The following is a 72,089-nucleotide window of genomic DNA, read 5'->3' as shown; positions in this document are numbered from 1 at the left end:
GACTCTTCAGCTCCTTTTATCAGTCCCGTGGGTCCGTAGACAATGCACGGGACTCACAAATATCACTTTTCAGCAACTTTTTTATTAAAACTAGGTCCCATGATACTATTCACACATTTAAAAATTATTTTGCTACAGTGTTTTCAATTTTCAGTTTTCAGTTTCAGTAAAATAAGTTCTATCCAAACGGACCCTAAACAAACACTAATATATAAAAGACTGTTTAGAAAACAGGTTTCCAACTACATAAATCTGAGTAAGAAAGCTTCAAACTTAATAAAATTAGTTGCAAACGACTCAGTTGTTTTGATTAAAGATCTTCTATATTCTTTTATCCAACACTATAAGTGTATAGCAATAAAGTTGGTTGTTTTTAAAAAAATGAAAACAGAAACAGAAGCAAAAGTGCTCAGTTATCTTTCCAAGCAAATAATTTTAATCCTAAGAAATATTAATTTAAACTGTTCCTTTTCCTTACAGCTGTGCATGAGTTTGGGTTGAGACTTGAGAAAACCCAACCCAACCTATATATATATCCCATAGTATCTCAAAAACCTAATCCAACCTAATTTGAACCCGTACGAATTGAGTTGGGTTAGGTTTCGTCATGTTGGGGTCATTTTGTCTTGCACAAAAATGTGAGGTTTTTTTTTTTATTCAGCAAAAAAAAAAAAAAAAATGTGAGGTTTTTTATTACTCAGTTATTTAAGTTCATTATTCAATAAATGATTGCAATTTTGCACAAATGAGTATAATATTAAAATTTGATCAAAACTAAATCTCAAAATATCAAAATAACTCAAATAATAATTTTTAAAATACATATAATTTTTAAACTATTAATAATATGGCTTAGATGAAGTTAATTAGATTAAGATTATGTTATCTTGAACTTGATCCAACCCATATATGTAATTTACCATTTATAATAAATAAATAACTAAACCGCCCAACCCATATCTCACAAAAAATTAATTCAAAATGTTGGATTGGGTTGAGGTGGTTAACAATAATTAGCGCCCTTACTTTCAAACAATTGCTTATGTAGTGGCTCAAAAAATAAAGGCCCAAGCCCACTTAGATTAGTGGTACCTTGTCTCTCAAATCAAGCCCAAACAATAGAATTTTTAAGAAAGTGGGTGACTAACTCAAGTGCAATATAAGGTTAAGTCCAAGTCTAGGACCAAAGAATCCTAAGTACTAGAAAAGTGCAAATGGAAAATCAATTAAGGATAATATTCCCCTCGGGCAAATCCGAGGATCAACTTCTTGTGTATAAATTTAGTTCTGGTTCTTTACAAGGTAATCCTGAATTCTCCTCGCTGTTCTCTTGTTACTTAGAAATTGTCCATCTCCCTTTTCTGGGGGGTTCCCTTCCTTTTATAGCACTTTACCACGCATCCCAGCCCTCCACTTGTATGTCTCAAGGCATTTCTCAGGATACTTGTCCCATCAATACCTTGCTGAAGGTGGTAGAAGGAGCTACTAGCTATGAAGTTACTGTTTAGGGGTCATTTCCACATTAATGCAACCGATAAGGTTGGTTCAGGGCATTGAATGCAGAGTTGGGAGGTATATCCTTCAGGAAACTCCTCCCACCATCCTTGCCCCCGTTGCTATCTCTTCTCCTTTCCTTGGGCCTTTAAAGGATATCAATTGTCCTAATTCTCTTACTCTCCTTCAGTCAGCGGAGTCCTCGAAGTTCGCTTTCCTTTCTTGGTCTAGATTGGACAAATTAATCCTCGACTAAGACTCCTTAGTCCTCTAACCCCACACAGTTTTCATGTGTGATGTTTTTTTTTTTTTTTTTCTTTAAAAAAAAAAATTATATCAGTGTTAGTGTTGCAATTATAAACATTGATTAAAAAAACAGGTCCAATTTATATTATCTCCCCAAAGTTAATCTATGAAATTGATTACTTAACTAAAAACAGTTCAAATTATGAAATTAGTAGTTTATTATAACTAAAAAAAAAAAAAGCACTAAAAAAATAATATTATATTATAAGCAAATTCTGCCACTCTTTCTAGACTTGGCGGCTAATGTTATGGTCATTTGATTCATTTTCCTACAACAAGTTCTACTTTAATTATAATATAACACCACCCTCGAGCTCCTAATTATACAATGGAGTCAACAATTTTCTGGAAAAGAAAAAGGCTTACAATCATTTGAATCTGACAATTATTCGATTTAGTCATCAAAAAGCAGAAATAATTGGTCAATCAAACAAAAAATTCAATAAAAAAAAAAAATACAATAACAAATATAGTATTTCATGATAATTGCCGTTCTTTTTTAAAAATCCATTCAAATAATTATTTTTGATCTTGTACTGAGGTTCAATGACTCATTCTTCATTTATTGTTGTGACTACAAAAATAACCCGCAATTTTTTTCGATTTAAAGAAACGATTATAACATAGTTGCACAAGTGTTAAATTAGTAATGTAGGGATAAGGGTCTAAAATCGTATATTGGATCTTGGGCTTTGTCCGAGAACATTGACAAGTCCGAGGAGGGATAAATAGTTATGAGGAATTCAAGTTCAGAGTCTCATAAATAAGAAATGAGTGGAAGGCGGTCCGAGGAGAAATTCCTCCTCGATATGATAGATATCGCTTAGATGTGTACTCCAACGATGAAAGTAACCTACATAGAAGCCCCAGTGGTAGGGATGTGCCTCATGAACATATGAGAAGGAAGGAAACCCAAAAATATCTAAGGAAAAGATGCTACCACCGCATTAAATGCACTGCAACTACTTTTCTGGCTGCATTTATGTGGAGAAGACTCTTGAACAGTGTTGTCTTGGCTACCACAACTCACAGAAAGCCAAAGAAGGTGTTTGATGAGACGGACACTCAAATAAGAGCTCAAATGATTAACAAGTGTAGAATCAGGATGGTCTAAGAGGAACTATATAATGTAAGAGACCCTTCAAGATGAGGGGATTGGAAAAAGAGAAAGAGAGTACTGTAGCAATCAAAATTGTACTTGTACCCCATTGTTACTGATTTAGATAAAAAATATCTTCTCGGACAGTGAACAGATTCAACTTTATTTTCTTTGTTCTTACTTGATCATCTTGTAAATCCATACTAACAGTTGTCAAATTCATTAGGGCCTAGTTCTCCAACCCACTCTCTATAAATCTATTATTCAGGGCTCATTGGGCCAAGATCTCATACATCTTGGGCTTAGACTGCAAAACGTGTCCCTACAAGTAATTATGTTAAAAGTGATTTCTAAGAAACAAACTGGTCTTAATTTTTAAAAATAAAAATAGAAGCACTTATTTCTTGGCCCTAGCATAAATGGACTTTCTCATTCCAAAATCTCTTTTCATACGTCCAAAAGATGTAAAAAGTTTTGAACTTTCATTTTTCAAAAAAAAAAGAAAAAAAAAGGCAAAGGTTAAATTTGGATTACACTGAATAATGAAACCCCCTGCGTTTAGCCTTTTTTCTGTGGGTCCTGTGCACTATTCATGGAACTTGTAAGTACAGATTTGAGTAAATGTTAAGTTAAAACTGGGTTTCACGGCACTATTCACATATTTAAAAATTATTTCACTACAGTGTTCTTAGTTTTCAACAATAAGCGGTATCCATTAGTCAAATATCGACATCTAGATGTAGCTTTTTCCACGTCTAGATAAAAGCCTTTGATCGTATCAAATGGTATTTTCTTCAAAATACTCTCCACGTCTACAATTTCTACTCCCATATTGTCAACCTTTGAAAGTTCTGTTTACTCTTACGCATGGCTTACTACCAAATTCAATCCATTAAAATTAGATACTAGCAGTTAATAAGCTGGTTACGGACAAGGCAGTAATTGTTTACGAAGTGAAAAACTAATAGAGAAAAACACTTTGGGGCCGAGCCCAATTCATCAAATCGACTATGAATAAATTGCTATACAATGAAACTTACAAGACCTCCTGTACTCAAAAGCAAAGGAGATTTGGAATAATGATAGGCATAAATGCACTTTTCGTCCCTACATTTTGGGATCATTTTTATTTTGGTCTCTATATTTCTATTTTACCACTTTTAGTCCCTAATCCAATTAATGCATGTTATTTTAGTCATTTTCGTCAGCTAATAGACGGAAATAGCTGACGTGGCTAACGGTATGATTAAAATATTATTAAAAAAATGACATCAAATAAAATAATATAAAAAATTTCTAACCTTCTTATTTTTTAAAAAGAAAAGAAAAAAAGAATTAAATTAATTTTGTTTCTCTTTTTTTTCTTTTTTTTTTTTGGGGAACAACATGAAGAATCTAGAACATGTATTCTTCCCCATCAATCATGTTCTTCATTTTCTTCCCAGCAAACCTTACCCAGAAATTTAAAAAATCAATATTTTTTTTTCTCTTATCTTATATTTCCTTAGCAACAAAACCCATAAAATCAGTCAGATTTACAAACACAAAGACATGCCCACAGATTTACAAAACACAAAAACATTCAACAATTACTCTGTCATTCTTTCACATTCCCATTACAAACACAAAGACCTTCAAGGATTCAAAATACCTTCAACAAACCCAAAGTCCTTACACGCCTTAATCCAAATTTACAAACCCAAGCAAACCCAAATAGCAAAAACCCCAAACTCAAGATTGCTTTCCTCTTCCTCACCAACTCCGACCTCCACTTCGCCCCTCTTTGGCAGTAGTTTTTCCAAAATGCCCCTTCCAAAAACCTCTACAACGTGTATGTCCATGCCAATCCTTCCGTCAATGTCACCCACCCTAAGGGCACCGTCTTCGAATTCCGCTTCATTCTGGTGAAAAAAACCTACCGCGGCTCGCCGACGCTCATCTTCGCCACACGCCGTTTGCTCGCCACCACTATCATCGATGATCTGGCCAACACGTTTTTCTTCTTCTTTTTTCTGTATCGGATCTCCTTGGAGTTCGAATACGGGTTGATGGAGCCAAATCTGTCTCTTGGAGCCATTTGGGTTTGTAAAAGTTTTGGAGATTTGGATTTGTTTGGAACAAGTGAAAGAGTCAGAAACGGTGTTTGAGGAAAGGAAGGAAGTGAGGGTGTGGGTTTTTATAGAGGCAAGTTAGAAAGACAGAGAGTGTGTGTGTTTAAGAGGGTGTGGATTTTGTGTTGTTGTGATATGGGTCTGTGTTTGTGTTTGATCTTTGTTTTGTTTTGTTTTGTTTTTTTTTTCTTTTTTTGTTTGTGTTGTTGTAATCTGGGTTTGAGTTCTTTGTTGTTGGGTTGTATTGGGAAGAACAAGAAGAACACGTTGGAGTGTTCTTATGAAAATTAATAATGATAAGTAATATTTTTTTTTAATTAAATTAGATTTAAGGTTTTTTTTTTAAAAAAAAATTTAATAATATTTTAATCGTTACATCAGTGCCACATTAGTGCCACGTCAGTCAATAGGATGTTTCGTTAGCCACTTTAGCTATATCCATCTATTGGCTGATGGAAAGGACTAAAATAACACGCATTAATTGGATTAGGGACTAAAAATGGTAAAATAGAAATGTAGGGACCAAAATAGAAATGACCTCAAAATGTAGGGACGAAAAGTGCATTTACGCCAAAATGATGTTACATTAACAATAATACAATACATTGAGCATATATACTACTCAGATGCTAAGCAGGGCCTACCATAGGCTTAGGCCAATAAGGCCATTACCTAGGGCCCCCTTACTGGAGAAGGCCCCAAATTTGGGGACAAATTTTTTTATTTGTTTTTTATATATAAATATTTTTGGAAGATATTAAAACATTTTAGTTTACATTTTTTTTCACTATTAGGAAGGCTCAAAGAATTAAGTAATGCTAGAGATAGAGATAAGACAAATTTAAATAAATAGGTCTTACAGCACGGCTCGCCGACGCTCATCTCCGCCACGTGCCGTTTGCTCGCCACCACTGTCATCAATGATCTGGCCAACACATTTTTCTTCTTCTTTTTTCTGTATCGGATCTCCTTGGAGTTCGGATATGGGTTGATGGAGCCATATTTGTCTCTGGGAGCCATTTGGGTTTGTAAAAGTTTTGGAGATTTGGATTTGTTTGGAACAAGTGAAAGAGTCAGAAATGGTGTTTGAGGAAAGGAAGGAAGTGAGGGTGTGGGTTTTTATAGAGGCAAGTTAGAAAGAGAGAGAGAGTGTGTGTTTAAGAGGGTGTGGGTTTTGTGTTGTTGTGATCTGGGTCTATGTTTGTGTTTGATCTTTGTTTTGTTTTGTTTTCTTTTTTCTTTTTTCTTTTTTCGTTTGTGTTGTTGTAATCTGGGTTTGAGTTATTGGTTGCTGGGTTTGTGTTGTTGTAATCTGGGTTTGAGTTCTTTGTTGTTGGGTTGGATTGGGAAGAACAAGAAGAACACGTTGGAGTGTTCTTATGAAAATTAATAATGATAAGTAATATTTTTTTTAATTAAATTAGATTGAAGGTTTTTTTTTTTTTTAATTTTAATAATATTTTAATCGTTACATCAGTGCCACGTCAGTCAATAGGATGTTTCGTTAGCCACATTAGCTATATCCGTCTGTTGGCTGACGGAAAGGACTAAAATAACACGCATTAATTGGATTAGGGACTAAAAATGGTAAAATAGAAATGTAGGGACCAAAACAGAAATGACCTCAAAATGTAGGGACGAAAAGTGCATTTACGCCAAAATGATATTGCATTAACAATAATACAATACATTGAGCATATATACTACTCAGATGCTAAGCAGGACCGGCCATAGGCTTAGGCCAATAAGGCCATTGCCTAGGGCCCCCTTACTGGAGAAGGCCCCAAATTTGGGGACAAATTTTTTTATCTGTTTTTTATATATAAATATTTTTGGAAGATATTAAAACATTTTAGTTTACATTTTTTTTTCACTATTAGGAAGACTCAAAGAATTAAGTAATGCTAAAGATAGAGATAAGATAAATTTAAATAAATAGGTCTTACAAATAGACGTGTTACTAATCACAAGTAATTTAAATAGAAAAATGTTAAAAATACTATAAATTTTACTACATAAATTTTATTTATTTAATTATTTTTATATAAGATAAAAATTATCCTCTAGCCTAATCTAAGTGTATATGTGTGCGAAACTCTCTTCTAAAGACTTAAATCTAGGCCATTGTCCCCCACACCCCACAAGAACTTATATTTATAGAGTTATCACTGCACCAAGGGTGCATGGTGATCTTCATAACTTTTATAATTTGATGTGACAATAAATATAATAGGTAGATTTCAACAAACTATTGAATGCATTTTTGAATGAATATTTGTGATTGGTGATATATCTTTGTAATTCTCATGTTGTAAATTTTATAATATTTCTAGTATTTTTGTAAGCCTCGGGTCATTGATTACATTCATTACAACACCAGTTTGTAGTAAAATTTGTTATAACTTTAGCATTTTCTCAACCAAAAAAAAAAAAAATCATATTAAAGAGTAAAAAGAATGGATTTTAAAAAAATTATTATATAAAATGCTAGTTAAATATTATTTAAGTGATAACATAAAGGCCTCATTTGAAAATTTCGCCTTAGGCCTTCAAAACGCTTGGGTCGGCCCTGATGCTAAGCTAGGCTTAAAAAAAAATAACTAACTAATCTAACATATAAAACTAACTACTAAAGACTCACGTGCCTAACATGTGTGATTTAAAATTTAACTTGTAACAAACAAACAAAAAAGCTACAGGTAGTTTTTGTACATAACACTAAGCTACAATCGTTTGTCTTCTTCTTCTTCTTCTTCTTTTCATTTTACAACTGATTTTGTCTTCTTCATTTCTTTCTTCTATCTACAATTGTGACCTTTGTTGCTTCTGATTCTGATACTCCCCCTCAAGATGAACAAATGGTGAGTGAATGTTCACTATGCCCATCTTGGAAAGGAGACTACAAAACTGATTTAAACCCAAGGCTTTAGTTAACAAATCTGCCAGTCGACACCGTGTTTTAACATGGATCAGTTTGATCACTTTTGCCAACATTTTGTCTCTAACAATGTGGTAATCAATCTCTATTTGTTCAGTTCTCTCACGGAACACAGGATTTGAACCAATGTGAATAGCTGATTAACTATCACAAAACAATAAAGCTTCCCTATTATGTTCAATTTGAATATCTCTTAGAAAGTACAAAATGCAAACTATCTTATAGGTTGCAACAGCCATGGACCTATACTTAGCTTCTGCTGATGATCTAGAGACTGTGGGTTGCTTCTTTGACTTCCAAGATATCAGTGAATCACCAAGGAAAATACAATAACCTGTCACTGATCTTTGAGTGTTTGGACATGAGGCCCAATCTGAGTTTGCAAAACCCTTTACATGAAATTTTGCACTTGAGGAAAAGAAAATCCCTGTACCTGGTACATTCTTCAAGTATTGTAGAATTCTATGTGTGGTAGCTAAGTGTGGCCTCCTTGGTTTTGACATATATTGACTCAACTTGTGCACAACAAAGGTTATATCTGGTTGAGTGATAGTCAAATACAATAACCTCCCAATCAACCTGCTATATGAACTGGGATCATGGAGAACATCACCACCATATTTGCTTAATTTTACATTCTGCTGCATTGGTTTTTTCACAGGCTTACAACCTAACAAACCTGCAACTTTTAATACCTCCAAAGCATACTTCCTTTGACACAGAACAATACCTTTCTCTGATCTAGCCACTTCCAAGTCAAGAAAGAACATCAAGTCACCTAGATCCTTAAGCTTAAACTTCTGATCTAGCAGCACTTTAAACTGATTCACTTCTTCTTGATCATTACTTGCAATTAAAACATCTCACATAGACTAACAAAACAATTAAAAGACTAATTTTGTTGCCTAGTGATGATAGAATAGTCAGATTTAGACTGAGTGAAGCCCAGTTGAATCAAAGTAGAAGAAAACTTAGAGAATTATTGCCTGGATGCTTGTTTAAGGCCATAAAGGGACTTGTTTAACTTGCAAACTAGCTCCCCCTTGCCGTGGAAGCCTAGTGGAAGAGCCATATAGACTTCCTCAATCAAATCCCCATGAAGAAACGCATTGTTCACATCAAGTTGGCTTAAAAACCAGCCTTTCACAGTAGTCACAGCTAAGAAACATTTGACAGATACCATCTTTGCCATAGGGGAAAATGTATTTGTGCAGTTAATGCTCTCCTTTGTGTGAATCTCGTGGCTACTAATCTAGTCTTATACCTCTCTATGGAACCATCAAATTTATATTTGATTCTATAGACCCATTTGCAACCAATGAGATTCTTAAGAGCAGTGAGAGGAGTGACAGTCCATGTGTTGTTAGCTTCTAAAGCAACTATCTCAGTAGCCATGGCTTTTTGCCATTTAGGGTCATGAACAACTTGGTGGTAATACATAGGTTTAGTGCTTAAAGAGATAAAATTGCAATAGGATTTATAAGAAGGGGATAACTTCTCATAGGAGAGAAAAAGAAGAAAGAGGGTAAGCAGTACCTAGCTAATGAATTGAAGTGGAGTTGCTTGATGTTACTTGGTTGTAATGGTAAGACTTCAGGTAAGAAGTAGCCTTATAAGTTCTAGTTGATCTCCTAAGGTGAATATCAGGAATATCCTGGACATCAAGAACATTCTATACATCAAGGACATCTTCAAGGAACTCATCATTAGGCTCATGATGAACCTAAATGATAATATCATCAAGATGTTCTGAACCAGAATTAGAAAGACCAGAAGGAGAAGGTTGGGATGTTGGAGAACCAGAATTGAGATGTGATGGAGTAGGAAGGGAAGCATCTAGTAAGAAAATGGAAGGAATAAGAGGAATAGTAGGTATAGGAGAAGAAGAGACATGTGGAGGAGGGGATTGAATAGGAAAGGGAAAGACATGTTCATGAAAGATAACATCTCTAGATATAAAAATAGAATAAGTAGTAAGATCAAGCAATTTATAACCTTTGATGATAAAGGGATAGCCAAGAAAAATGCATTTTCTAGCTCTAGGGGAGAACATAGACCTGTGTTGAGCAATAGTGGAAGCAAATTATAAGCAACCAAAGACTCTAAGATGAGAATATGAAGGTGGTTTGTGAAAAAGTAATTCAAAAGGAGTTTTGTAGGCTAGAATGAGTGATGGAACTCTACTAATAAGGTATATTGTTGTGAGAACATAGTCACCCTAGAACTTTAAAGGAAGATTAGATTGAATTTGCAAGGCTTTAGCAATAGATTGAATATGTTGATGTTTCCTTTCAACAACAAAGTTTTGTTGAGGGGTATAGACACAAATTGTTTTATGGATAATACCAGTAGAATTATAAAATTATGATAGATTGAACTCAAGAGCATTGTTTGATCTTATACATTTGATTTTGACTCCAAACTGTGTGAGAACCATATTATAGAAAGAAAGAATAAAAGGTCTAACTTTAGATTTAGATCTCATCAGAAAAACTCATGTTGCTCTAGTAGCGTCATCCACTATAGTTAAGAACTTTGTGAAACCTTCTAAAGTAGGCACAGAAAAAGGACCCCACACATCCATATGAATCAAATCAAATGAAAATTCAGATATTTTATTATCAAAAGGAAACAGTAATCTCTTTTGTTTTGCCAAAGAACAAACAACACAATCCTTATTACAACAATTCAGCAAAGAAGGTAAAACATGACCTAGAGATTGAAATTTGACATCAGATGGATGCCCCAATCTTGAATGCCATAAGAAAGAAATTTTTTGGAAAGAACTGGAACTTGAAATAGATCAGAAAGCAGTGAAGTGTTGAGCAGATAAGAAGTCGTCAAGTGAAAGAGATGCTTGAGACAAACTAGAATTTCACAAGAAGTATAATCCATCAAGAATGTGGCCCACTCCAATTGTTTTCTAGCATATAAGGTCCTGTATAAAGCAATAAGAAGAAAGAAAAACAAGGCATCAAGGTTGACTTTGTAATGGTACTAACTAACAAAAGATTGAAAGAGAAAGAATGTGCACATTGAACATTAGTGAGGGTTAATTGAGATGACAAGGTAATAGTTCCTATGTGTGTTACTTTAGTTGTTTCCCCATTAGGCAATTCAACCACAGAACAATAGCAGCAATAGAAGTTAAAAAGTTCATGGAACACACAATATGGTCAGTAGCTCCAGTTTCTAAAACCCAAACATTAGGCCTTATAAAGAGTGGGAAAGAATTGAGAGAGTAGCTGGATTCGAGGTCAGCTGGGCCTCCTAAGAATAAGAAGAATAGGGAGAACAGAGAGAGAAATCATTGAACATTACATCTATTTTCTTGAATTGCTAGTATACAAGTTGTTTCTCTCTTATACTACTCCCTTACCATATGCCTTTAGTAACTGACGAACTAACACACAGCTGTCAACTAACTAACTCACTATACCAACGGTCAATGTAACTAACTCTAACAGACTCATATTGCAGCAGCTATCAATGTCTATCATATTGAAATAAGTGTATCAATGAGTATTAATAAGTAAAGTATTAATGAGTAATCCTAACAATACTCCTCCCTTTATAAGACCTTGCCCACAAGGTGAGGGAACCTCTACTGCATGATACACAAACTCTCCCAAGTAGTATCTTCAAGACCTTCTCCTTGCCATTGGATCAAAAATTGAGTGATGGTTCTTCTACGAAGTTGATGAGTCCTTTCTTGTAGTACAACTACTAGTTCTAAAGTGACAACTCCATCCAAGTCAGTAGGTGGTAAGGTTGGAATATAGACCACATGTTGCCCAAGCTTAGACTTCAAGCAAGAAACATGAAAGGTAGGATGTAGCTTAGAACTAGGTGTAGATCCAACCTATATGACACCTTACCAATCCTTTACAGAATCTAGAATGGGCCATAATAGTTGGGAGATAAATTTTGCACTCCTTAAGGGACTTTTTTTTATAAGCCTGAAGTCTAAGAAACACCCAATCTCCCACTGCAAAACTCCTTTCTGTTCTGTGCTTGTCAAAATATATCTTCATCCTTTCTTGAGCTACCACCAGATTATGCCTTAACAATGAAGTCAATTGCTATCTAGATTTCAAATGAGCATCCACACTTTCAACCTTTGTTGTGCTAGGAATATAGTCCATAAGCCCAGGAGGGGGATATCCATACAAGGCCTTAAATGGAGTAAGCTTGAGAGAGGTATGGAAATTAGTGTTAAACCAAAATTCAGCAAGGGGCAACCATTCAACCCAAGAAGTTGGTTTATTAGTTGCAAATGCTCTTAAGTAAAGCTTAAGACTTTTATTCATAACCTTAGTTTGGTCATCTGTTTGAGGGTGATAGGCTAAAGACATGGCCAACTAAATGCCTTGAAGCTTCATCAACTCTTGCCAAAAATGAAAAGCGAAGATAGGATCCCTGTCACTGACTATTGAAGTAAGCATACCATGTAACTTGAACACATGCTGCATGTAGAAAGCTGCTACCTTAAAAGTAGTATATGGATGAGACAAAGCTACAAAATGGACAAACTTAGTAAACCTGTCCACCGCCACTAAAATCACATCTTTCATTTGGGATTTTGGAAGACCCTTAACAAAATCCATGCTTATAGCTCCCCAAGGCTTCTCTGGTATAGGTAAGGGTTGTAAAAAACCAGCTGGATTGCAAGTTTTATGCTTGAGCTTTTGACAAGTATCACACTTCTTGACATACTTGCTCTTAACTTAGGCCAATAGAAATCCCTTTGAACCCTGTATAAACTTTTAAGATAGCTTGAATGATCACCCAAAAGGACCATCATGAACTTGCTGAAAGATGGTTGTCTTCAAGGAATCACAAGTACCTAAATAAATTATGCCCTTATATAAAAGGTCCATTTTGCATAGTGAAACCCTTAGGACCATCCCTCACTGATTGAAAAGCCTCCAAAATACTCTAAATCAATGGATCAGTAGCATAGTTAGCTTTAAGCTGAACTAACTAGTCAGGAGTGGGAAATGAAATCATGCACAAAACATCCTCTTGTGAAGAAGTTTCACCAACCTCCACCTGCCTGGACAGAGCATCAGTCATCACATTCTCCTTTCCTCTCTTGTATTCAACAATAAAAGCATACCCTAACAACTTGGTAATCCATTTTTGTTGAGCTGGAATATCAATCTTCTACTCCAAAAGGTGTTTAAGACTTTGGTGATCTGTCTTCACTAGAAAAGGCCTTCCTATCAAATATGGCCTCCATTTGTGTACAGCAATAACTAAGGCTAGCAATTCCCTCTCATAAGTTGATAAAGCCAAATTCCTACCTTTGAGAGCTTGGCTGTGAAAAGATATAGGCATTCCTTCCTGCATTAGTACAACTCCCAGCCCTCTTCTTGAAGCATTACACTCAACAACAAATGTTTTATTAAAATTTGGTAGAGTTGAAACAAGTGGATTGGATATAGCTGACTTAAGATTTTGAAAAGCTAGATCAATTTCTTCATTCCAAGATAAAGAATCATTTTTTAAAAGAGCAGTCAATGGGGCTGCAATCTACCCATAGCCCTTTACAAATTTCTTGTAATAGCCAGTAAGGCCTGAAAATCCCCTTAAAGCCTTAACATCCATAGGAGTAGGTCATTGCTGCATTGCCATAGTCTTTTTAAGATCTGTTTACACACCTTCACCAAAGATTAGGTGCCCCAAAATATTCAACCTCACCATATGCAAAAACACATTTAGACTTCTTAGCAAATAGCTGATTCTTAGCCAATACTTCCAAACCAACTCTAAGATGAGAAACATGGTTAGCCAAGGATTTACTATAGACTAGAATATCATCAAAGAACACCAAGACAAACCTTCTAAGAAAAGGTTTATGCACATGGTTTATTAGAGATTGAAATGTTGAGCATGCATTAGTGAGGCCAAATGGGATAACCAAGAACTCATAATATCCCTCATGGGTTCTAAATGTTGTCTTATGAATGTCCTGATCTCTTATCCTAATTTGGTGGTATCCAGACCTTAAGTCAAGCCCAGAAAAAATACAAGCACCATTCAACTCATCAAGAATTTCATCAATAACAGGGATAGGAAATTTGTCCTTAATTGTATTCAAGTTAAGTGCCCTATAATCAATACACATCTGCCAAGATCCATTTGCTTTCCTGACCAACAAGACTAGTGCTGCAAAGGGGCTATAGCTGTTCCTTATAGATCCAACAACTAATAATTCTTTCACTATCTTTTCTATTTCATTTTTTTGATAAAAATGACATCTGTATGGCCTCTGGCAGACTGGTTAAACCCCTTCATTGAGAGTAATTTGGTGTTCATGTCCCCTAGAAGGAGGTAAACCCACAGAAGTGTCAAAGAGTTGAGCAAATTATTGAAGTAAATTTACCACTTCTGTGGGTAAAAGAGTTTGCACTTCAATTGAAGAAGGTGCTGAGATATGTACAAATAGCCCCTCCTTGATTGGAGCCTTAAAGAATTGATCACCATCCAAGAGATGAGAACCCGACTACTTCATCCCTTGCAAAAGAACTTGGTGATCCTTATAACAGAACCCCATAGTCAAAAGTTGGAAATTCCATTGAATGTCACCAAGAGAAGTAAGCCACCAAGTTCCCAATACAACATCACAGACCCTAAGTGGAAGTACATGGAACTGAATGAAAAATTCTTCCCCTTGAATACACACTGGTTACAAAACCCTTGAGTCTTAACTATAGCACCATTAACTACCTTAAATTCCAAGATCTATGAATAATTAACAAATAAATGCAAGCTAGATACTATTGCTGCATCAATGAAGTTGTGAGTGCTGCCTATATCTAACAAGATTACCAAACTAACACCATTGATTCTACCCTTAAACCTTATAGTACCAGGCATTAGAGTATTAATTAAGACATATAAAGTTATCTCAACCTCGTCTGAATTAGTATTAGAATTCTACATTTCACCAATTGGACTACCAACTTCTTCCTCTAACTTAGTAATCTTGACCCCAGATTGTGAATCTATCACAAATTCTATACCCTCAAGAAGAAATAATTTGGAACTTTTACATTTATGGTCAAGACCCCATTTTCATCACAGTTATAACATAAGCCCTTTTTCTTTCTTTCATCCATCTAAGCAGGGGGAATTCTTTTAATTGGAATTTTTGACTTAGCTTCTACAAAGGTACTAACTTTAGGGAAACCCAAGATAGATGGCTTACCTGTTTCTTGTTGAGACTTAGACCTCCTCTTGTAGCTTACCATGTATTCCTCTTGAATCTTAGCCAAACCCAAAGCTGCATTTAGAGATTGTGGAGTAAGCATCCTCACTGGCAATCGTATTTCATTCTTTAGCCCACTCAAGAAATAGCTTAGCTTTTACATTAGAGATAAGCCCTTAATTTTGTTAGACAATGCTTCGAACTCTGCCTTATACACAGCCACAGTTGAAGTTTACCTTAACTTAGTTAGAGCCTCCATAGGATCATCATAAGGAGTTGAGCCAAATCTCACATGTAAAGCTTGTACCATACTATCCTAATCAGAAAACACTTCGGTCTCTTTTACATCCTGGAACTAGACTTGAGCTTCTTGCTCCATATAGAAGGAGGCTATCATGAGTTTCTCAACAATAGGGGTTTGGTAATACCTAAAATACTGGTTAGATTTATACACCCAACTAGCAGGATCTTCACTTGAAAAGTGTAGAAAATCAAGCTAATTAGGCTTCGCAAAGGGCATTGGTGAAGAATTTCGAATTGGAGATGATGGTTCTTGAAATGATTGTGGGTTGGCTTCATTAGAACCTAACTTCTGCAAAATAGCAATGAGGTGTTGATTCATCTCATTCATAGTTCTGGTATGGATTTCTTGTATCTTGTGGATTTCTTGGATATCTTTGTTATGATGGTCTGTAGTAGCTTGAAGGGAAGCAATAGCTTTAGTAGTCATGGCCATGGCGGCAGTGGATCATATCTCTGCCATTGATGTTGCAAAATCACTGCTTTGATACCACTTGTAAAGAGTGGGAAAGAATTGAGAGAGTAGCTCGATTCAAGGTGAGTTGGCCTCCTAAGAACAAGAAGAATAGAGAGAATAGAGAGAGAAATCATTGAACATTACATCTGTTTGCTTGAATTTCTAGCATACAAGTTGTTGCTCTCTTATACTACTCCCTTAGCACATGCCTTCTGTAATTGAACAACTAACACACAGCTGTTAACTAACTAACTCACTATACCGGCTGTCAATATAACTAACTCTAACAGACTCATATTACAGCAGCTATCGGTGTCTATCATATTGAATTAAGTGTATCAATGAGTATTAATGAGTAAAGTATTAGTGAGTAATCCTCAATGAGTATTAATGAGTAATCCTAACAGGCTTAAAAGCATTTTTGTTATTAACTTTGGCTGAATACATAGAATGCCTTAGAGTTGGATGGTAGTAAGAGATAACTGTAATTGCATTGGATGACAATGTGGATGAACTTGCAACTGTATTGGATTGCAATGTGGGTGAAATCACATTATTAGCAAAGTGAGTTTCATGTCCTTGAAAATTTGGACTGGCTAGAGAGTTCTTTGTATTAATCAATGCTAGCAGCTGATGAAATTGATCAAAAGTGAAAGAAAAAGGATTCTAAACAGCAACATTGCTTGTTTCTTGAACTTGATATTGAGAAGAAATTTGATGAGCCATTGCACCCTTTCCCTTGAACTTGAATCCTGGTGGGAACCCATGTAGCTTATAGCATTTATCAACTGTATGCCCCAATTTCCCATAATGTGTACACTTTGGTCTCTCTATTCCTTTAGGGATGAAATTTTGCCTAGAATTAGGAGTAAAAGATTTCCATTTTGCAGTGAAGGCAATTAATTCAATCCTACAACCAAATTCTTGACCAACAGTCCTTTGCATTTCTTCTTGAATCAATAAGGAATACACCTTATTAATGGATAGGATTTGATCCATTAACAGAATTTGAGTCTTGACTTGGGCAAAAGACTCATTTAGATCCATAAGAAACTTCATTACAAACTCTTTAACTTGCTAATCAGTGAGTTTCTGATTTATACCATAAACACATTTGCCACAAGTGCACAAGGGAAAATGACTATGATTTTGTAATTGATCTCATAAGAGCTTCAATTGTGTAAAGAAATCGATGATAGAGAACCTTATGTAATCTTTGCTATTTCTTTCTGTAAATTGAAGATTCTTGTTCCATTGCCTTGAGAAAATCTCTCCTTCAGATCATTCCAAATAAGTTGTATCTCTATATATGATACTAGCTTGAAGTTTAGGCAAAATTGAGTTGATGATCCATGTGCTAATGATATTGTTACAATGAATCCAAGCTTGGAAATTTGAAGGAGTCTTTATCAAGGGAGAAGATAGAGTAAGAGAGCCATCGAAGAGACCCAGTTTGTTCTTTGTGATTAGGGCTTTTCTTATGGAACAAGCCCTAGTTGGATAATTTTCTCCAGTCAAGGGTTGAGAAACAAGAACAACCCTTTGATTTTCTCCATGATGTAAGAATAGAGGGTCATCCATATAGGAGTCTTGTGTAGACGAAGAAGATTCAGAACTTGAAGCATTGGCTATGACAGCAGCCATTGAAGGGAGCTTCGAGCTTCTGAGAATGAGAAATTAAAAAGAAAGAAGAATCTAGATATTTCGCTCTGATATTGATACCATATCAAGATGACAGGAGATTTGGAAAAATGATCTTGCATTAATAATAATACAATACAATGAGTATATATACAACTTAGATGCTAAGCTAGGCTTAACAGAAAATAACTAACTAATCTAACAAATAAAACTAACTACTAAAGAATCTCCTTCTCAAAAAAAAAAAAAAAAAAAAAAAAAAAAAAAAAAAAGCTACTAAAGACTCACGTGCCTAACATATGTGATTTAAAACTAACTTATAACAAACCAAAGAAAGCTACAGGTCGTTTGTGTCTTCTTCTTCATTTTACAACTGATTCTATCTTATTCAATTCTTTTTTCTATTTGCAATTGTGACCTTTCTTGCTTGTGATTCTGATAGTAATTTTCTTTGTATCTAAGCACCTTGTTCATATTGCAACTATTGATCCCAACCATATCTTCAAAGTTCCTCAATGTTGCAATTCAATCATCGATTGTAAAATCGAGATCTCTGTTACTCTAAGGCTACTTGAAGATTTAATGATACCATCATGCACCCTCGGCGTAATGGTCACTCCATTAATTCTTGATCTCTTGGGATAGGGAACAAGGGTTGGAATTCAAGTCTCTAGGAGAGAGTTTCATACATACATTTAAATTAGGCTTAAAGTAGAATTTCTATCTCAAAAAAAAAAAAAAAAAAAAAAGCCTTGGTTTTTAGTAACACTACAATAACACAATAAGGTGATCTTGTGTTGTGGGCGTGAATCTCTTCTCTAAGATTGAGTGACTAGAGAGTGTGAGGGAATAAATAGATAACACTTGCTAAGGTTTTCTCATGATAAAACTTTGTGGACATCTCCCCTTTCTATCATTGATAAAAGCATCAGTATTCGGCATGCTAAAGCGCCAAACATGCTAAAATTTAGCATCAAATCCCACAAATCTTGCATTACTTGCACTTCCAATTCTAAAACATTTTAGCTTTGAGCTAAAATACCATCCTACTTTTATAATGGTATTGTAGCAATATGGCATTTAAAAAAAAAAAAAAAAATTTTATTGGGTTTTGGGTTTTTATTTGAGTATTGGGTTTTATATGAGTATTGGGTTATATTATTTTATTGTGTAGATATATTATTTTAATGTGTTGTATGGTAATATAAAAGTTGGGATGTTGGGTATATTGTAAAATAATGTGGTTTAATAGATAAAGTAGTTTTTGATTCTTATAGTATGTAAAATAATGTTGGGTATATTATTTTAGGGTTTTAATTTCATTCTTATAGGGTAAAAAAAAAAAAAAAAAAAAACAACAAGGGTTAGATTACAACAAACTAAAAAAAGATGTCTATAACTAATCTTAAGAAGTTCGCTTAATTGAAAGTTAGATGAATGTCAAGTGAAAATGCCAAATTGTCATATATATTTTTTCTTTATCTTAAATCTTGAACACCAAATCTTACTTTTACTTAAAGATAAAGTTTAGCTACAAAATTTGTTATAATTTAAGGTTATAATCTTACTCAATATCTTTTTATTGAAGGTGAATCTTAACAAATCCACCGTTGGATTATATTTTTTTTCTTATATCTTCCATGCTTGCAAAATTTCTAGAAAATTAAAAATCAATAGCTACATTATCAATAAATTGTTTAAATTGCAATTTTTTGTAGTTTAAAATTTTGTATAAAATATAAGATTATAGATTACATAGTAAATAATATTTGATTTATAAAAAATTTGACATATTTATTAAAAGCATAAAGAACATGCAATTTAACGATTAGATTGTCAAAATATGTAATAATATTTATTTTATTTAGTAAGGTTGTAGTCTTAAACTATAACTAATTTTGTAACTAAATTTTATCTAATTTATATTTATATTTTGAGAATCTTATTATTTTATATATTAGTACACGGCACACAGTTTTAGTTTGACCCGAATGTATTAAAGTAGATAATCTGCGAGGACTTCCACTTGAATTGATTTAGGTGTAAACTGATTAATGTATTGGGTGAGTGTGTGCATACGATAGAAATATAAAAAATGGTGACGTTTGTTGGATGAAAATAAATAAATAAATAAATATAAATAGAAAGAAGGGTCACTGTCGGGACGTACGGTGGGAAATGTGAACACTGAACAGAATAGTGAATGAATAGAGAAACGAGAACACGCAAACACAGCTGCTCCTCCTCAATGTCGTTGAACCTTTTTCTCACTCTTAAACTCAGAAGTCCACAATTACAATTACAATCACAAACCACAAACTCATCTTCACCAACGCCCACTACTCTTCCTTCCTATTATTCTTTTTTTTTTTTTTTTTTTGGGTTACTATTAATAGTTTTGACCACAACCGGCCGGCCACAAAAATTTTTAAAAATCAAACCAAAGCCTATTTCTTGGTTTTTTCTTTTTTCTTTTTTCTTTTCTGTTAACCAGGTAACTATTCTTGATTACTACCAACTTAAAGACTTTAAATTACTTTGCTCTGTGTTTAAACGTCATGTTTGTTGGGGTTGTGGATCTGATGTGCTTGTTTCAGTTTTCATTACTTGCTTTGCTTGTCGGAAAGTTCTTTGATCATAATGCAACGACTTTGGTGGTATGAGCTGGTTCGGGTTTTTTTTTTTTTTCCTTCAAATTTTATGTTATATTTGTCTAATTGTTCAAAATAAGTTGCTTCAATGACAGAATTTGTGTTTATCTGTGTGTGTGTGAGTGGAAATTGATTATTGAGTTTTATATTAATTTTGGAAATATATTACCTATGAGCTAATTTAACTTATAAAAATATATAATCAATTATTATCTAAGAGCTAATTTTCATTTAGGGATTTTTTCAGGTGTGAGGGGTAGTTGCAAGTGAGATGTGTTGTCTTTTTTTTCGTGTGTGATTGGTATGTAACAGTCAACATTTTACCAAATGTCGAAATTTGAAATAATCAAATTAAGGTCATGAGTTGAATTTTCATGGATTCAATCTGTTTCTTAATCCCCAAATTTTCTTTATTTTTTTTTTAGAAATGGAAATTTCATGTTGACTTCAAAAAAGATGAGCTGTGTGTTTTGTTTGAAGTGACTATATTGAATGCATTCAATTTGTGTCTCATTTCGCTTTGTGTGTTGAAAGGTATAATTATACAATCAAGAAAATAGCGGTGACATATTGTAGACGATTATGGGTTGTAATTGCTTCGGAGGCTCAAGACTTGAGAAAAAAAAGAGTTCTGCTAATTCTCATCATGAGATAGATGGTAAGGACTTAAACGAGCAATCTTTGTCATATTTTATGTTCTGTCAACTACAATAGAAACTGAATTCCATTATTTTTGTTTGTAATTTGATGCATGTTGCATAATAGTTATGTTTCATTGGGGAGCTTTTTGGCCTGTCTTTGACACATGAAGTGATGAAACTTTTGAGGATTTTTTTTTTTTTTCATTTATTTATTTATTTATTTTTTATGTCCATTTGCAAGAGCAACATTGTTGAATACTAAGTGATGCAATTTCTTCTTTGAAAAAAAAAAAAATATCTGCTGAAATGTTTATTCTAAAACTTATAAGGCAAATCCATCTTATATCAATGAGTACATTCATACTTTGGAAGAGGTTGTGGTCATGCACTTAAGTGATTTAGCCATTCCGGAGTTGTTGTAAGCCATTCATCTCTCTCTCTCTCTCCTTGAGACCAAAACCTAGGGCTAGTGAAACTGAGCTATGAATTCAACTCAATTGCTTTAAGCACAAATGCTAGTACAAGTAATATCAACCTCTTTTAGGTTTACGGAAAACAAACTTTGGGAGACTTCTTATCAGATTGCCGAATTGATTCTGTATTGAATTCAGGGATTTGGGATCTGGTGGAAAGGTGCATTCTTTAACAGTTGCACTTATGTACAGTACAATAACAACAAAACCTTATTTTTGTTGGCTATAGTCTATTGATTCTCAACAAACTAATTGGGCTGGCCACATGTATTCTTCTCCACTATTCTATACTTTCCAAAATCATACTCTATATCACCTCTTTAATTAACATGTTGCACATGTACATGGGCCTCAAATTCAAAACTTCATAAATGGTTAGATTGATATGAACTGGTGCATAGCCCTGTTAAAAGCCAGATGCAGTTTTATGTTCAACTATGAGGGCTTTCTTTCTTCTTATTCTTCTTCTTTTTTCAAATTTAAACTACTTATCTTTATTTTTCTTTCATAAAAATACTCTCTCTCTCTCTCTCTCTCTCTGTGGTACATTTTTTAGCATTTTACTCATTACAGTTTTGAATTATTTTAATAATAAACCCACAATTGGAAGGGGGAAAAGGATTTTAATTGTTGTTTAATTATCCATGTTATTTGAGTCACATTGGTTTGTTACATTATTAGCCGAAGCTTGTAAAATATAAGATTCTAATTTGACTAGTGAAGCAGTCTCTGGTATTTTTTAGCTGCTCTTGGTATTGATTTTTGACTTGAGAAAGGGTTATTTAGGTGCCCTGAGTTGTATTTTCATTAAAGCTTTAGATATGCCATCAATGCAAAAAATGTATCAGTACTTTGGGCTCATTGTATCATCATAGTTAATAGTAGCAGTGTAGCCATGCTTTAGGTTACAACTAATATGCATCTGCATTAATGTAATCTATGGCACTCTTTTTTCCCCTTTTCTCTCAAGTCTTCAAGCATTGCTATACTTTCCATTTCATCTTTATGATTTCTCTCCATTTTTTCTCTTCCTTCTGTTGCCTAGAGGACCTGCTTGGGAATATTAAACATTTTTCCCACAAGGAGTTAAGATTGGCAACGGACAATTTCATCCAAGCAATAAGATAGGGCGAGGTGGTTTTGGAACTGTTTACAAGGTATCAGAATTTACAGATGATTTTACATTTTCAAGTTTACAGGATTAGCACATAGTTATTATCATTTTGGAAAATTTGAAATTATTATAAAGATTCTTTGAAGGTACTTATAGAACTACTTAGACATATACATACTTCCGTTTGTTCTTCTCCCTTCTCCAACCTTCACCCCCCCCCCCCCCCCCCCCCAAAAAAAAAAATCCCATTTCATTTTCATGGTCAATTTTCACAACTGGTTATGAGACATACATAATGAATGTAAAAGATTTTTCAACTCCAGGTATTCAGTGACATGGGAAAGTGCCTTTTCATTGGTTGGCTCAAAACTTATTGCACAAAAAACTTGAAAGATGATTGCTGACGACCTCAAAATTTGAAGTTATAACAGTAAATCTTTATCAAGTTGGAATAGATTCATAATAAACAACAAATTCTCTGTATGATTATAGATTAAAGAAAACTTGAATTTTGTTATCTTGCTTTCTGATCTGCATTTTCTGATGTGTAGGATACATATTATGTTAGTCAAGTAGTCTTGAAGAAAATTACCCCCAACGTGAATTGGCTTCTCTGACTTCTTACTTTCTCTCTCAAAGAATATGATTAAAAAGCTTGGTTTTCTTAAGTTTAATGTCTTTCTGGCTAGTCAAACTTCTGTGAAGGACAAACTCACATATGATTATGTTAATACATTAAGGAATAAATTTTTTTTTTTTTTCCATGCAGTGTTCCAAATACTTAATTACTGTATTGCAATTTTGCTAGGGAACCCTAAAAAGTGGAATAGAAGTTGCTGTGAAGACACTTTCTGCCCAGTCGAAGCAGGGATTGCGTGAATTTTTGACTGAGATTAATACCATATCAAATGTCAGGCATCCAAACCTTGTTGAGTTGTTAGGGTGCTGTGTTCAAGAATCTAACCGGATTTTAGTATATGAATATGTAGAAAATAACAGCCTTGATCATGCGTTGTTAGGTAATTCAGAGAAACCCATTAGTGTGCTATATGAAATTGAGGTATTTATACACAATGAGGCTTTAAAATGTAATCTTTTTTCTTCATGTTTGTAGGTTCGAAGAGTCGAAACATCAAATTGGATTGGGGGAAAAGATCTGCTATCTGCCTGGGCACTGCTAGGGGTCTTGCATTTCTTCATGAAGAACTCATACCGCATATTGTGCATCGAGATATCAAAGCTAGTAATATACTTCTTGACAAAGATTTCAACCCAAAAATTGGTGACTTTGGCTTGGCTAAACTTTTCCCAGATGACATCACTCACATTAGTACAAGAATTGCTGGAACAACGTATGTTATCTTTCAAATTTCCTGTTGACTGTTGTTTCATATTTAATATTACAGCTTCCTTTTATTATTATAAGATCCTTAAAGGTTTCATTGTAACTATAGCTATTCTAGAGGCTATTTATAAGTGTGCTGCAGTGGGAACTTCCAAAAACTGGAATTATGTTCTCTGAATCTTAGCGGCACAAATTTTATAAAAGGCTGGTGATCTTAGCCACAATTTGAGCTGCAGCTGTCAATCAGGACAGTAGAGAATCATATTTCAGAATAGAATTCTCCATCTTAGGTCACAATATAGGAAGCATAAAATAAGTTCCTGATGTACTGTCAATATGATTTGTGTTGTCAGAACCACATGCATTTTATGTGAAACACTAGAGGAAAAAAAAAAGGATAAAGATGTGATCAACCATAGAAGAAACAGTCTGCACATAACAAAAAGTTCCTGATGCATCATTGAAGCTTGTGAACAATCCGGTTCCCTGATATATTCGTATACTTGATATTCAGGAACCATTATTATTAACCACTTATCTATTTAAAAAAAAAAAAAAAAAAAAAAAAAAGGGGTTTATTATTAACTGGAGTATAATGTTGAAGAACTTATATAAAAAAAAAAGAGTATAATGTTGAAGAAGATAAAACTGCAGGAAGAAGAAGAAATGCTTAATTAAATAATCTAATAGCCCCTTATGTCTAATGTGGATGCTTTGGTGGGAGAGGAATAATTGTACTTTTAATGGGATGGAGAGTTCTGTTATAAACAGTCTGCACATATCAAAAAGTTCCTAACGCATCATTGAAGCTTTGCGAACTATCCAGTTCCCTGATATATACTTGATATGAACCATTATTATTAACTGCATTTATCTATGCAAATAATAATAATAATAAAATAAAATTTAAAAAAAATAAAAAACAAAAAATTTCTTATTAACTGGACAATAGAGCATAATGTTGAAGAAGATAAAACTGCAGGAAGAAGAAGAAATGCTTTCATGGATAATCTCGTAGCCCCTTATGTCTAATGTGGATGCTTTGGAGGGAGAGGAATAAGGCATTCACTTATAGATTATCAACACTCATTCGTAGAAGTTTGTGTATACACACCTCATGTAAAAAAATAAATAATGTGCCCTTCTACAATATAAGTATTGTTTATATATATGGTTAGAAATCATAAGATGAACAAGACTCGAATAAAATTTGTCTCTCATTCTTGTTATAATACGTTCTCCCGCATATATTTTCAGTTACCCCAGTCCAACTCTTTATGGTTTGAATTACTTTTGTTTTTGTTACGCCTATATCTTGATTGCAATAGCTAGATGAATTTGAATGCCTCTTTTGGCAACTTATTGGACAACTATTGTCAATACTTGGTCAGTCCATACTTTTCCCTAAGCAGGATTTCTGTAACATTTATCTTATATGAATTAGATGTTTCCACTTAAAGGCAAATTTACTAATTGTTTGAGTGACCAACCAGAGCTGTGTAGTGTATAATTATGTAAAAACTGCAAAAGGGCCCTTGTTTAGGTTTAAATTTTATGATAAGTGAAAGCAGATGCATAACAATTCGTGACTTGCTTTTGTTCTGTGCAGTGGTTATTTGGCACCTGAATATGCCTTGGGTGGTCAGTTAACCATGAAGGCTGATGTTTACAGTTTTGGAGTCCTTATACTTGAAATAATTAGTGGCAGAAGCAGTGCAAAGGCGAACTGGGGAGGGATGGAGAAATTTCTTCTGGAATGGGTGTGTTGATTATTCCTTTCCTATCTTCAATAAAATTCTCAGTAGTTTCTGACATCTTCTGCTCCCATCTTTGATATATCTCATTAAATGACAAAGTAAAAGAAAGGGTTGTCCTACTACAGTTTTGAAGTATAAGGAACCTACAGTTTTACGAAAACTAATCAACATGCTCCTTAATTCAGAGGAATATTTGTTTTTAGATTGAAGATTGAAAAGCTGTTTCCTTGTCTTCATCCTTGATTCTCTCTCTCTCTCTCTCTCTCAAGAGGCCTGTCAACCATTAGTGGTATTAGTTTTGTTAATTATCCCTGTTTCTCCATTCAATCAAGATCTTCAATTTTAGGGACCACGTGTTGCCCCTTTTTCTTCTTCATAAATGCAGTGATCTGTCTGGCATACTCTTCTTAGGTCTTGCTCATATATGATTCATTACCCATCTCCTACCCTTTAACGACTACTGTTTGCTTTAATTAGGCATGGGAGCTCTACCAAGAAAAGAGACTCTTGGAGCTATTGGATCCAGAACTGGAAGGATATCCTGAGGAAGAAATCATTAGATACATGAAGGTAGCATTTTTCTGCAGCCAAGCAACAGCGAGCCGAAGGCCACTGATGAGCCAGGTTGTAGAGATGCTCTCAAGGAACATCCGGCTGAATGAGAAGGAACTTACAGCCCCTGGTTTTTTCACAGATGCAGGGGAATCATCCTCAAAAAAAGGATCAATCACGGAATCTACCAGCTATCAGATGAGCTCTGTCCCAGAGACAATTACACAGGTAACCCCTAGATGAAGAACGAGATTGACTCATTCTATTGCACATCAAGGTTGATGCAGTGAACCACTTGTTCCAGAATGCATGGGTCTCCCATTAGTTAATATATTTTTCTGTATTTAGTTACAAATTTTGTAAATTTTTTTTTGTCCTTTTAGGTTGAGGATTCCAGCAGTCTCTCTCTCTCTTAAGAGTTTTTTTTCCCTCTTTTAAATTCTTTGGTGCTCGGATTTGCTTCAAGTGGGGTGATTGCAAGTTGTGGAAGATGTACAATGCAATTTTACCTTATACATGATTTGACTATAGTTTATGATTATATTTTATTATTATAGAGTGATGATAGAAGTGGAACAGTTGATTGGTCAATACTCTCTCTCTTTCTCTCTCGCATCGCATGTGTGCAGGGAAACCGTCTCATTTAACTTGCATATAATCTGGCATTTGTTTGCATCAAAACAATTAAGTAGTGTTTCCAATCCAATATTATAAAAGAAATGAACGGGCAACTAACCTTAGTACATTCAGTTAGCAGCATCAGAACTAAGGCTGCTCAAGGCACAACCAATATAAGAAAAGGTCCACTAAACCGGCTTTGATCCTTACCAAAGGTAAAATGTTGGTACAAAAGACTAATTTCATAAATGACGTGAAAACAATGACAATTTTCAATCTCAACCATAACATATCACACAAATGCAAAAATAGGATTCCAGTCAATGTTGAAGAAATGGAACCAACCACTACACCATGAAAAAACATTATCGCAACTTCTAAGATTTTAGAATTAGGGAATAAGATAACAGATTTAAAACATGAGAATCAAAGAAATGTGAAGAACAACAAATAAGAAGAAAGGTTTTGTATGGAAGAAAGTAATTGATGCTGCTAATGTTATGCTGATGCAGACTCTTCAGCATTAGTGGCAGGAACTTCTTGTTCGGCAGTGTTTGGAGTACCATTAGAGGTGGCATCTTTGACAGGCTCTCCTCCCACTGCAGCTCCCGTTGCATTTGATGCTGCATCTTTCCCTTTCTTGGCATCTTTTCCATCCTTTCCATCTTTGCCATCCTTAGCAGGTGCAGGTGGGGGTGGTATCATGTGGGGAGGGGGAGTGTGCTTCAGCTTCACAAGTATATGACGCATCCTTGAAAGATCAGTGGGTTTCCCAGGCTTTGGGCCCTGGACAACTGTGATCGATGGCTTCTTGTCTTGATCTTTCTTCCCTCTCTTCTTCTCAATGTTGGGAACCTCATATGGAATGAGCTCAGCTATTGCTTTCCAGTACTGCTTGTCTGCTTCTTTATGGAATTTCTCTTGGTTAGCCAAGAATAACTGCGCCAGAGACACACAGATTGTCTAGCATTAAGAAGACGAGAACCAGAGTATAAAATAAGATCACTGCATTAAAATAACTTAAACATTTTTTACCTTCTCCCTTTCTCTGTTGTTAACCTTACTAGTCTCAACATTAAGCTTCCTTTTCTCATAAAAAGCTTGAATATACTCCTCAGCTTCTATAATAATCTGGTTTCTCATTTCTTTCTCTCTCTTCTCCTTTTCCTCAAGCTGAATGGCATTTTGACTGCACCAGCAAATTCATAGTTCCTCCTTTCTTAAATATAATTAGCAGGTAATTCCAACAGAATTCAAAACAATAAAGAATAATCACATTCAAAATTAGTAAATAACACAGATGGTGTTTTCTATTAGAGAATGTCAGACATTTGGCTTCTTACATTTTGCCTCACGTTATAATATTTGGGTGATATACTGAAAAATAAAAAGCCTATAAGTATACATCACAACTATTGTTAACCTAAAACTGGTTCACTTTGCAGCAATCACGCTTCTACTTCAATTTGCAAAGTAAGGGCTCACAGCTGGTCCACTGACATCTGACAAACATGTTGCTCATTTTGAGCAACAAAAGAAGTACCAACACCAAGACCCACAAAATCCTATCCCCCTATTACATGCATAACATCACAGGGTCTCCATGCATGTGAGCAATGATTACTCAACCATTGGAATCAAAACAGTAACAAGGTTTGGCCACAGAGGGACCAATTCATATATAAGCAACAGCTTTCTAGGGTCACACCATTTGAATTTGTTAGGAGTCTACATTATTGCTGTAGTCCATTATAATAATAGAATTGTATACTGCACTGTACTGTAATCCATTGTATACTGCACTGTACTATAAACTGACATTTGTTAGCTACTGATTCAGTTATTTAGTTAGGCTCACTGGTGGGAAATTGATATTGACATCTTGTATATAGTCCACCAGAAAGAATAAGAGAGATAACCAGAAAATTAAATACAATTCAGTTCTAAACTTCTTCTCTATTCTCGGAGGCTGATTACCCTCGAAGTAATCTTCATCATCTTACTCAACTACCAAGAGCTTAACAGAATTTGAAGGTCCACTTGTATTTCAACCTTTCTACTAAAGAACTTCACTTAATCACAATCAATGTTATAACATGAACTAACATATTTCCATTGGGGAGGGTGGTTCAAATCCCTAATTCCCTCAACACTATCTATCAAATAATCTAAAAAACAACATGAACTAACATTAACATAGTAAATCATCCAGTAGAATAAAGTAAATGGCCCAGATCTAGAAACAAGACATTTTCCCTTACAGTCCAATTCTGATTCTCTAGAATTTAGCAAAGATTCAAATGTGAAATATATATATATATATATATATTTCACTTTTGAATATATGTGTGTGTGTGTGTGTGTGTGTGTGAGGACTCCATATGTAAAATACTGATCCAAGTTCTGAAATTCAGTAATCTCTCAATGATCATAATAAATAAAGCCATCGATTCAACTAAGATGATCTAATCGTGTATTGAATAAAGCCATATATTCAACTAAGATGATCTGATCTAATCATGTATATTCAACTAAAACATTCCAAAAACATTACTTCATTTAATCTCTTTCCACAAACAAATAAGTTTATATTACTATTTTTTATTTTTTATTTACAAACCGATCTAACAGTTAAAACATCTTCGAATCAACTGAATAACCGAAAAAAAGATCAAAATCACTCTCTAAGAATGAATACTGAAAAAAAATAAAATTACAGATCTAAGCAGATTGCAACAAAATAGAAATTAGATCTGGAAAAATCAACAAATCAGAGAATTCAAGTCTCACAAAAATAAATAAATAAATAAATAATAAATCAAAAGGACTGAAATGCTCACCGCCTCCATTCACGAAGAGCAAAACCTTCCTCTGGCTCCATTTCGGTCGGTGGCGGAAGCACCGGACCGTCGGAGCTGAAAACGCCGTCGTCGATGCCGATGCCGGTGCCGTTTTCACCGAAACCACCGTAACCGTTCTCGTTCCCATTTCCATTATCCACGTGGATCGGGTTGAACGGAGATTGGGAGTAGCCAGGGTTTGGATCGTCGAATCCGTAGATCTCAGGCGATGCGGAGGCGTGGTCGACGGCGACGTCACCGTCAGCTGGAAATCCTCCAGATGGGAAGCTGGAGTAAGAAGCATAGCCTTCGCCGGCGGCGGTGAAGCTCTGTTCATCTTCGTCGTCAATGAAATGACTATTCGATGCGTTCACGTTAATCTCCTCCTCGCCATCGATGCCGTACGCGTCGAAGGAAGACATTGCTCTCTCTCTCTCTCTCTCAAAAAAACAAGTAAAAACACCCACTTTTCTCTCTCGACCTGGACCTGTGTGTCTGTGAAAATGTGAGCAAATTGGAAGTACTACTTTTTATATACTTAATGGGTGACGGAAATGAGAAGCCCAACAAGCCATTGAAAATTATATATTATTGTCAAGTATATGCGGAGGTTTTTTTCTTTTTTTCTTACTCTGCTAAAACGACGTTGTTTTTGTATTTCTTTCTTTTGACTCTGACTTGCTTTGGGTAATTTCTGCCTTGCCTATATCCTTTTCTCTCTTTTATGAGCTGATTTTTTTTTTTTTTTTGGGTGTGGGTACAGTACATTGAAGTAAGAAGGTACTTGGCAACCACTAACTACCAACTACCGGTGACGTGTCCTCTTTTTTCTTGTTTAAGAATTTGTAATTTTTTTTTCCAATTAAAATCCTATGATTCATATTGCATCAACATATGAGTATTTGATTATATAGGACATTAACCCAACACATTTATTAAACAAGTCAATCATGTCGACTTGTTTATTAGGTTTTATTAAAGTGTTAAAAAAATACATATTTTAGTATTAATCAAATTGATTTGAACTATGAAAATCCAAAAAAAAAAAAAATAATAATAATAATATAAATTTCAGAACTAACGAGTAATCGCATCACAAATGATCATTTAAAACTAAAGTATATCTTAATATCACAAATAATCAATTACAATATGCCAAAAAATAAATCACAACAGTTCATAAGTTTATATACCTAAAATTTGAAGGGTATATTGATAAAATATTATTTAATTAAACAGGTCAAACGGGTTTTATGGGCTGGACATGAACTCGACACGTTTATTAAATGGGTCAGTCATGCCAATCCAAATATGACACAAACCTGTTAAGTCTCAACTCATAACCTGCTAATTTCGTGTCGTATCGGGTTCATAGGTTGTATCGAATTTTGACACCACTACTTGTACTCAAAATTTTCAAACAACTATAACTTACCAAAATTGTAAAAAAAAAAAAAAATGAAAATTTATATCCCTTGTATTATTCTAAAATCTTATGTACTCAATCTTATGTACGATACTTTTTACAATTGATTTATGAAATTTGAGCCAATAAAAAAGAAAAGAAAAGAAATTTACGTACATAATAATTTCGTTTGCCCTCACTAATCAACCATTTCACGTTTCAAAGTTATAAAGAGTGGCATGGACAGTCAAAACCAATTAAAATTAATCATTTTATTTGATTAGAGTAGCACTAACAAATTATAATTAAATAACATTTAATTTCCCTAAATACATTCTCTTATTTTGACATTTTAATTTATAAATAATTTTTTTTCTCATACACTAAATTTTTATTTTTATTATTATTATTATTATTATTATTATTATTATTATTATTATTATTATTTATTTTTAATGAACTCTCATACACTAAACAAGTAGACATGTTGTGGCAACAAAATTTTTCCATACATTGAATAGGTTAGCATGTAAAGTCCCTCTTGTTTAGGATTTCATTCCTCATGTTCAACAATAAAATTTTTTACCAATTAAGCTAATCAGTTGTATTTGCTTGGTTGTAACAATTGCTTGCTCAATTTTTTCAAGTTATATTTTGTGATGTAACGATGTAACCTTTTTTTTTAAATATTAATAATGTATATTCCTAACCTTTTATTAAAAAGAAAAAGAATAGGTTAGCATGTAATGACTAATTTTTGTACCAAATGATTATTTCAAGTTCAAGGGAATTTTCGCATTACATTAATAACAATTACCAAAAAAAAAAAAAAAACAGAGGCAAGGTGTAGAGACTAACGGAAGAGCGGAAATTCGGAAATGATTCAAACTGACACAATGGGGTTGACGGAAAAAGCAGTTTCCCCACCAACTCTCTCATTTCAAAACCATATTTTTAAAGGAGCTAAAAATATATACAATTCCAAATATGGTGGCTAATAAGATGTTGTTAAAGAAATTTCAATAGTTGTGCTTAGAAAATTTTCAGTAATCAATGATCCTTGGAAAACATCCTTCTTTAAGGCACAAGGCTCATGCTTCTGCAAGGTCTGGGAAACTTCCTTCTTGAAGTGGCTACCTAATCAAACTCAAAAATGAAGAAAAAAAAAAAAAAAAGGAAAGAGAAAAACCCAACCCATACATACAAATGAAAAAACTAAAATACATCAGCCCAGTTCACTATCACTATAAACTTTCACCAGTCTCAGGACACTGAAATTATCAATATTCTGCATCTTCAGAGAGGTGGGCAATGAGAAAGGCAAAACAGTCGGTCAACGATTAGTAGGTTAAGTGACTCCGAGCATAGCCAGAAACTGCCCCTGATCAACACCATATTCAGTTTTCTTCAGCTTAAACAAATATCAATACACTGTAAATAAATCCAACTGAAACAGGCTTGCAGAAAATCTTGACAATGATTGCATCAGCCACATACAAATTGGGACAACATCGGCCTTGTATCATCTCAAAAGGAGGTCTTTAAGCATTTGAGAAATAATGCCTCATAGAATAGTGAGTGGAAATTCTGAGACAAGAACATCTTAGGACTGTATTCATTTCAGTGCCTCCTGCTCTCTTATGGATGAGATGAAAGCCACAAGAAATATCTTGCGGAAGTTCCACTTGACTTTTGGACATCTTACAAAGAATCAAAGGTTCAAGAAATTGGCAGTCCTGGATCTCAATGGCCCTTGCCCATCTATGAGTTAGTTATGTACCATAAAATGTCTCAGCAGCAGCCATACCAAAAAGTAGGATGAAAATAGGTGATATGGTCTTTCAGGGAACAGGAGGAGCATTCTTGGCATATCTAGCAGAAGAAGGCATCCGCTGCATAACTCGTTGATATTCCGGCTTCATGCGTTTATTTGACATACCATGCAATGCCCTTGTTCAAATGTAAAAAACGCCAAATAAGAAAAAGAGAATAAGAGAAACTAGAAATAATATAAAAAAAATATTGGAATTCTAGCTAATAAAAATCACACAGTGAGGAACCAGTTTCATCTCTTTCATTCTGCTAGTGCACAAAAAATAATAAAAATGGAACTTTCAGGATAAAACTGAGGGTCTTTTTTCTCCTGTTATTTCAGTTATATTCCCTTTGTTTTTACTTGTTTACCATAGTAATTAGCAATTATCTGAGAAATGCTTTCATGTGCACCAAGAAAACATCATAACCAAAAAGAAAGAGGTGGGAAGAAAGAGAGAGGGGCGGCGGCTATAAGAATGCTTAATCTTTACCATGCTACCCCAATCTGAATAACAATGACAAAAGTACAGAAACTTTAATTGAATGGGTCTATCCATCAGTCCCCCAGTCCCACAAATCAAAATATTTCTTGATAACTACCATAACTCATCTGTGAATTAGAAGTTTTATGCGAAGAAAATTAATAACTGAATACAGGGAGCTTGTTAAATTACACACCTAGGAGAACCTTGACGCTTCTGACTAAATTGACCATGCGTTGATCTTAGAGTTCCAAGCGCCTTTTCAGCAGCCTAAGGAAATGCAAGTCGAGGTGGTTGGAGAAAACATATGAGAAATAAAGGTGCATAAAATTCACAAAAGAAATCATGCGAATCCCTAGAAATAAAACTCTGTATATAAAGAAGTAACATACCTGCATCTTCGCCTCATCCCATGTTAACCCAATCCCTTTCCCTAAAACCTGCCCATCTATTTCGACCTGAAACATAGCACCGAATACAGAATAAAAACTGTTAGAATTAAGCACAGGTAGGAACCAATATAATGGCGATAAAAATAATTGAAAAGCTATGTTGCTACTTCAATGGGGAACTGTCTCTTAGACATTGCCAATTGAGAGCCCAAAGGCATACAAATAGTAATCAATTGTGACATTGTAGAACTCAAAACAATTTTGCTAGAACTCCTAAAACACAACCCCAGCCCCTAAAATTCAATTTTCCCCCCTTGCAGACCAATATGAATTTTGATCCACTATTCAAACTATGGATGGGTAACCAGCTAAATGACCCTAAACTCTATCATGCACAAATAGGCAGGCCCTAAAGTACAAGCAAAAATAAGGATCTAAAATATCAACAATATATATTTGAAAAAACCCATGTCAACCTCAAAGGGTGCCTGGTTCAATATTTGATTAGAAAGATCACTGCATTTTTATAAAAAGCCTTACAAAAAGTTGGCCTTTACTGTTCTTTTCTCATTCCAATGAGTTTGCCAAAGATTTCAGAAAGAGGGAAAGAAACCATTCCACAATTCCCCAAACTAAGATGTTAAAACTCAAGACAGAAGCATTCTTAAAATTCATTCAAACTATTAAAGCAAATAATCTCATAACAAACCTGTGCATATACTTCATCGTTCTGAACTGAATTACCAGAAGGTGGTGGTCGAGGTTGAAAAGCTACATCAAGGCCTTCCAATAAGCACTGAAGTCAAATGCAAAATATATCAAATATAAATAATCATTAATTATTTACCAACTGCAAGCAGTAATGGGAATTAAAATCAAAGATATTCAAGTCTTTGTGATCTTACTAATTCTTTGAGTGCAGAGACTGAACCCATTGACTTTTTAGAGCCTTCCAACCTAGGGTCTAGAAGCCTAGATGGTTCAGCTGCAGTTGAAAATGAAACAGACTCCTCTTTGGGCAATGGCTGATTCCCAAAAGAACTTAAATTACCCACAAAACCATTGTCATTTGCATTAGGAAACCTACTCAAATCCCCAGGCATAGACCCAGAATCAGCCTTAACACGAGACATATATACATCTGTGGGGGAAAAAAAAAGAATGTATGGAGTGGTCAGGATCACAAAAAGGAAATGCCATGAGGGGAAAATTACAAATTTGAATGAAATTTCCCCCAAAAAAGTTAACTAGGGAAAGCCAAGATCTAGTAATGTAAATAAAAATTCGACTATGATATTCCCTTATTGTAATACAACAACTAAAATGATTTGGCCCGTTGGAGATATTTGTAATACTAGCATGAAACCAGCTGATTTGGGACTTGTAGATTAAAGCATAACCTCAAGCAATAACAAACATAAAATGCTGAGTATCTAACGAGAGTTCCAAGAAAAACTTTCATTAACAAATACTTTAAATTGTTATTAATGCACTTCGGTGAGCTTGAGTGATTCTTATGGAGCAATTTTGATTAGATTCAAACATAGCCCATATGGTCCTTGAATCTTTAATTCTTACAACGAAAAAGTCAGAGTACATGGATTATAGCAGAGCTGGACCCTTTATAATTGTCATGATTTCTGAATTTATATTTTTATGTGATAGCTTTTCAAATGTAAAAGTACTTAATATATCACCACTTGTAGGCGCTTCAATGAATAATTCAGCTATAGTAAGAAATAACCTAGGACAGCAATAATGTAGACTCTAGAAAATGTTCAAATTCCGCAGCACTACATTAATATATAAGAAAGCTTACTAGCCAAATTCTTAAGAGAACACTCAGCCGCAAGGCGGTATGCTTCCCTTCTTGTTCTACCAATTCCTTCACCATTTTTCTCCCCTGCAAGCACAACAAAANCTCAGACACGCAAAATAAGATGTCACACTAATCACAATCCTCATTGGCAATAGAGAAGAGTTGGGCTTGAAGATTTGCAGCTTCCTCAGAGACCGAAGCTTGTATAAACAAAGTCTTGATTTCCCAAGCCGAGTATAGAAACCCTTTTCTTGCATACGAGTTGAGCAGAGCTGCGCTAGCCTGCTTCAGCAGCCTAGGATAACCATTCTCCTCATCATTCCTAGCCGTTGCTTCCAACAAAGTTAGATCAGATCCGTACCGTTCATTCACCCTTGAACCAAATACTTTAGACACCGTTGATTCCTGTGGGACCATCCTCGGCCACGCCTCTCTCCCGCTACTCCAGAATCTGCCATGATCATCCACACCACAGGATAAAAACCCGAGTCAGATCCAGTCCACTCGGCCGAGTCTTTGAGTTGACTCAGTCAAATTGTATACCATTTCCTTTTAAACTAAAAATAAAATCTTGTCCCCCAACCAAATGGTCCAAAACACAGAAAATAAGAAATAAAAGCAAAAGAAAAAGAAGTGTTACTTGTGTTTTTGAGACAAATGAAAGCGAGTTATTTAGTCCAACTCGGACGATTTCATCCGATTTGACTCGTCACTTACAGAACTGACCGAGTTTTGGCCTAGTTTTTGCAAGTTTTCTCCTTTATTTTCATCTTTTACATGGAATCCCTTTCTGGGTATTTGGAAAATGTCTTCCAAAAATATATGCAAACGTAAACAAATAATGGAAATGTATGTACAAAGACTATTTAAACAATGTTAGTATTGACTATTGACATTTGAGAGAGGCAGGAAGAGATCTTACTGTGGAGTACACTTTCCTCTGGTTCGTGTGAAGACAAACCCTGGCATTCTGCTTTGCGTGGTTCTTGTTGTTGTTGCTGCGGCTTTTGAAGACGGAAAGCTAGAAAGGAAGAGAACAAGAAGAAGAAAAAGAAGAACGAGTCGACTCAGGAGTGGAGGAAGCTCCATTTTTCTCTGTTTTCCCTACTGAACTTAGTAATAAGGTCCTCTCATTATTTGAGTTCGTGGTATTTGAGATTTGGGCATTAGAGTTCACTTTGAGATTTTTCTTGATTCAGTTTAAACTTTCAAATGCTTGTCTCTGAGACAAGACAACCTGACCAGCGTCCCTTGGTAACCGTAAAAGGAGCTGTTGTACATCTTTCTGTTCGAAAACATTTTTTTATTCCCTATTGACAAATTAACCCCCTCCTCTTGTTAAAATAACAAAATTTGTCCCCCATCCGCTACAATTTCATAACTTGTATTTTATTTTATTTTATTTTTTTTTTTTTTTGAAACAATTTCATAACTTGTAAAGTGTAAAACAATAATACAATATAACATACCGGACAAATCATAATTCTTTTTTATTATACACAAATTGAAAAAACCACATTAACAAAAGATTAAAGGCGGTTTGGTATCAATGGTTAAACAATAAATTATTGTTAAACACCACAACATTATTTTCACACATTATTTTATTCATATGTATTTTCATAAAACTTAAACAATATTACTAGAACAATATTACCAAATAGGTTCTAAATTCAATAAAAAACCTACTGTAAAATAAGATTTTTACACTCTCTAATTCTAGCATGCTAAATTACATTTTACAAATTAATAAATAGCATGTCACACAATCAATCGTCAATAATACCCATTTTCTCTCTTTCTCATCAAACTAGCCACCACAACTAACTTCTTAAGCTCTTCCCACATCAATTGTTGTGACTGTTCTTGGCTATAGCTCCCACACTTAGAGTCTGTTTGGTTTAAAGCAGTTTTAGATTATATCACTCATAACTAAGTTATCAAAACACGTGGGACCCACACAAATTTTTTTGTTTGACTTGATTTTCACATTGTGTTTCCATCACTTAAAACTAAAAAAATTTGAGTTAGAGTAATAGAAATAGAAAACAAGAAACCAATGTCTTCAAAAACTAAGATACATAACTCAATGGCACCTTTGTAAATTTTTAAACTCTGTGAAGCCCAATGCTTCTGTATTGTCAACTCCACTGGCTTCCCCTTTTCTTTTCTTTTTTCTTTTTTTTTTCTTTTTTGCTTTTCTTTACTTCTCTTTCTTCTTCGTACCCACTCCACCACCTACTTTTTTTTGTCTTCTTCTTCTTCTTCATTCTTTCTTTTTCTTTCTTTCTTTCTTCTTCTACTGAGTTCCACCGGCTTCCTTTTTTTTTTTCTTTTTTTTTTCTTTTTTCTTTCTTTCTTCTTCATACCCACTCCACCACCAACAACATTTTTTTTTTCTTCTTCTTCTTCATCAGACCCACTCCACCTCCAATGGTTTTTTTTTCCTCCTCTTCTTCCTGGTTTTGTCTTTCTTTCTTTTCTTCTTTTTCTTTCTTTCTTTCTTTCTTTCTTCTTCAAACCCACTCACCATGTTCATCCACGCATAAATATATACCCAGAAACAGAAACCCACTCCTCATTTTCATGATTTTGGTCTTCAATCTAAGGATTCTTGGGTTTGGATTTGGGTTTTCTGTATTTGTGGGTTTGAGTTGGCAATTTTGGATCACAAATCTAGCTTCTTTCTCATTTCTTTGTTCCTTTTAAAGAGGGTTTGTATATGTGGTTTTCAGTATGTGGGTAAGAGAAAAAAAATCTGAAATTTGGAATAGGGAAGAGGGAAAATATGTGCTATGAGTAAGAGAAAAAACTCATGGAGAAACAGTGCCGGAAGTGGGAGGGAACCAGTCTCTTGCTGGGTTATGTGAAATGGGTTTTGTGGTGTACAAAGGCGTGAAATCAGTTGCTAGGTTTTGTGATGGGAAGGAAGAGCAGTAAAATGAAGAGAGAGAATGTCACACGCGGGTACCCATATGACTATTCTGTGTAGTGACAGTGGGTGGGCTCCACCATTTTGCCAAAAAAATGGAGTTAGAGAGTGAGAGATATAACATAGATTTGGAACCAAACACAAATTTTAGAGATATTTGAGTTATAGTGGGAATAGAGATATGAGTTTTGAGTTTTGAGATATGGGTTATGAGCAAACCAAACAGGCCCTTAGTCTCTCTCTCTCTCTCTCTCTCTCTCTCTCAAATCCGTTCTTGTTTGTTACTAACTCAAAACCAACAATTCTTCCTTCAATACTTGATCTTCAAGCCCATCAACAATCTTCACAAAATTCCTTGACTGTCATCTTTCAAACCCCTAGACCATAGCTCCATAGCAATGTCTACGCCCATTTCAAAAACAACCTATTCAAACCCACATCAACAAAAATTCCCAACCATCATCCTTCAAACCTAGATTTTTTGAATCATTATGGCATCAAGGTGGTTAACCATGACCTCTTTGAGCATGGGGACCACAATGATGGTGGTGGTGATCAGTGACTTTCGTGGTTAGCCATGGAGATTTAGATCATAGAGGGTTTGGGTGTCAGAATTAAAGAGAGAAGGAGAAACTTTTTTGAGAGAGAGAAAGAGAGAAAGAGGGAACTGAGTGTGGTAGCCATTGTTAGGGACAACTATAATGGTAATCGGTGATGGAAGGAGCTTGGTGGTGGTCACATCTGAGAGAGTGTGTGCTAATTATGATGGGTAGAGCTTTGTGTTTAGGGAGGTGTGATTGTGTGTGACACTGTGGCACCCTTTATTCATTAATTTGTGCAATGCCGACATGGCACACTAGGATTTGAGGGTGTAAAAACAGGAATTTTACACCACATCTTTATTAAATTTAGCCTCTATATAATAAGCTAAATCTAGACTAACTAAATTATACACTAACTTCGGTTAATAGACTTGTTGTACATGTCGAAAACTTAGCTTACACACCAAGTAGGATTGGGATTAAGCATAGACCTATACTATTGGGCTTAATATATCTCTAACAGGATATATTTGTGTGAATAAACAAGTTTGATATAATAGATAATAACTCGAATAATTAGAAAAATAAAAAATAAAGAAAAATTTAGAATTATCTTATTATGCTATAGAATCACATTGTGAAAGCGTTGTCCTTAAAGGTTAATTCGTGTCATTCGGAGTAGAACTCAATGCGAATGACTCTTTTGGCCAAACAACCTTCAAGATCATACTATCGATCATTGTGATGGACACACTTCCACTAGTCACAAAACTTTAAGAACAATCTTGTAATGCCATTCCTCAATCTCATAAGAATTATGGGAGAGGAAGATAACAGTAACTATATTTGATGAAGGAGAGCAAAAGCAAATCTGATGGAACGTGTGTTATGATGATTTGTAATTGGCCACTAATGAGAGTTAACATTCAATGATTACTAATAACCCGTGAATGTTGAACGGCTAATTTACACATAATTACTTAACACACAATGTTAGATTTGGTTCTGAAAGTTGGGTTTGTATAAATTAAGATGAGTAATATACTACAGATACAAACTATTTTATAACATTTTTACAAACTATTAATGTGGTAAATTTTTACTAGTTTTAATATGGACCGATCACTAATATCACATTTTTACTTACAATAACTATTTGGAAAATGTTAAAGCCACATTAACAATTTGTAAAAATGTTGTAAAATAATTTGTATCTATAGTATTACACAATTAAAATTGGGTAACGGCTATATTCTCTTCTGTGTAATATTGTATAAATTAATTACTATTGTGAACGTTTTGTGTTTGAATTCTATTCTTGTCTTGTACAAGTTTCAATATAGTCATATTCTCACATACATCAACATTCTAACTCACAACGTAAAGTGTTTGTCTCATTGTCTGAGGCAACTATAGAGACACCTGCCCTAACAAATATATTGAGGTGTAAAACAATAGGGGTCGATAAGCCATGCAAAGAGAAGAATGTCTGAAGATTCCTTAACCAATAGAGATAGCATGGATGTCATAGGTGTCTGTCCCTTAACCAACAACTCTTTCCTATAAATACCAACATCTTCGACACGCCACTTTAGTGCTACCTCAAAAAAGAACCATGGCTAATTCTATCTTTCTCTATGCTTCTTTGTGCCTTCTTGTGCTCTTCAATGGATGCCTAGCTCAAAGAAGCTGGCACCAACAACAGTTCTACCAGTGCCAACTAGACAAGCTTAATGCCCTTGAACCCAACAACCGCATTGAGGCAGAAGCCAGTGTGATCCAGTCTTGGGACCCCAATGACCAGCAATTCCAGTGCGTCGGAGTGGCCGTCGTTCGCCGTACCATTGAGCCTAATGGCCTTCTCTTGCCACACTACACAAATGCTCCTCAACTCATTTATATTCAGAGAGGTATATACATACATATATAATTAGTTATATTCAAAAAGAAAAGAAACAAAATTAAGCAACACTAAAATTAAATTTTGTTAAATATTAGCATTGATACACCATATTGAATATGCTAGTATGGATGCGGAAGTAAAAACATAAAATATAGAATACAATAACACACAAGATTTACATGATTTAGTCTAACGGCCTACATCCACGAAGGAAACCATAAAGGACTACATCAATAATATATTATAGTGTAATACAAATCCTGTATTACAATAAATCATAGCATGTGTATATCTAGTAGACTAAACCTTAGACTAACAGACTTCTAGTACAAGTAAGAGACTTGGCTTGCACACAAAGTAGAATTAGACTTAGGCCTATGCTAATGGGCTAATATATCTTTAGCGCCCCCTCTCAAACTTAAGATGGAAGTTTGATGGAATCTTGAGATTTGATAAGGTTGAGAAGATCCCTTGAATGAAGTTTGGCTCTGTGACGATAGTTTGAGGAACGCAATGGTCTTGTAGTGTTGATGCGACTTCTAATGGTGGCATAATTATACCGAAGAGTTTTGACAGCAGCAGTAGGAAGTCAAAGAAGATGAAAGCAGTAAAAAAATACCAAGGAAAACAAAGATTGCTCTTAAATATACCATAAGGATAGAAAACCATGGCCACAAGAAGGTGACTCTGATACCATGTTAAATATTAGCATTAATACACCATGTTGAATATGCTAGTATGGATGCGAAAGGAAAAACATAAAATATAGAACACAATAACACACGAGAGTTATGTGGTTCAGCCTAACGGCCTACATCTACAGAAGAAACCCTAAAGGGCTACATCAATAATATATTATAGTGTAGTACAAATCATATATTACAATAAATCATAACATGTGTATATATAGTAAACTAAACCCTAAACTAATAGACTTTTAATACAAGTAGGAGACTTGGCTTGCACACAAAGTAGAATTAAGCTTAGACTTATACTAATAGGCTAATGTATCTCTAACAAATTTAAAACAATTATATGCTTGTGCTTATGCATGTGCAAACTGTAATTTAATTTGTGTAATGTAAAACAGGTTATGGTCTCTACAGTACCATACTTCCCGGTTGCCCCAACACATACCAAGAATCTCAACAAGGATAGGATCGTAGGTTCTAGCAACGAAACCAGCACCAGAAGATCCGAAACTTCCGACAAGGTGACATCATAGCATTACTTGCGGGAGTAGCTCATTGGCTGTACAATGATGATGAGTCTAAGGTTGTCGCAGTCACTCTCCGTGACACTAACAACCAAGCCAACCTGCTTGACAAGAACCCTAGAGTAAGAACTAATTAGAAATCCGAATATTAATTAATTCCAATTAATAATAACAATCCAACTGTATAAACTGCTGTTGTATCATGGTTGGCTTTGTATATATGTAGCACTTCTTCCTTGCAAGAAAACCAGAAGATGAATTTCAGCTACAAGGTCCAAGCCCACGAGGACAAGGACAAGGACACCAGCAGCAACAAGGCCAACGTCGTGACGAGCATCACAGGCATCAGCAACAGGACAAGGTAACAATGTCTTCAATGGTTTCCATACTGAGGATTTGGCTGAAGTTTTCGACGTGGATGAGGATACCACTAGAAACCTTCAAGGCTTCCAAGAGGATAGAAGGAACATAGTGAAAGTGAAAGGTAGGCTTCAAGTGGCCAAGCCACCACAGTCATGTGAGGACACTACAACAAAATGTATTTTTAGTGGCGAAAATTAGTGAGGAAATATTTTTCGTTGCTAAAAATACAGCATTAGTGACTGTACAGCACCCTGCACCTAGGCCCATTTGGGCCTAGGAATCCGGTATGGATGAATGGCCAATAAGAACCGATCTCTTTCTGCCCAGCAACCCATCCCAAAGCCACACAAGCTGCGGGCCCAAACTGTGCCGCTTCAATGTTGCTCGGCAAGTCTGTTCCCTGAGCATTGATGAAGGACCAACGTTCAAACGCCCCATCCTTTACATATTCGGCAATTCCTCAGACAGCGCCTTTGCCAAGGATACCTGCAAGAGGGGGAAAACGAGTTCCCAGGCCACTCACACCTCCTCCCACTCCCACCTAACCACCCACTTATGAGTGACAACATTGGACCGCCTGTTGCACTAAACCTGAAGATAATTATAGCCTCTCCACGAAATTTGAGCTATAAATATGAGGAACATAGGAACGAACAAAGGTTGTTGAAAGTTCAGGGAGAGAAAGTTAAATAAAGTGAAGGAGTAAGAGAGAGGGAGAAAAAAGAGAGGAGTGGTTCAGGCAGCAGAAGAGAGAAAAGTGATCTCATTGGGTCTCAGCGTTGAGAATGACCCAGTGTAGGAAATCCAAGCCCACTATACAAATAAGTTGTCAGCCTAAGTGAGTTCTAGCCTAACCCAGTAGTCTCACTTACGGTGCGCACAATTGACGCCGTCTGTGGGAATCTCCTACAAAGCCGTGGTTCCAACGAGACTCACGCGAGAGAATGGCCGAAAGACATTCCGAGAGTGGTGCTGAAAGTGGTTCGACGGGATCTTCTCGGGGATCCTCCTGGCAAGAACGAAGGCAGAAAAGGCTCAAAGATAGGGATCATGAACGGGAGGAAGAGATGTCTGGTCTCGATGAAGGATCTTTCCAAACACAACGAACAGTATCTGTAGCATCAGGGCGTAGACAGCACGATGACAGAGACAAAGAGCTTGAACGGTTGCATAGGTTAGTGAGAGATTTGGAGCTGGAAGCAGAGAATATGCACCGTAGAAGGGACCAGGATGACCGAGAAAGAAGGTCCAATATCAGGGAGAATCGTCAAGGGACGGGATCCAATCAATCTAGATCCAATCACCGCCGAGAACAATCCCATTCGTGGGAATCTTATTGGCGAATGGAACGTTTGCGTTCGCAGGAATCCCATCACCGCCGAGACCGTTCGCGGTCACGAGAGTATGCGAACCAAGGCTTGGATTCCCTAGAAGAGCGACGGTACCATAATGCAGCCATAGATACGATGAGCTGTGCACTGCAGAAAGCTATAAGGTCACTGTTTTCGGCTGGCATTGAGCGGGCCCCAATGCCGGACAAATTCGTGCGACCCCCGTTCAATTCTTACGACAAGAAAACTGACCCAGTAGAGCACGTCAGCCACTATATCCAGATGATGTCCCTGCATAATACCCACAATGACGCACTGAGGTGTAAGGTTTTTCCCTCAAGTCTTGGCCCTACCACTCTAAGATGGTTTAATGGGTTACAGAAGGGCTCCATTCACAACTTCGCCAAGTTGATACAGGAGTTTGGGATACGGTTTGTAACTTGCAGCCGAGTTCCACAACCAGTGGATGCATTGTTGTCCATGAAAATGAGGGTGAGGGAGACCCTTCGTAGCTACACTGCCCGGTATTGGGAGTTTTACAACGAGATCGGCGGAGGGAATGAAAAGATTGCTACAAGCACTTTCAGGATGGGGCTGCCCTAGGACTCTGGTCTACAGGAATTGTTGACCAAGAAACCCCCCGAGGACATGAGATAGCTGATGAGGCGCATCGAAAAATACAAACAGTTGGAAGACGACTAGCTGCAAAGCAAAGGAAAAGCGCCCGTGATAAATCGTCCTCATCAGAACATCTATCTGCCCAAGATCCGGGGGAATTTGAGGATACAGGTACCAAAAGCACAACTAGGAAAGGTGAATTTAACGTTTAAAGAGCCAGTGCATAGGATCGTTGACAAGATTAAGCACGAACGGTACTTCAGGTGGCCGAACAAGATGGGAGGCGACTCGTCTAGGAGGAATTAGAATTTATATTGCACTTACCATAAGGATAAGGGCCACACAACCGAGCAATGCCAAGTATTAAGGGATCATCTCGGGTAGCTGGCTAAGGCTGGGCATTTAAAGGAGTTTGTGACAAACGCAGGGGACCGACAAGCACAGCAGGGCACCCCGCAAAGAGGGAATCCCCTTCCACCCCCTCTTAGGATAATTGAAGTCATCCACGTTGCCCCGAGGGGCCTCACTACAACTGGAGGAAAAGAGATGTTGATTGTAGCATCAATAGAAAGAAGCTCGGGTGTGCTGCCCCCCGCAAAGAAGATAAAACTAACCCGATATCCGATCGCTTTCAACGATAGCAATTTGGAAGGGACAATACAGCCACACGATGACGCGTTAATAGTCACGGCCCGCGTAGGAGGTTTCGTTGCGAAAAGAATAATGATAGACGAAGGAAGTAGCACTGAGGTTATGTACCCAGACCTATTCAGGGGGCTCGAGTTGAAGAACGAGGATCTCTTGAAGTATAGCACGCCCTTGGTTGGGTTCGATGGTAAAGTGGTTGTTCCCGAGGGGTAGATCTCTCTGCCTATGAATATGGGAGGCAAGGAGGTGGTGGTAAAGTTCATAGTAGTTGCTTCGTTCTCTCCATACATGGCAATATTAAGAAGGCCGTGGGTCCATGCAATGGAGGCTGTCCTGTCCACTCTGTACATGAAAGCCAAGTTTCCCACCGATCATGGTATCACTGTGGTACGAGGAAGCCAGCAGGCGGCCAGGCAATGCTTGGTCGCCATAGTCAATTGCAAGAAAGATCAGACTGACCAGAAGGAGCAGGCCGAGCATAATTGTCCATCATCAGGGATTCCTTTATAGCAATTACAGAATTCGCAAGAGGAGAAGTACGGACGCGTGCACCGAGAAGATGGTCAAGGTGAAGGTATTGCCAGATGTAGACAAATACTTCCAAATTGGAGAAAGCATGGAGGACCAGGAAAAGGTAGAAATGTTGCTGCTCCTAATACAGAACGTGGATGTGTTTTCATGGAGTCCATATGAAGTGCCCAGGGTAGATCCCGAGTTCATCGTCCATAAACTTGGGGTCGACCCCTCGTTCACTCCTAAGAAGCAGAGGCCGAGGAGATCGGCCTGGGAGCACACAGAGGCGGTGAAAGAGGAAGTCCGAAGACTGAAGGATGCTGGGGTGATAAAGGAAATCTTCTTCCCGGATTGGTTGGCTATTACCGTGGTGGTGAAGAAGAAGAACGGCAAGTGGAGGGTTTGCGTGGACTTCACAGACCTGAACCGAGCATGCCCAAAAAAACCTTTACCTGTGCCAAAAATTGATCAGCTGGTGGATACCACGTATGGGCACCCGAGGATAAGCTTTCTGGATGCTTTTCAAAGGTATCACCAGATTGCCTTAGCGCCCGAGGATCAAGAGAAAATGGCATTCATCTCCCCGGAGGCCAATTATCAGTACACGATGATGCCCTTCAGACTAAAAAACGTCGGGGCCACGTACCAACGAATGATGAGGAGAATGTTCCGAGACAAGATAGGATGTACGGTTGAAGTGTACATCGACGACATGGTGGTAAAGAGCAGGCAGGCAGTGCGGCATATAGGGGATCTTCAGGAAGTATTTGGGGTTCTTCGGCAGTATAAGTTGCGTCTCAATGCCGAGAAGTGCGCATTCAGTGTAGGGGCGGGAAAATTCCTAGGGTATCTAATCACCAACCGGGAAATTGAGGTCAACCCCGACTAGATTGAAGTGGTAACGAGGCTGAAGCCACCGGGCAACTCGAAAGAAGTGCAAGTGTTAACCAGGATGCTAGCCGCCCTTAATCGATTCATCTCCAAATTTGCAAATCACTACCGACCATTCTACCAATTGCTGAAGAAATGGACTGGATTTCACTAGAGTGAAGAATGCGACAAAGCCTTTATGGATCTGAAGGATTATTTGGCGTGAGCACCCATGCTTACAGCACCAGAACCAAGTGAGGATTTGTTCATGTACCTGGCAGTATCTGAGCACGCTGTAAGTGCTGTGCTACTGAAGGACAAAGGAATCCAACAACCCATGTACTACATCAGCAAAACTCTAGTTGATATTGAGACAAGATACTTACCCCTAGAGAAGCTTGTCTTGGCCCTAATACACGCCACCAAGAAGCTGCCGCACTACTTTCAAACTCATACGGTATACGTCTTGACCGAGTATCCCTTACAGTCACTATTGAAGAGGTCAGACTTCACGGGCCGAATAGCAAAATGGGGGACTCGACTTGGTTCTTTTGACATACGATACAGACCTCGAAGCTCGGTGAAAGGCCAAGTCCTTGCAGATTTCATCGCCGAGTTTTCATCGAAGGGGAATGGGGAGATAGTTTACCATCTAAAGGTTCGCCCATGGAAGGTATTCGTGGACGGTGCGTCGAGCTGCACGAGGGCTAGTGCCAGGGTCGTCATAATCACCCCAGAGGGAATAAGGTTGGAACACTTGTTTAGGTTGGGTTTCAAGGCGTCCAACAACGAGGCAGAATACGAAGCTTTTCTAGCCAGACTGAGGACAGTTTCAAGCTTAGGTGCTCGAGAAGTGAAGGTGTACTCAGATTCGCATCTGGTGGTTAATTAGGTGCAGGGCAGTTTTGAAGCCCGAGATCTCCGGATGAAAGCGTACTTGGAACAGGTAAAACAGGCTAAAACCAGCTTCAGCACGGTAAAGGTTTTCCAAGTGGCTCAAACGTAAAACAGACACGTCAACTCCCTCGCCACGCTGGCACCATCAATAGCCGAAGAGATACCTCGACAAATTAAGGTCGAACTTGTTTCAAAGCCGAGCATCAGGTTGTTGAGTGATTCGGGAACTGCAGGGATCGACGTCACAGCTGTCACAACCCTTGGGCCGTGCTGGATGGACCCCATCATTGACTTCCTGGCAGAGGATTGACTCCCGAGTGATGAAAAGGAGGGCAACAAGATAAGTAGAATGGCTCCTCGATATTGGCTATCAAAAGACCAGACTTTGTATCGAAGATCCTTCGGAGGACCGTACCTCTTGTGCTTACGCCCAGAGAAGGTGGGTAAGCTTTTGGCAAAGCTACATGATGGAGTGTGCGGCAACCATATGGGGGGACGTTCATTGGCACACCGGGTAATGACTCAAGGGTTTTGGTGGCCTCAAATGCAGAAGGACGCCCCCGAGTATGTGCTTAAGTGTGAACAGTGTCAGAAGCATGCCCCTCTAATCCATTAACCTGCTGGCCATTTGAACCCGATCAGCAGTCCCTGGCCTTTTGCACAATAGGGGCTAGATATCATCAGCCCATTCCCTTGTGCGACGGGTAATCAAAGGTTCGTGCTGGTGGCTGTTGACTATTTTACCAAATGGGCGGAGGGGGAAGCTTTGGCTAACGTACGAGACATGGATGTGAAGAAATTCGTATGGAAGAATATAATAACAAGGTTTGGGGTGCCGACCTCTCTTATATCAGAGAATAGGCTGCATTCGACAATTGGGCCTTCCGTGAATTCTGTGGTGAACTCGGTATTAAAAATAGGTACTTAACTCCAGCGTATCCCCAGAGTAATGGTCAGGCCGAGGCTGTAAATAAGGTAATTGTGAATAGGCTGAAGAAAAGGCTGGAGGGTGCGAAAGGGAACTAGGCCGAGGAGCTGCCCAAAGTCTTGTAGGCATACCAGATAACTCCCAAAAGGTCCACCGAGGAAACCCCATTCTCTCTCACGTACGGAGCGGAAGCCATTATACCAACCGAGGTGAGTCTATGCAGTGCACGAATCGCGGGATTCGATCCCGCCCAAAACGACGAAATGATGGTGGGAGCTTGGACAAGTTGGAAGAATGCCGTGAAATGGTGACCATATGGCTCGCGGAGTATCAACAGAAGCTCGCTTGAAGATACAACCGAGACGTAAGAATGAGGGAGTTTATAGCTGGAGATTTGGTTCTCAGAAGAGCTGTGGGGAACATGCGAGATACTAACGCCGAGAAATTGGCGCAGACTTGGGAGGGGCCCTACAAGGTGACTGTGGTGGCCGACACCGGGGCTTACTACTTGGAAGACTTAGACGAAAGACCGTTGCCCCGACCGTGGAACGTCCATAATCTGAAGAAGTACTATCACTGATAGGCAGTACCCCGAGCATGAAGTTAGGTGAGGTTTCTTGTATATGTTTTGTTAATAATAGTAATGATGTTTGCTCATGCATATTTGTATCGTTCTACACCTGACCCTTGGTTCGATCCCAATCACCGAGCAAGTGGAAACCTAAATTACTCTAAGGACAAAAACCTGACCCTCGGTTCGATCCTATCACCGAGCAGGTGAAAACCTTAAAAATTTATTATAAGGAAAAAAACCTGATCCTCGATTCGATCCCTATCACCGAGCAGGTGAAAACCTATGTTTCTCTAAGAACAGAAACCTGATCCTCAGTTCAATCCCAATCACCGAGCAGGTGGAAACATAAATTTCTCTAAGGACGAAAACCTACTTCTCGGTTCAATCCCCATCACCGAGCATATGGAAACCTACCAAATTATCCAAAAAGCAGGAACCTGTTTCTCGGTTCTTAACTCATCTCCGAGCAGACGGAAATCCTATAAATCGTCGTCTAAGGACAGAGATCTATCTCGGAATTAATACTCTTCGCCTAGCAGAAAGAATCCATAGCCTATATTCTCTGAGGAGCCTTGGCCTTAGCTTGAGTGTCCCAGACGAAAAACCGTTCCCGATAGAACCTTCGTTGCCGGGCAAGGGGGAACCTTACCCTAAAAAAGCAACCAATGAAGATTGATTACTCGGTCAAAGTGAAAGCATCCCATAGTAAAACATTCACAAACATAACTTAAAACGGCATGTAAAATTTAAACTGATGTTTGGTTCCTAAAACCCAGCAACTCGGAAGATAGAAAATAAAATCCCAAAGGAAATAAATTGTTCCGTCACCACAACCAGTGACGTAGGCAATCTAGTTCAGTTAATTTTTTAAAGAAAAAGAAAAGTAAAGTGCAAGAAACCCGGTATGGCCGTCGACTTCAGAGGTCTACAACTTGAACAAATGATGGATCCTCAGAAGGTTGTTGGTCAGCGAAAGAAGTTGGCACCTGGGCATTCCCCCCGATTTTATCCCCAGCATGAGAGTGGCGAGTCAGCTCCATGTCGATTGGCTCCGCGTGAGAATCAATAGCATTCACCAGCTCCCCTGGTCTTTTCTTCGTCGATTACAAAAGGTGCGTTCTGCGCGGCATTTGGGGGGTTCGGGAAGGGGATTTTGTCGCAATCCCTCAGGGAAGAATCCTCGGGAACCCCCATGGCCTGAAGGGCAGCAAACCACCCCTCCTCAAATCCAAGCAAGTGAGCCTGGTGAATGACCAGCTCCGCGGAATTCTTGGCATCTGCGAACCCCTCGTCGTAGCACTTGCTTTCGCAAGCTTCCAACACCGCCTTCGAGTTGGCTAGTTTTCCCTCTAACATAATATTCAGACTCTGGGCCTCCGCCAGTTTAAGCTTGGTGCCTCCCAATTGCACTTCAAGCTCCGTGGACCTCCCTTCGGACCAAAATCAAAAGAGGCCAAATAAATAACGTTTGGTACTGACCAATATCGCGCGATGAAAATGCATAGGGGAGCTCCTCGACAAACCAATTGCCGCTCACCCGTACAAAATCTCTAGCCGAATTTCTATTCGAATCTGGTAGGCGCGAACATATGTCACTTATTTATGTGTTTTCACTTGCTAAGAACATATGTCACTTATTTATGTAAATTGGCTAAATCCTTTGACACAATGCACTCTACTTATAATTAGGTAGTTCTAGGTGTTTTTAATACTTCAAGAAACAAGGTTTCAAGGTTAAGTGTTGAAGTCATCAAGTCTGTCCAAGAAAAAGCAAGTTGAAGTGCAAATTCATTAAAGCTCGACACTTGCTCAATAGCTACCTCGACACCTGCATCTGTCGAGATTTATAATTTCAGATTTTCTGATCTGATTTTCTTGAGATCCGTGAATATGCTTTTGGGCCTTCTTTTCTCCAAACCCTAAACATATAAAAGGATTGTTTTAAGAGCCGTCAAGTGTGACACAAGTTGCAAAAAGCATTAAGCAATCTCTGTTCAAGAAAATTGTGATCAAAGACGAAGTTCTTGACCTAGTTCATCTTCTTTGAAGAAGTTGCTGTGTATTTGCACCAAAGGGTTTTGTGACTAAACATCTTCTTGATCTTCATCGTGTAAGATGAACTGAAGAACTTTGCAGCCAACCTCTCTTCCTTAAGTTGGTGTTTTGAAGTCGCATACTAGGATTCGCGCATTGGTTAGTCACGTACTTGGGAGCCGCGCATCAAAGGTGGAAATTATCACTACAGATCAAGTCCAATTGGGTTATTGGGGTAAGGGTTCAACTGTAGGTTGGTAAGGTACTTGGGATTCCTTTACTTATAACTGCTTGATTTGATAATAGTGGAGTTTTAGGAGTGGTGACCTGAAAATCACCCAGTGGGGTTTTTGTGGCGAGATTTTTCCCCATTCGTAAACAAATCACCGTGTTATTTAATTTCCGCTGCATATTTAGTTTTTGGTGATTTGTTTGTGCTTCCACGCAATTGCATGATAAATTGATTAATTAATAACTTGGCTAAGTAATTAATTGGTTTAATCATAAGGGGTCATTCAGATTGTGGCCTATTAAGTGGTATCAGAGCGGGCACGCTCTGATTAGGTTTAATCTTTGCTGTGTTGATCCATTAACCCCTGCTTGTCATGGATAGAGGACAGTCATTAATTATATCTCCTTTATTTGATAGCACTAACTATGCATACTGAAAAGTACGCATGAGAGCTTTCTTACAATCTTTAGATGAGAAGGTGTGGCAAGCTGTAGAGATTGGCTGGACCAAGCCAAAAGAAGAACCGGCCGATTAGGATGACACAAAGATCAAGGTGGCTAACTTCAACAGCAGAGCGTTAAATGCCCTATTTAGCGCAGTCACCAATAAGGAGTTCAAGAAGATATCCTCAACTGAAACTGCTAAGGAGGCTTGGACCATCCTCCAGACAACCTATGAAAGAACAAAGGCTGTCAAAGATTCAAAACTTCAAAGGCTCACTACAAGCTTTGAAGAAATTAAGATGGAAGAGGATGAGTCGTTTGATGAGTTCTATACCAAGCTAATGGACATAGTGAACTCAGCCTTTAATCTTGGGGAAACCATCTCTGAACCCAAGGTTGTAAGGAAGGTGCTCAGATCTCTACCTGAGAGATTCCTTGCCAAGATTATAGCAATAGAAGAATCAAAGGATATTGACAAAATTCCTTTGACTGAGCTGGTTGGAAACTTGCAGACCTACGAGCTAAGACTATCTTGGATTGGCAAAACAGGTAAAGGCAAGAGCATGGCCTTGAAGGCAAAGAGCAGTGATACAGATGAGTCTTCCGATGATGAAGATTCTAAGATGAAGTCCTACATTATAAGGCAGTTTAAGAAGTTTATGAAGAATGCAATGAGAGGAACTTCGACAAGGACCGCAGACAATCTAGTTCTTCTCAGTTTAAGAGCCAGGACAAAGAGAAGAAGGACACTAAGGATGGCGGTCAGTACACTGTTCCGGCTGGACCAAAGTGCTTCGGATGTCATGGATTCGGTCACATGAAGCATAATTACCCAACATATCTCAAGAGCATTGGGAAGAGTAAGGCACTTGCTGCAACCTTGAGTGACACTGAGTCCGAAGATGATTCCGACAATGAGGATGACGGAATCTTAAATATCTTCACTGCCACAGTCAATCCTACTGCAGGGATTGTTGAAGAAGTGGATGAAGAAGAAGAACTGGTGGAGTCCAAATTTGAGAAAATGAATGATCAAGATGATATCCATTCAACCTATGAGAAGCTTTACAAGCTCTCTGAGAAGCATGAGAAATTGTATAGGCTGGCCACCAAGAAGCTCAGTGATGTGGAACTTGATCATGAAGAGTTGTCCACAAAGTTTGATAAGGCGAATCAAACTATTGGAGTACTGAGGTTTGAGAACAACTTTTTGGCTGAGAAGACCAAGAAGCTTGAAGCTGAGCTGTTTCAAGTTAGAGCTCAATTGGAGAGGACTTCAAGTGCAAAGCTTGATGAGATGCTGAGCAATCAGAAAACTGCTTCGGATCGAACAGGCTTAGGGTATGGTCTTTCTTTCTCTAATACTACTTCTACTAGTAATATTGTTTTTGTTTCTCTTGCTAATAACACTAAAATTGAGAACACTGATGTTAAAACTGAATTAGCTAGTGAGAACTTAGACAAGGGTAAATCTATCTTAGGAGCACCCCCTAATCAAGATAAGAAAGATGCTAAAACCCTAGGACTAAGAAGGCTAACTCTCAAAAACCTAAACAAAAGAAGCAACATCTCTGTCATCATTGTGGAGCTGCCGGTCATACTCGACATAATTGCTATAAGTGGCTAACCACTCAACAGAGCAACGGCATGATAGCATCTGGAAGCCAAAATCAACTTCAATCCTCTCTTGCTCCTCTTGGAGATTTTCTGAAAGCCCTCATGTTCCTTTCGAACTTGAACGATTTTAATTCTTCCCCCTCACCACTTGTTTAAGGGTTCAATCAAAGGAAAGGTTCTTCCAAGGTGTGGAAGAAAAAGGACTCTAAGTGATTTCATCACTTTCTTTTCCCTTCTTGCTTTTCTTGTTTGTTGCATTGCTTGTGTGTTTTGCATTTTTTTTTAGTCAATCTAGTTTTTATGCTTTGTTTTGTTTAACATGTTTTTGTGTGTTTACTTTCAGTTTTGTTTACTTTTGTTTTTAATATAAAAATATATAAAAAAAATTGAAAAATTAGAAAAATACAAAAACAGTGTGTGTTTTGTGTACTTTGGTACTTGTGTACCTTGGATGGCCATTGAAACAAAGTTTCTAAACTTTGTATCTCTTGTAACTTAGATGAGCATCTCTATGCACAACTAAGCAAGTAAGCTTTGTGGCTCTTGTTTGTGATGAGTAAGATTAAGTTATCTCTTAAACTTAACACTCGTATCACTCTTTTTGACGGGTAAGACTAGAAAACCCTAAGAGAAATGCATAAATAACCATCTCACCACTGTTGCCCGCCAATCATAAATGACACATGTATGCTTTGGCATAGCAAAAGTGCAGTGTTAAAGACATTCATATGCTTCGGCATAGCAAAAGTGCGATGTCAAATGCTTAACATCTTGGCTATTTCTTTTCTCCTTTTTATGCCCATGTATGATATGCTAAAAATAAAAGAAAATATGCAAAGAAAATAAAAAGCAAAAAGATTAAAAATACTTTAAATATAGTTGCAAGCGTGTATTCTAGGAGATGTGGGAGTTATAGGATGTACCTCGAAGGTGATAGTCCCCATCAAACAGTTATGATTGTGTGTGAGTTAAAGTTATTTTCTCATATCTCAGATCGTCATAACATGTATACATATATGCAATCTTGCGATGTTTTTCACACACAACACACAATATAGTTTGCTACTTTTGATACATGTGCAGGTACAATGTGATTTGGCCATCACAAGAGTTTACATGTGCTAATGTATGCTCACTAAGTTGTCTTGACTTGTTTTTTTAAAATAAAATTGGTTAGACTTGTTTAGTATGCGTGTGTGTTTTTGAGGATCCATGTGCTTAATTCCTTGTTAAGAGATGATCTTGAGAGCTTTATATGTTGATTGGATCAATGGTTGAAGTGTATGTTGGATTGCATTCATGTCTATGTTTTTCTCTTCTCGAAAAACTGCTTTTTTAACCTGTCTCGACACCTCCTCGATACTTAGTTATCTGTCGAGCTTCTCAATTTTTTTTCTTATCGCAATCTTGACACCTCTTCAACACCTGATGGATCGATCGAGAAAGTTCCTGTCTTCTTGATACCTCCTCGATACCTAGTCGATCGATCGAGCTTATGTGCTTTGAAACTGTTCCTTGTTCCTCGACACCTATCGATACCTGCAGCTGTTGACAGCCATTTTCCTTGACACCTCCTCGACAGCTTCCTCGATACCTCTCGACACCTCAGCTGTCGAGATTCACTGAAGTGTCTATATAAGGTTTTTTCGCAATTCAAACTTCATTCCCTCGATCTCTCTCGATCTATCCTTGGTTGTTCATCTCCCAAACACCCTTTTCTCACTCAAATCTTCAAACCCTCTTAATTTTTGGCCTTCCCTTGGTTTCAATCACTTGGTATGTTCATTTTTCCCTCCCTTTCTCATACATTTCATGTTTTGAAACCTAGTTTTTTGGATTTTTGGAAATTTTTGGGGTTTTTCAAAATTAATGAGTTTTTCTTGAAATTTTGGGTTAGGTTTTCACTTAAATATTTTCAAAATGTCATACATTGCATTCCATGTGCATTAGAATGATATTTAAATGCATTTAGATGTATGCTCTACGTTTATGTGCTGGTAGGATTGGATTGTGCTGAGCCCATGATGTTTTCTTTTTTTTTTTTTCCAATTTGCATGTCACATGATCATGCATTCCCATGCATACGTACTTCTTGTTCATAATATTTGATATATATGAACTGTGTTGGAACTTTTCTGATTGTCTCCCTCTCTATCTCTTTCTCCTTCTTTTATGCTAGTAGTATCTATGGCACCCAAACGTAAATCCACTCTGACTCGAAACCCTCTGCGTTCTGGAGCTTCCTCTTCTTCTGATTCTGCTCCTCTTAACCTTCGCTTCCGTGATAGAGATGCCCACAAGGCATTTTCGGAGAACTTTTCTTGACGAGGTGTTCATTCAGAACGCCAAGTCATTTTGGCGGACTTCGCCGACAGTGACCTTCCCTCTATCATTCACAGTAGAGGATGGGAGTCACTGTGTGACGTCCCGGTCACTTGTCCTCTCGTGCTAATTCAGGAGTTTTACTCCAATATGCACAGAATAGATCATTCAGTACCTCTCTTTTTCACTCGCGTTCGAGGTACACACATCCCTGTCACACCGCAGCTAGTTGCGGATGTGCTTAGGGTTCCTAGGATAGAGTTTCCTGACTATCCTTCTTGTGAGCGTCTGAGGACTGTGTCCAAAGATGAGCTCATCTCTGCCTTTTCTCAGTGTCCTGCTAATTGGGGTGAGCATCAGTACACATCATGTATGCCTTTTGCTAAAGGTCCTAGATTCCTAAACATGATGATGACATTTGTACTCCATCCTCTCTCTCACTACAACTCTATCATAGAGCCTCATGCTCGATTTTTGTTATCTCTTTTAGAGCATCTTACTATAGATTTTCCCTCTCATTTTATCTTTTCTATCATAGATGTTCATCTTGATTCGGCGTCCCGTGATAAGCTTATCTTTCCTTCCGCTATCATGAGGATTCTACGCCATTTTTCTATTCCTTTTCCTGTATCCGACCACTTCACTCATATCTGTGCCATAGATACTGCTACCGTAAAACGTAGTGAGGCTCAGTTTAGGTCAAGACAAACTGATTCCACTCCTCCCTCCCATTCAGCTCCATTCAGATCTGCTCCACCTACATCTACTCCTTCTTCCTCTTCGGGCGATATATGTCTTGGAGACATCATGGCGCAGCTGCAGCGCATGGATGCTCGCCTCGATACACTCTCCTCCGAGTTGTATCAGGTGAATGTTCATGTTGGTCGTATTGCACAACGACAGGCGACCATGGGTGGTTTTGCTCCAGAGGCTATTCCTTCACCACCTTCTCCAGCAACTTCAAACTCTGAGGATGGTGATGATGATGACGCTTCGGATAATGATAGTGGAGATGCTAGCTCTACTGATGAGATGTCTACATGACACTCTACCCTTTGTCACTCGTGACAAAAAGGGGAAGTAGTTTTGGGATATGAAATTAGTCATCTTAGGGGGAGAGTTAGTATAGGAAATTTTTGACAAGGGGAGTGTTGATATTCTTAAAGAATGTAGTGAGATTTTGATGTATCTTTTCTTTTCTATTCTTTATAGATACATTGATCTTGTATATGAGGTCTTTTGACCAGTTTTACATACATTATACTTATATTCTTTATATATGGATGTATGTTTCTTTCACCTCTCTCTTCATGTGTTGTTTCTTTTCTATCTTTATACACATGTTCTTTATACTTATATGCAATCTATTATTTCTGTTTCACACAAGATGCCTTGATGAGTTTTGTTTAAAGTGTTTCAGAAGTACAGATTGTCAAAGTCTACTTGCCATAAACTTTTTTCTTGCAAAGTTTTTCAAGAGTTTGTGTTATGATAGATTTTATTGTATTCAACAAGTGAATATGAGTTTAGTGATTTATGACTTCTCTCATATGTTCATTTGTTTGTTGTGGTTTTGTCACGGATTGCCAAAGGGGGAGATTGTTAGGACATATGTGTTTTCACTTGCTAAGAACATATGTCACTTATTTATGTAAATTGGCTAAATCCTTTGACAAAACGCACTCTACTTGTAATTGGATAGTTCTAGGTGTTTTTAATACTTCAAGAAACAAGGTTTCAAGGTCAAGTGTTGAAGTCATCAAGTCTGTCCAAGAAAAAGCAAGCTGAAGTGCAAATTCATTAAACCTCGACACCTGCTCGATAGCTACCTTGACACCTACTATCTGTCGAGATTTATAATTTCAGATTTTCTGATCTGATTTTCTTGAGATCTATGAATATGCTTTTGGGCCTTCTTTTCTCCAAACCCTAAACATATAAAAGGATTGTTTTAAGAGTCGTCAAGTGTGACACAAGTTTCAAAAAGCATTGAGCAATCTCTGTTCAAGAAAATTGTGATCAAAGACAAAGTTTTTGACCTAGTTCATCTTCTCTGAAGAAGTTGCTGTGTATTTGCACCAAAAGGTTTTGTGACCAAGCATCTTCCTGATCTTCATCGTGTAGGATGAACTAAAGAACTTTGCAGCCAACCTCTCTTCCCTAAGTTGGTGTTTTGAAGTCGCGTACTGGGATCCGCGCATTGGTTAGTCACGTACTTGGGAGCCGTGCATCAAAGGTGGAAATTGTCACTACAGATCAAGTCCAATTGGGTATTAGGGTAAGGGTTCAACTGTAGGTTGGTAAGGTACTTGGGATTCCTTTACTTGTAACCGCTTGATTTGATAATAGTGGAGTTTTGGGAGTGGTGACCTGAAAATCACCCAATGGGGTTTTTGCCGCGAGATTTTTCCCCATTCGTAAACAAATCACCGTGTTATTTAATTTCCGCTGCATATTTAGTTTTTGGTGATTTGTTTGTACTTCCACGCAATTACATGATAAATTGATTAATTAATAACTTGGCTAAGTAATTAATTGGTTTAATCACAAGGGGTCATTCAGATTGTGGCCTATCAGATATTGCACTGCTTACTTCTAAAATAAGCTGAATTTTATGGTTTTTCTTTCAAAATGTCAAACTTGGTGTAGTAGAAATGTGATGAAAATTTAAGATGAAATTGTTTGATGGGTATGTGTGGTTGTGTTTGAAATGGCAATGGTTGCATGAGTTTGTATTAGTTTTTTTGTTTTTGGCTTTTGGGTTGTAGTGAACTATAATAATGTATATGCATGATGAGTTTGCAATTTTGTTGTAATGGCGGATCTTGGATGTTGGTGGTGATGGGATCTTTTGGGATAATAATGGCTAGTTTAATTAGGTTTGGGGTTGAGAAGGGTTCTTGTGGTGTGATAAGGGCATAGGCATATGATGTAGATTAAAAGTTTTAACTACTTTCTTTTCTTTTCTTTTCTTTTTTTTTTGTTATGTGTAGGGTCAGAAGGGATACGCTTTGATTTTGTAATTGGGCCCTTTTTGTTTGTTAATGAACTATTCAAGATCATTATGGAAGTGTTTTATTTGAAGTAACATCATCCCATCATAGCTGGCTGATATTCTGTGTTTCAAGTCTCTCCCTCTAATCGACCTGAACCCAGCCGTCTCTTCCCTCATCTCACCGCCATGGTTCACTTTTCTCAACCTTCTCTTTCTCTTCACAGTTTCCTTTTGTTGAATTCATAGATGATTTTGTGTGTACTGATTTCGTTAATTTTGTTATTGTTGTTGTTTTAGCCTCAAGGAGATTACATAGTTCTTCACAGAAAGAGATATGGGTACTGCCTTGACCACTTCAAGTGCAGGCGCAAAAAGGAAGCTCGTGAAGTCCACAAGCGCTCTCAGATTGCCCAGAAAGTCCTTTTTTTTTCTTACAATGTTTTTGTTGATTTTGAGATAAATTTATCATTTTTTTTATTGATTAATTTTTGGTGGGTTTGGGGTTGGGGTTGGGGTTGAATTGTGAATGAAAACAGGCTCTGGATATTAAAGGCAAGATGTTTGCCAAGAAATGTTATGTTGGGAAGGCTCAGATGAAGAAAACGTGTGTGATTTTGTTATTGCTTTCTCTATTTTTTATTAGAATGTGTGTGAAAGTTCTCACTGTGAATATGGCATGCTGTGATTTTTTTTTTTTTTTTTTTTTTAGTGATATAAAATTTTGGGCATGAATGTTGGTGTTGTAGTAAAGACGAGTTATTGGGTCTTTCTGTAGCATGGAGTTGAAGCTCAGTAACTGTTTGACGAAATGAGCTGAAGCTCATTGTGATGTTTGTATCTTATTGCATGTGGGTCTTTATTTGTAATTGTTGTAGCCATGTTATATGTTCTGCTTGATTGGTCATTGGTGTATCTTATAATTGTAAAGACTGGGTTTGTTGTATGTATTGTGAGTGCGTTGATATTTATTGGGTTTGCCAAGCCCAAAAAAAAAAGTTGCAAAAGGCCAATTAGTCAAAGATTTGACTAGACCCTTACTTTTGTTTTTTAGTGACATATACTACTTTATCAAGTCGTGCGTCATGCATGGTGGTATAGTTTAGATACTTTTCAATTTTAAAGAACTTGTTTTTGTTTCCATAAACTAATCAAATGAAAAATCAAGTGGACCATCCTGATGAATTTGTCTTTGTAATTATCCTAATCATACTTGCTAGCATTTTTATGTCGTAATTAGCCTATAGCCTAGGATTTTAATTACTAGCTTACATAATAAGACTACATTACTCATCAGACTTGACCCAACTCATTGTAATTATATTTGATTCATTTGAAGGTTAATAAATATCAAGATACATGATAGCTTGTTGTTAGGTAAAGATTGATTACCAATTAAAATTACACTAAGTGATACACAAATCTCTTCTACTTCTTTGTCCTCTCCAATTTATAAGAAAGGGATTTGAGTAAAGCAAAAAATAGATATGAAAATGACATAAAGTGAAAGATCCAATCCTTGTTTCTTCAGTGTGTGACTGTATGTCAAAACTAGAATCTTAAAGTTTTCATATATCTAGAAGTTGGTGGTTTTTACTTTTTACCATTTAGATGCTTCCCTAACGACCTAATATTATTAAGTTATAGTGGAATTTGCCCTTTTTTACATAAACTTTATCATCCACTTCTTTCATATATTATCTTCTTGTATTTTATATCAAAATTTCTTTAGTCATCTTCATCTATATAGTACATAAAAATCATGAAAAATTATTATATATATATGTGTGTAATAAATTAATGTATAAGGATTGTTGTTGTTGTGGTTATGTTTGGAACTCTGTGGCGCTCATGGTGACCATGGGGGAATAGAAAGAGGCTTAGATCTGTGAAAGTCAAAGACCAAAGCTTAGCCAACAAATTAGACTTGTATGCTTAGCTTGATCATAGTAAGTAAAATCTATTTAAATATTTATAAAACTCTATACTTGTGATGTTTATGATTGGTTTTATAGTGGTTTGTTGTGTTGGAGCAAGCGGGTGGCTTGCATGATGTTATAAGGTAATTTAAATTAATATTGGGAGTGTTTTTAGTTTCTTGCAAATGTGAATGGACCTTGATGATTAGATGTAATGAATAGTACTTTAATTGATTTCAATACTTGTAAACACTCTATACTTGTGATATTTGTGATTGGTTTTGTGGTGGGTTGTTGTGTTGAAGCAAGCGGTTGGCTTGCATGGTGTTATAAGGTAGTTTAAATTCATATTATGAGTGTTTTTAGTTTCTTGCAAATGTGAATGAAACTTGTTAATTAGATGTGATGAATATTACTTTATTCGATTTCAATACTTGTAAGCATTGCACTTGTGATGTTTGTGATTGGTTTTGTGGTGGGTTTTTAGGTTGGATCAAGCGAGTGGCTTGCATTGTGTTATAAGGTGGTTTAAATTCATATTGGGAGTGTTTTTAATTTCTTGCAAATGTAAATAGAACTTGTTAATTAGATGTGATAAATACTACTTTATTTGATTTCAATACTTGTAGGTATTGTACTTGTGATGTTTGTGATTGGTTTTGTGGTGGGTTGTTGTGTTGGAGCAAGCGGGTGGCTTGCATGGTGTTATAAGGTAGTTTAAATTCATCTTAAGAGTGTTTTTAATTTCTTGCAAATGTGAACAGAACTTGAGATAATTGAGCTCAAAGAGGTAAGAGTTAGGGACCAAGAGGCGTGAGCTAAGTAAGAAAAGGTTCAAAAGAATATTCTTAATTTTTTGAGGAGCAAGGTTTATGATGACGCTCTTACCAATGGGGGTGGTTCATCTTCAAGTTAAAACACTTATTGTTTAGTACTTTATATTAGCAATTGACCCACACTATATGTTGTGACTACTTTTTGCATTATTTGAAACTAATAGTATTATATTACATTGGTGCGGCTACTCTTAATGCATTGTTAGAAATGTTTCTTATAACTTAGTTAATGTTTTTACTTTACGATTTTAATATAGTATTGTTTTTATATTTGTGCAGATTTCTTATTGGTGGCTTTTAGGGGATTTACTTTTGACATTACTTGAAGACATATGAGGATATCTTCCATTAGTTCTAATTATATTATGCTACACTTTTTGTATTGTTATAAAACATCTTGAGTTATTGTATGTGTTGCAAACAATTATTGTAAGGAAGGAGTTTGAATTGGATACTTGTTTAATTTTTTACTTGTGGAATGTATGGATCTTTTTTTATAAATGTGTTGTTGAAATAAATGTGTTATTCGAATGTGAGGTTTTAATAATGTACTGACAGGTTACAAGTTAATATCAAAGCCATGAAAAAAAAAAAAAAACAGAAAATAAGTTTTAGCAACGTATTTTTTCGTCACAAATATAGCAACAAAAAATTGTTTTAGTGATGAAATATTTCGTCACTAAATGTAGCAAAATTTTGTAACAAATGGTTTTAATGACGAAAATTTTTGTCACTATAGGTGCCTAGATTTTCTTAAAAATAGTTTTAGTGACGAACTTTTTCGTCACTATATGTACCCAAACATAGTTTTAGTGACGAAATTATTCGTCACTAAATATGATTTAACGAACTAAAGTGTTTTTAGTAACGAAATATTTTCGTCACTGAATAGTGTTTTTAGCAAGGAAAACATTTAGCGACGAAACGTTTTCATCGCTAAAGGTTAAAAAAAAAAAAAATCAAATCGGACTTTAGTGACGAGGTTTCAACGACAAAATGAGTTTCGTCACTAAAAGTCCAATTTCGTTGCTAAAGGTCCTTAGCGACGAAAAACTGGACTTTTAGTGATGAATTTTGTCATCACTGAAAATACATTTTGTTGTAGTGAGCGCGAGCAACTAGAAAAACAAGAAAGAGAAGAAAAGAGGGAACAATGTGAGAGCCGTCAAGGTGGACATGGCATGGGTGTGACGGGCGTGAGAGAGAGAGAGAGAGAGAAGAAGAGCAAGAGCAAGAGAGGAACCGACGTGAGATGCGACGAGGCGGATGTGGACCTGGACGTGGACGCGGACGTGGACGCGGACATGACAATGGCATTGAAGAGACTTTTTGCACCTTGAGGCTTAGGGAGAACATCCATGACCCTTCACATGCCGATATTTACAATCCCGAAGCTGGTCAAATCAGTACCCTCAATAGCCACAATCTCGTAGTCCTCCGCTGGCTCCAACTTAGTGCTGAGTTCGGAAGGCTCCAGAGGGTAATGTTTGTGAATGTCAAGATTAACTTAACAATTATAATTTCTTTTCTTAATATTTATATTTAATTAGTTTACCGAAATACTAGTACTACTTCATACATATAAAGAACAAAATGAAATTGATAAAAATAAAATAATAACTTGTATTTGCAGGGTGCTATTTATGTTCCACATTGGAACCGGAATGCACACAGCATAATCTATGTAGTAAGGGGCCGTGCGCAGCTTCAAGTAGTTGACAACTTTGGTCGAACTGTATTTGATGATGAGCTCCAACAAGATCAGATCTTAACTGTGCCACAAAACTTTGTTGTAGTGAAATGGGCTAGCAGTGATGGTTTCGAGTGGGTGGCCTTCAAGACAAATGACACTGCCCAGATTTCTCCTCTTGCTGGACAAACCTCTGTCCTTAGGGCCATTCCAGCGGACGTACTAGCCAACACTTTCCAACTTCGCCAAGAAGATATTTCAAAATTGAAATTGAATTTGCTGCAGCAAGAGAACACTTAATAAGACCCTCTAGATCTTCTTCTCAGAGGAGGGCTATAGCTTAGATGCAAAGTCTAATGTAAATGTGTCGAAACTATATCATGCAACACATACTTTTTGCATTTTGTGAGGTTGAAAGGCTCTTCTAATAAATAATCGAAGCCAAGGAGAGTGTCTACTAAAATAAATTACTGCTATGCGTATCTTCGTTAGCTTATAATAAGTTAATAAAATCCTATATATGGTTCCATGGGCTAAATTTTGTTAACATATTTTATTTTTTTTATTTTGTTTCCTTCATATTTTCATGGTCGTCCTTTGAATAATCAATGTTGAGGAAAGTTTTTGGTCAAGTAAATAACTATTACACGTACCTTTATGGGTTATAATAGGTTAATATAACCCTATATAACATGAAAGGTTTTGTATAGTGTCCGTTTGAGAATTGTTTATTGTCACCAGCTTATTTATATATATGGTAATAGGTGAAACTGAGAGACACTCAAATTAGAATTCTAAATTAGAGTTCCAACTTTGCACCATGTGTCCTAAATTATTTATTTTTAAAAAGTTTTATTTTTTAATTTACAATCAAATGTGAGATCACATCATAAATATTCATCCAAATGAATTATTAAGTACAAAAATCAAAGAGTCTAAAATAAATGAATCGCGAATAAAAAAAAAGTGTTTCACAATAATAAATAAACATAGACAATTTACATTTTATACCTAATAATATACTTACAAAATTTTTTAAAGAGTTAACAAAATATAAAAATGACTATCAATAGTATTTAAATTTTATATATATATTATATTATGCATCTTGTTATATATTTTTAAAAGTATACATGCATATGTATGAGGTTACAAGCTAATTTGCATAATATGAGACGAAATATTAAAAGTTAACATTTTTTTTTAAAAGCTGAAACTGTGAAACTTATATTATTTGAAATAAAATTAATAAAAAAGGTATTGTGTGACCTACAAGTGGTGGATAATTTAAGTAAAAAGCTAGCTTATAATTTATTGCTAAATGCACACTAAAACATCACTTAAGCGGGAAAAACTACAATTCCTTTTTATTATACACAAATTGCAATCAACCATATTAACCATTGTAAAAAAAACATTTGTGACCATGCGCTTATTGCATCTTTTCAAACGGGTCTACAAACTCTAAACTAATAAATTGAATTATAACTTACGGCTACTTTATATCTCAAAAATTAATCCAAGGACAATGTTTGGCTATATATATATATATATATGTATGTATGTATGTATTTTTTTTTATAACTTTTAACCTATAGTGACACTCCTGATGATTGCACATAATTATTCTTTATCATCAGATTAAAACATAAATTTATTTTTTTGGTGTGGGTGGGGATCGATCGCAGATTTCTTATTCAACTATAAAAGATTTTGCCAATTGATCTAACTAAAACTCACTTGGCTATAAACTTAGATTTAGTTTAAGGCTACAAATACACTTAATATATATTTTTATTGAGTGTGAATTTTTATAAATTCATTATTAAAAATTTTTTTTTCTTATATCTTACATACTTGCAAAATTTCCAAAAAATTAAAGATCAATAGTTATATTATCAATCAAATTTTTAAATTTCAAGTTTTTATAATATAAAATTATGCATAACAATAAATTTATCTATAGAATAGTAAATAGCATCCAATTGGTACAAAATTTGACATGTGTGTTAAAAACATAAAATATATATATATATATACACACACACAATCCAATGCTTATATTTTTAAAATATATAGCCATATTAATTTTTATTAATGGGAGTTATATAGCCTAGGGCTATAACCAAGTGTGTAACCAAATTTGGTCCTTAATCTAATGTTATCAAAAGCTTTACAATTTAAAGAATGTGAAAGCTCGAAAATGTGTTGAAAACACAAGAGCAATTTAGAACCCCAATTAAAATTACGGCTCAATGGATTTTACACTAACTTAATACTAAGTGCGGAATAGTGTAAATGCGAGCGGATGAACACATAAGCTACTCTAATCCATAAACTAAGCAATACAGCAGTATAATGGAATATAAAAGAGTAGGGAAGAAGGATGCAAACACAGAAAACACCGAGACGTGTTTTCGAAGAGGAAACCGAAGAACTCAGCGAAAAACCTCTCCGCCGCCCTCCAAGCGGAAATCGATCCACTAGACAATCAGTTGGGATACATGGGTTAGCAAGAGACCCTCCAAGCCTAATCTACCCGATGTACCTAAGCCCTCCAAGCTCCTACTCCAACAAGGATTCTCGGAACCGTGTCTGGTCTTAGTTCTCCGGATCCCGCAACAAGCTCCATGTTGCATCTGCCATCATCGGTTTCTTCCAATGCTTCCCAGCAGCTCCAAAACACTCTCTACACTCTGAATAGGTGTGGGTTATGTTTGGGCACAAATCTCCTCTCAAGCTATGATAATGGGAGAGTGATGGAGAAGAGACTACAATAATTTCTTACTAAGGATGAGTAGCTCTCTCTCAAAAGATGGGTGTGTGTGTTTTAGAAAACCTCTCTAGGGTTTTTCTCTCTGAATAGCCTCTCCTACATATGTGGGTAATGAGGGTATATATAGAGTGGGCAAGGATAGAGTATATCAAAAATGACAAATCAGTTAAACAGAGCGTTTCGCGGGTATCTCGCGGGAAGGCCTTACCAACGAGCTACTCGCGAAACACAGCTGTCTACATCTGTCCTGACTCTTCGCATTCCAGTATATGCAAGGCACATGTGTCACTTCACGGGAAGCTAAGTCGCGACATACCCGCGAGAAATCTTCAGTCTTCAAATGCTTAAGTCTTCACACTCTCTCTCTCTCTAACACACAACCCTTACAATGAAATCCCACAATAAATACAGGGTATAAACGATTGAATAAAATTACAATTAAATTTGGTACGGAATAAAGGCCAACAAAAAACATAGTTGTAAATAACAACTTTACAATCTCCCCCTTTGGCTATTCCGTGACAAAACCCTAAAACAGACTCTAGACTTAAACATGAGTTTGGGAACAAAGGCAAAACTCACTCACACCTAATTCTAGATTCTGAAAAGCTCTTGAAAACTTGAAATGCATATGGAGCAAATATAATGAGATCAAGCAAAATGGAATAAAACAATATACCATGGCAAGATCAAACAAGCAATCACTATACAAAAGTAATTACTATGCTCATTCACACAAGGAATGAACATCCGGACATGCAAGATGATAAGCTCATTTGAAAAGTATCATTTGCAAATCCAACACTCAACCAATGCAAAATACACGAAGTATTTGCATTTAGGAAAAATCCTACTAGGGCACAATAGTGACGTACTGACGTAAAATATATAACATTAAACATCAAGTACACAAGCACAAAAGCTGCATAAACAAGGTACTGCATATGCATGGCACAAACCATAAAAGCCTACAAACTTGCATGGAAGCAAACTCTAAAAGCTTACAAAAGCATCATGGGTACAAATGAACCATACAAAATGTAAAATACTTCCCTTATCATATCACTCCCCCTATCATGAATCATAGGAGCTGTGATGAGCTTGGAACATATATACCTGTACCCTGAAACACTTGCACAAAACACATTAGACCCTCAAGGTAAAACAAGTAATGAACGGACAAGTATAATGTAACAAGTAAATTACGATCAAGTAAACATGTTGTGAAACATATGAGCAACTTGATCAAACACATGACAGTCATATGGAAATGACTACAATGATCATATAGCAAAGCAAATGATCATCCGAACATGCAACCAATAATGCACAATAGCATAAGGGTAAAAGCATGTCCAACACATAAGCACAATGCAATGAGAGCAATAAAGTATATGAAAGCACTATACAGCAACGAGAAAACAAGCATAAAGTAAATCAAGGTTTTCTCAAAAATAATGTCTTCTCCCCCTTGGTATATGCATCTCCCCTATGGCTTTCTCCCCCTACGAATGTGCACAAGGTAGAATTTCTCTCCCTAAGAATGTGCACATGAGTCATATAGAAATGACTAAACATACCAGTATACTCTTCGGTATAGTCTCCCCCTTTTTGTCACGAATAGAGAAATGAAGCAAGAGGAAAGGGAAAGAAAATAATATGAAGATGATGCATGAGGGGTGCAAGATGAATGAGAAAATGAAACTCAAACATTAGACAAAAACATTTTAAAACAATGCTACAAAGCATAAAGACCATGACATGTTAAGAATGATGGAACATGATGTAAACCTAGCCATGACATGGACACAATAACATGTTATATGTGCTAAAAGGTCTAAAAAGACTTAACTGGAATGAGTAAATACAAAAACATGTCAAGTGTTAGAGTGTGTGCAGCAAAATGCATCTAGTGTGCATTTAGTGTGTATGTGTGATGCATAACTAATGCATGAGCAAGGCACTCAGGGGCAAAGTGTACAAAACACACCACCAATGATCAAAATATGATAAACATGAATAATTATGGTGATCCCCAAAATTTGGTACTCATCGGAGTCCAAAATAACGAGAAAATGCCATTTGGGCATTTTATCAAACACTTGGAGTGCACACACTACACATGTATGATAAACAATGCAAGAACATATGAAAATCTTGCCTAAATACATGATATTTTTGCCACAAGGGGCCACCATCCAAAGCAAATTATCATTTAAATCAAAACCCAATCAAAAAAAATTGACAAAAATTAAGTTTTCCAACTCCCATTTGAGAAAATTCCAACTATGAACATAAAACCCCCAAAAACATAATCTAAGGATCAAAATCAATGAAAAGAGTTAAATATTACCTTAGAGATGTTTATGGAATGAAAAATACTTGAATTTAGTTGGGTTTTGATGTTGAAGCATTAAAATAGGGGTTCGGGAGAAGATGGGAGAAGTTTAAAACAAAAGACCCACGAAATGCCCTTTAAAAAGCTGATCTGAAAATTTTCGCAGGAAGCTAACTCATGAAAGTACTCGCGAAATTTTCGCGGGTAGCCTTACTCGCGAGCTACTCGCGAAACAGTCGCGAAACTCTCTGTCCATAGCTGAAAATGCTTTAAAATTGGACTATTTAACTCTCTGTTAAGCCTATACATGAAATAGGTGACAAAACACCCAGAAAACATGTTTTTTCACACAAAAACACTTTAAAAACTTTGAAAAACATAGGTGATACAAATCACTTCCAAAAGCAAACAAAAAGAACAAAAATCTTTTTGGTTTGAACCACATATGGTTGAGTACACACACATCACATTTGAACCGTACAATCACACAAATGAAATAGACATTCATTGAACAAAAGTCTTGTGTGTTGTGTGTGAGGATCAAGTGTGGAATAGTCCTTATACTAGAGTGAAGCTTCAATGATAAATTCAATTGAGTCATACACAACTGATGCGAAATCAAGTGGACTATCTCCATTATAGAAATGAGTATATATGACCTCCCACACATTGAATACACAACTTAGAAGCTTTTCATTTGGCTTCTACATAAGGCAAAACAATTGGTCCATTTTATTTTGTTTGGACAAAAGCAACTCATTTTGAGATTGGTGCTTGGAATTTATGATATTTCAACATTGATGATTAGCCTTTGGCTTTTTGAGCACCGTACCATTTACATTAAAAGAGTCGCTTTCCCTTTTTCCTAGTCAAATACTAGTATGTGCGACAGGCTTTTGCAGCTCAATATCTCTTTTCATTTAGAGATTTACATTTGGTGAGCTATTTTTGCAAAAAACATAAAAATAAAGTGGGAAGAGATATAGACACAAGTCTATGCAAGTATCAAGACCAACAAGACTATTGACCAATCATTTATGACAAGCTTGAAGATCTATTTACAACAGTCACACATAGTGTTCAAGATTTCTTCCACAAAGATAAATGTGCATATAGAATAAGCTAAGCTCGTAAATGCACTATGCCATTAGTACGAAGGTACTAGGCCAAACTCACATGTGAAATGTGCTCAAACATATACGATCAAATTTTTGAATTTTTCACTTTTTATGTGGTTTTGGATTTTTTTTTTTACACACACAAAACAAAGACATAAAAGTAAGATCAAAAGAAAAGCAATGCATACAAATAAATGCAAAATGCATGAAAATATGACAATCAATGCATGAAAATATGACAATCAATGCATGAAAAGCCCTACAAAGATCGAAAGAATTAGATCAATGACCAAAAGAGCAAAAGCTCAACCATAGGAACCCTTCCTCATCCAAATGGAACAATTGTTTGGAATGAGTGTCTCATAAGAAGCGAGACGAGGGTTGGAAGAATGAGAACCGGAGATACACATAGTCAAGAAATTAAGAGTATTAAACACTTTCTTTAACAACAGGCTATTATCACTCAAATCCGGTTTATCATGCAAAGCACAACTTCCAAAAGGCTCAAGTTTCTCTTTTCTTTTAATTCTTTTAAGAGCATGAAACTTAGAGCAATGAGATCTTAGATGACCAAAAGCACCACAATGGTGACAAACAATGTGTTTAGGTCCATTAGACTTTTTGAGAATGGATCTAGCAACTTGGTTTTGTTCTCTCTTCAACTTAGAACATTGAGGCCTTATATGACCAATCACACCGCAATGGTGGCAAGTTGGAACAAACAACACTTTCTTTAACAACAGGCTATTATCACTCAAATCCGGTTTATCATGCAAAGCACAACTTCCAAAAGGCTCAAGTTTCTCTTTTCTTTTAATTCTTTTAAGAGCATGAAACTTAGAGCAATGAGATCTTAGATGACCAAAAGCACCACAATGGTGACAAACAATGTGTTTAGGTCCATTAGACTTTTTGAGAATGGATCTAGCAACTTGGTTTTGTTCTCTCTTCAACTTAGAACATTGAGGCCTTATATGACCAATCACACCGCAATGGTGGCAAGTTGGAACAAACTTAGATCCACTCAATTCCTTAGGATTGGACATAAACAGAGGCTTTGACTTAATAGCCTTTCTCTCCACTTTTTGATTTCTTTTATGTGGAGAAATGTACACCGATTTGTCTTTCGATGCAGAACACACATTAGGTACAAAATTAGGTACCACAACATGATTGCAACATATATTTTCATCCTTTTTAACAATAGGTTCAACAATCAAACACTTGGCATGCATCTTAAGAGATTCATTTTCAGATTTAAGATTATCAACAAGTTTGTTAGACAAAACAAGTTTAGCATCCAAGTCCATATTCAAACATTCAAACTCTTTCAACTTTTCAAGAGAATTTTCAGCAAGTTTCTTATATTTTTCAACCAATTTGATGGATTCATTGAGCTTAGCAATCAAATCATCCTTTTCACAAAATAATTTGCTTAAATTCTTTTGAAACTTCTTAGCATTTTTTTTCAAAAGTTTAATGTTAGGAATATCAACAACACCCAAGGATTCATGTAACATAGCATCACAATCATGAGGATTATCACTCATTGAGACATTTTCACAAACACATGACATGTTAAAATCAACAACATCCATAGAAGCATACAAAGCATTATCCATGGCAAAACACACACACGGGGTCAAGGATCACACTTAGGTAATGAAACCAAAACAAGTGTACCCGCTCTGATACCAATTGAAAGCTCGAAAATGTGTTGAAAACACAAGAGCAATTTAGACCCCCAATTAAAATTACAGCTCGATGGATTTTACACTAACTTAATACTAAGTGCGGAATAATGTAAATGCGAGCGGATGAACACATAAGCTACTCTAATCCATAAACTAAGCAATACAACAGTATAATGGAATATAAAAGAGTAGGGAAGAATGATGCAAATACAGAAAACACCGAGACATGTTTTCGAAGAGGAAAGCGAAGAACTCGGCGAAAACCTCTCCGCCACCCTCCAAGCGGAAATCGATCCACTAGACAATCAGTTGGGATACATGGGTTAGCAAAAGACCCTCCAAGCCTAATCTACCCGATGTACCTAAGCCCTCCAAGCTCCTACTCCAACAAGACTTCTCGGAACTATGTCTTGTCTTAGTTCTCCGGATCCCACAACAAGCTCCATGTTGCATCTGCCATCATCGGCTTCTTCCAATACTTCCCAGCAGCTCCAAAACACTCTCTACACTCTGAATAGGTGTGGGTTGTGTTTGGGCACAAATCTCCTCTCAAGCTATGATAATGGGAGAGGGATGGAGAAGAGACTACAATGATTTCTCACTAAGGATGAGTAGCTCTCTCTCAAAAGATGGGTGTGTGTGTTTTAGAAAACCTCTCTAGGGTTTTTCCCTCTGAATAGCCTCTCCTACATATGTGGGTAATGAAAGTATATATAGAGTGGGCAAGGATAGAGTGTATCAAAAATGACAGATCAACTAAACAGAGCATTTCGCAGGTATCTCGCAGGAAGGCCTTACCAGCGAGCTACCTGCGAAACACAGCTGTCTACATCTGTCCTAACTCTTCGCATTCCAGCATGTGCAAGGCACATGTGTCACTTCGCGGGAAGCTAAGTCGCGACATACCCATGAGAAATCTTCAATCTTCAAATGCTTAAGTCTTCACACTCTCTCTCTCTAACACACAACCCTTACAATGAAATTCCACAATAAATACAAGGTATAAACGATTGAATAAAATTACAATCAAATTTGGCACGGAATAAAAGCCAACAAAAAATATAGTTGTAAATAACAACTTTACAAAATGTTTCAACTCAAACCACATACCTGTTTATCTATGACACTATTAATGAAAAATAATTCAACAAAATAACGACATGCAGTTATTTCAACACATTTGTCTATGATACTAGGACTTTTTTGGGTCCAAGCCATATGATGTTTTGTTTAAACACTTTCCATTTATCTTATTTTGCATAATGTATTCATTGTTTGAA

At 36.5% G+C, this 72,089-nt stretch overlaps 5 protein-coding genes across 5 annotated transcripts; 2 read left to right on the top strand and 3 right to left on the bottom strand.

The window, feature by feature from the left end:
- Positions 1-8,088: 8,088 nt before the first annotated feature.
- LOC136066257 (uncharacterized mitochondrial protein AtMg00810-like) lies at positions 8,089-9,343 on the bottom strand. Its single transcript, XM_065770300.1, has 3 exons — positions 9,213-9,343; positions 8,935-9,075; positions 8,089-8,794 (listed from the first exon to the last, which is right to left on the bottom strand). The coding sequence occupies exons 1-3, from the start codon at positions 9,341-9,343 to the stop codon at positions 8,089-8,091; spliced, it is 978 nt and encodes a 325-aa protein (XP_065626372.1).
- A 10,716-nt stretch (positions 9,344-20,059) lies between these two features.
- LOC112027458 (putative serine/threonine-protein kinase) lies at positions 20,060-26,683 on the top strand. Its single transcript, XM_024060127.2, is given in 8 exon segments — positions 20,060-20,216; positions 20,745-20,868; positions 22,370-22,426; positions 22,429-22,481; positions 23,247-23,457; positions 23,553-23,790; positions 25,393-25,543; positions 26,018-26,683. Coding segments are annotated over 7 exon segments (1,104 nt in total). The 5' UTR covers positions 20,060-20,216; positions 20,745-20,792; the 3' UTR covers positions 26,336-26,683.
- A 250-nt stretch (positions 26,684-26,933) lies between these two features.
- Positions 26,934-30,141, bottom strand: LOC112027459 (clathrin light chain 2). The gene is made up of 3 exons (XM_024060128.2): positions 29,551-30,141; positions 27,746-27,899; positions 26,934-27,649 (listed from the first exon to the last, which is right to left on the bottom strand). The coding sequence occupies exons 1-3, from the start codon at positions 29,970-29,972 to the stop codon at positions 27,209-27,211; spliced, it is 1,017 nt and encodes a 338-aa protein (XP_023915896.2). The 5' UTR covers positions 29,973-30,141; the 3' UTR covers positions 26,934-27,208.
- A 1,703-nt stretch (positions 30,142-31,844) lies between these two features.
- LOC112027476 (RNA polymerase II C-terminal domain phosphatase-like 1) lies at positions 31,845-35,550 on the bottom strand. Its single transcript, XM_065770274.1, has 6 exons — positions 35,464-35,550; positions 34,550-34,785; positions 34,354-34,440; positions 33,645-33,710; positions 33,449-33,522; positions 31,845-32,905 (listed from the first exon to the last, which is right to left on the bottom strand). The coding sequence occupies exons 2-6, from the start codon at positions 34,775-34,777 to the stop codon at positions 32,797-32,799; spliced, it is 564 nt and encodes a 187-aa protein (XP_065626346.1). The 5' UTR covers positions 34,778-34,785; positions 35,464-35,550; the 3' UTR covers positions 31,845-32,796.
- A 5,002-nt stretch (positions 35,551-40,552) lies between these two features.
- Positions 40,553-63,227, top strand: LOC112028203 (11S globulin seed storage protein Jug r 4). The gene is given in 9 exon segments (XM_065770321.1): positions 40,553-40,847; positions 41,931-42,178; positions 42,283-42,406; positions 42,409-42,568; positions 43,642-43,665; positions 62,299-62,378; positions 62,381-62,673; positions 62,827-63,178; positions 63,181-63,227. Coding segments are annotated over 9 exon segments (1,623 nt in total).
- Positions 63,228-72,089: the final 8,862 nt, after the last annotated feature.

Source organism: Quercus suber, unplaced genomic scaffold (genome assembly GCF_002906115.3).
Source record: "Quercus suber isolate HL8 unplaced genomic scaffold, Cork oak 2.0 scaffold_29, whole genome shotgun sequence".
Taxonomy (NCBI): Eukaryota; Viridiplantae; Streptophyta; class Magnoliopsida; order Fagales; family Fagaceae; genus Quercus; species Quercus suber.
Note: the sequence above shows the minus strand (reverse complement) of the source record. Positions and strands in the feature narration are given on the sequence as shown.

Excerpts from the sequence above, each read along its gene's own strand:
- LOC136066257 (XM_065770300.1), bottom strand. The coding sequence starts at position 9,343 with ATGGCTACTGAGATAGTTGCTTTAGAAGCTAACAACACATGGACTGTC. Across the intron at positions 9,076-9,212 it reads TTTGATGGTTCCATAGAGAG|CCAACTTGATGTGAACAATG; the intron begins GTATAAGACTAG and ends CTGGTTTTTAAG. Across the intron at positions 8,795-8,934 it reads GGCCTTAAACAAGCATCCAG|TAATGATCAAGAAGAAGTGA; the intron begins GCAATAATTCTC and ends TTTAATTGCAAG.
- LOC112027459 (XM_024060128.2), bottom strand. The coding sequence starts at position 29,972 with ATGTCTTCCTTCGACGCGTACGGCATCGATGGCGAGGAGGAGATTAAC. Across the intron at positions 27,900-29,550 it reads GCTCTTCGTGAATGGAGGCG|TCAAAATGCCATTCAGCTTG; the intron begins GTGAGCATTTCA and ends TTGCTGGTGCAG. Across the intron at positions 27,650-27,745 it reads ACAACAGAGAAAGGGAGAAG|TTATTCTTGGCTAACCAAGA; the intron begins GTAAAAAATGTT and ends TCTCTGGCGCAG.
- LOC112027476 (XM_065770274.1), bottom strand. The coding sequence starts at position 34,777 with ATGTCTCGTGTTAAGGCTGATTCTGGGTCTATGCCTGGGGATTTGAGT. Across the intron at positions 33,711-34,353 it reads ACGATGAAGTATATGCACAG|GTCGAAATAGATGGGCAGGT; the intron begins GTTTGTTATGAG and ends GCTATGTTTCAG. Across the intron at positions 33,523-33,644 it reads GGGATGAGGCGAAGATGCAG|GCTGCTGAAAAGGCGCTTGG; the intron begins GTATGTTACTTC and ends GCATTTCCTTAG.